Source organism: Chenopodium album, chromosome 18 (genome assembly GCF_948465745.1).
Source record: "Chenopodium album chromosome 18, dcCheAlbu1.1, whole genome shotgun sequence".
NCBI lineage: Eukaryota > Viridiplantae > Streptophyta > Magnoliopsida > Caryophyllales > Amaranthaceae > Chenopodium > Chenopodium album.
This window is the reverse complement of record NC_137851.1, coordinates 3,971,963-4,031,162: the sequence shown is the minus strand read 5'-3', so window position 1 is coordinate 4,031,162 and position 59,200 is coordinate 3,971,963. Positions and strand designations below refer to the sequence as shown.

The following is a 59,200-nucleotide window of genomic DNA, read 5'->3' as shown; positions in this document are numbered from 1 at the left end:
CTTAAGCTTTTGGTTGAGTTCTATCACTAACAAAGAAAGAAAGATCAAAGGAAAAAGGTTAATTGAAAAATGAAAGTTCAAAGGAAAAAGATTAACTGAAAAAAAAAAAAAAAAAAAAAAAAAAAAAAAATCAAAGGAATGCATTAAGCTACGGAGTGTAGAAAAACAAGTAGACCTAAAATGTGGGTAGTATAAACCATATAGGAGAAAAAAAAAAATCATAGACTTTGTATCTTCACCTTAAAACCTTTTTGAATAAGGTGATAACGTTTTATTGAGTTATTAGCAATAAACAAATCTTCAACATTCGTCCAACACTTCTCATTGCCACTATGATCAAGCTTATGGAGATTGAAATCACTAGTGAATACAAACTTTCATCCTCGTCACCCTCATCCTCATCATTCCAATCGATAAACACATCCCCATATCTAACCTACTACGAAGCATGTCGTAGTACTAATAATAAATCACCGGTAACTACACCATATAACATTCAACTAGAATATTGACGATATAGGGTGGTAATTAAGGCTTGGCCTACAGCCCTACACAGGTGAATAAGGGCTATATTTACCAATTGTGTTACGGAGTAACATTACAAAAACAAATCAGCAATTGTGTTAAAAGTGCAAGTCTAATTGAGCTATTCCGACCCAATTTGCGTGCTTTATCAATCTAGGCCCATAAATACCATGTACAAGAATTGTGTAAAACCAAACCAATATCAGAGGAGCTAAAGCAGCCCAATTCAATCTTGAAAACTTTTTAAATTTCACCGATAAGATATTTAAGTTTGGATAACTTCTTTTTTTTTTTTTTTTTTTTTTTTTTTTTTTTAATGGCCCATATTGGGCCACATATTCTTTGTTAGCCATGTTGTCAGAGTTGATCAAAAGTAGCCCATCCCAGCCTGTTTTGACCCAAAAAATATCCGGGTTTGGATAGGCTTATTGGGCTACTCGGCCTACTCCTTATAACTAAAACTTGCAATTCAAGGTTTACAAATCAAGATTGTATTCCTTTGTTATTTTTCTTCCCATTTAAAATCTTGTTGACAGATAATTCATTAATTCTAATCAAAAATCCAAAATTATAATTACCTTTATGTATGTATTGAGTTCTTTACCCTAAACCTTAGTGTTTTTTTTTTCAAGGTAAGTTTCTAATATAGCTAGAATGGTAGTTAAAAACTCTACTCCGTATCATTATTGATATCCATGTTGATAGTAGAATTTGTTATATACACCCGGGTGTACCGTACATCTGGGTAATTTGCTCATTAATGAGCAAAATTTAATGAGTAAATAACCTGGGTGTACGGTACACCCAGGTTGTATAGAACAGGCTCTCTGTTGATAGTTTCTCCGCTAAAAGATTTTATAGAAGGAAATTAACTAGTATAAGTTTTCCTCCATTTCTTTTTCGCTTGCTACTTTTCTTTTTAGTTTATTCGATCCCTTGGATTTATCATATATTATAAATGACACTATAGTACGCAGTACGCAAACAATCTTTATACCCGACCCAATTAGCTAGTATTGTGTTTCACCATCTCCCCTTAATCAAAATTTATAACTACACAATTATAATCTACTTTCTCCATTTCATAAATATTGCAACAATTATCATTTTAAGAAGTTTTATAAATACGTAGTATTACAACATTTCTCTATCCACTTATATTTTCTCTCTTTCTCTCCTCGTCATATGATCTCGATCTGTCTTATTTTCTTTCTATCTTTTCTTAAAACTCATGCCCCATCCCCATATTGCAATATTATAAGAACGAAAAAAGTATTAGATTATTAGAGTATACCAAAAAAAAAAAAAAAAAAAAAAAAAAAAAAAAAAAAAAAGTACGTGATGATGTGAGAGAAATATGGATAGTGATCGTTGACCCTTTTAAGCTATGAGGTTATGAGCATATACTCAAGGATTCCTTTGAAAAGTGATGGACCATACGGCCATACCCAATACTTGATGATTGCAACCAACGAGCCGATAAGATAGGGGGATAATTCAAGACACTTTGTCATTACTAATATCCCATTACTCTCTTTACCACATATTCAAACTTTAGTGTCCCAATATATTTTTCCTAGGTACCAAAATTTATAGAAACCTCTAGATTTTTCCTTATAATATCACTTTAACAAATTTGTCGCACCACCTATTTTTGCTATTAATGATAATATGATAATTATTTTATGTTGTTCATAGTTTTCATTTGTTTTAAAAGGTTGTCGTAGCTTGCTAAATTGTCTTTGTGATAAATTGATAAGTGATAGTCTCTCCTACTTGTGTGATTTCCTTTTCTTAAGCTAACAATTAGGGATGTTAATGGGGCGGGTCGGGACGGATGTTGGCCTTCCTATCCTCATCCTCACCTAATATCCCCATCTCCATCCCCGCAGCGGGTCTAATATTCATCCCCATTCCTGTCCCGACAGGTATAACTCCAAAACCATCCCGCCCCACCTCCCACCTGGATATCCATCCCTACCTAATTCCCACCAAAGACCCGCCCAATCCCCACCCAAGACTCACCTAATCTCCGTCTCTCAAATACACAATCTTATATAATTAATACGGATTATAATAATAAAAAAAAAAATCTTAATATTACACAAATTTTTGTTTATAATATAAGTGTAGTACAAAGTATTATAATTAATATTTTATTTCACGTAATTATTTTATAAATAATATAAGTATATAATTTTATTTTTAAAGATATATAGATGTGGGGATTGGGCGGGTATGAAATGGGGCGGGACGGGGATAGGGTAGGTACAACTTAAAATCCACTCCCGCGCCCATCACCCATGACGGGTATGATTTTATCCCCATCCTCACCCCACTACCCGCCAAACGAGACCCATCTTCGTCCCACTAGAGTGGGGATGGGGCGGGTCTCCTACTTAATCCGCCCCATCGACATCTCTACTAACAGTCATGCTCCGCTTTTTAACATAAACATCATTTTATTTATTTTTATTTATATTATTATTATTATTAAAACTCATAGGAACAACCTGCTAACGCCGTGTGTCACCCTTAATTATTATTTAGTGCCACATGTGCGCCATGTATCATCCTATGTGTATCTTTTTTTTCTCAATGCATTAAATTCTGTAGTAATGTGTAGTTAATTAATATTACTCTATAACTTTAATTCTCTATAATAATATTTAATTTTCATGAAAAACTTTTCATATATATAACCTCCATATTTAAATTTGACATGCATATTATATATATATTTATATATATATATATATATATATATATATATATATATATATATATATATATATATATATATATATATATATATATATATATATATATATATATATATATATATTAATAAAAGATAATATAGATTATTATATTTTTCATCACTCACTTTATTATAATCTGTATTGTTTAATATTAAACGTTTTAATTAATTTTGATCAAACTTAATTATAAAATACGATGTATCGGGGCATCACGCGGGCTAATAACTATTTATTTTATAAATTAGAATTTTATGCTTATAAAATGCTGCGTGTCACCATATATGGTCAAGCTAGAGGTCCCAAATAAATTTTTTGATGCACATACCCTTTATTATATTATATTTTATTTATTATAGAACAATACATAAATTATTGAAAGTACTATACTTTATAAATAAAAATATAATTATTTTAACTTGAATCCTACACGAATCAAAGACTCGTTATATTTTTTAAAAAAATACGAATGGGAGTATTATTTTGACCTTTGTACATAACTAATTATTTTTGTTATTATATAAAATTTATTCATTTACGAATCTTGTTAAGTTCATCCCAATATTTGAATATTATTTTAGATTTAAAGTGTGAGGGATAACTCAAGTGGTTAGAGCTTCCTATCCGATTTTAAAAGATTTTGGGATCAATTCTCACCCATGCTCTTTGTGACTCTCTAAACAACAAATGACAAGTACACTTATACACAAAAAAAACTATATTTTAGACAATTTCTCCATCAATGATTTATATTTATCCAAAATAAGTTTTTTTTTCAAAATACGTTGAATAATAAACAAATACTCATTGAATAATAAACAAATACTCATTGAATAATAAACAAATACGAGTATTATTTTGTTGAAATTATTAATAAGCTGAGATAAGCATATAACGTTAGTTTGACATATTAATCAAGGATTGTAATTTGTAATATGGTACACTCCAAATTAATCACTCAAATAAAAAAAAGTGAGAATACTGTTACAATTCTTGTAAAAAGAAAAATATTGTCACAATTATAAGGTTTTTCTTTTCGTTCACCAAAAAATAAAAAATAAAAAATAAAAAAATCCCAATTTTAAGAAGAAAAGAAGACGAAATTCAACGGACTGAAAATAACAAAATAGTAAACCGAAAAAGTTTCCAAAAATGTCATTGTTTAGTCCTGAATTATCTCCACAACACTATCCAAACCAACACTCTCAAATAAAGAAACCACGACAATGCCGGGGACTTAAACCCATTATTAGAGGCTTACAAAATTTTTTAGATTAGTAAATTTAGGAATTTAGTAAGAAGTGGTCTGAAAAATAAAATCAAAAATTAAAGTAAACCACTTTATTACTATAATTACTACGTATTTTATTTTATTTTATTTTTTTTTTAAAAAATAACCGGATGATAAAAATAAGTAGATAACTAATCTATAACCGTTTGACCGGCAATAACCGGTTATGTGGCTGAGAGATTTGGTTGGGGTTTAAGCAGTTTTTTTGTTGGGTAATTTAAATCCCCCCCTTCCCTCACACCCCGGGGTTTTTGTATACCTGTCCCCACAACCAAACCCCTCTTCTAGAGAGAGAATTTCCCTTTTTTTTAGAGGGAGAAACAAACTAACATAAACAATTTTACTTCTTTTTTTTCTTATTATTTTTAAATTTTCATTTCTTCTTCGTTAATTGAAATGAAATGAATCAAATGGATGAGTGAATTAATGAATGATCATTCATAATTTCTTTGGAGGAGAGAGAAAGATTTACGTATCTTCTTTGAGATTTTTTCATTGTAATAAAATAATAATTTTTAAAATACGATTATTTTGTTCTACTTTTTTTTCCTTTGATCATCAATTGTAGATTAGGTAGTTATATTATTTGATCGAAGAACGAAGATCGGTTCGTTTGTTTGATTACCAGGTGCGGTTTTTTTTTTTTTTTTTTTGGTTTAATTTTGATGAATTTCGCTAAATTGTGCATAATTTTGATCTAACATGCTGAGCTTGTTTGAATTGTAACTGTTTGATTTGAGGTTTTGGTGAATATGTGCTGAATTTTGATTTTTTTTTTTTTTTTTGGAAATGTTTCTCAGATTGGTTGATTTGGATTGTTGATCAAATGATCATTGTGTTCGAGTTTTGTTAATTTGATCTGTACTTGCATTTTATGTTGATGATCAAGTTGTTAGGATCCAGAATTCGTAATTTTGTTGCGTAATTTTGTTGCTTTTACTCTCTCATGTACTTTTTTCGTGGCTTCTGTTGGAAGCAATTGTTAAAAAAAATTCATAATTCTTTGATTTCTGGTGGTTTTAAGAGAGAGGGTTTTGTAATTCTGAGGACTTTCGTGTTAGATTTTATTACTTTATTTGATCATAACAGAATTATTACGGAGTATGATCTAAATTATATTTGATTTTTTTCTTCTTTATATAATTTAATGCAAAGTTGTAATGATGCCTGATTTGGAAACTTGGATTAAATTATGTTATGCAGACTTTACAGATTGTGTAGAATTTATGGAATAATTTCTGGTTTTATTGACTCGTTCATTGATTTTGCTGTCACACAGGATTTCCTACCATTTGTGAATTCTGTAGTTTTTTCCTGGCATGTATGTCTGAAAAATGGTGTTGTTAAAGAGAACGTTGGATCACGGTGTTAATGGATACCGTTCACCTGGTATACCTAGAGCTCCTAGATCCATACGGGTAAGTTTTGTTTGATTGTATTATGGTATATTACTGCATTGCTTTCGTTGCTCGATTTTGATGTGTAATTGGTTACAGAAACGGGGTTTTCGTCAGAAGACACCTGAAAACGGTGGCCAAGTATGTGCATTTGAGTTGTTGGCCACGGTTGCTGGAAAGTTGCTAGAAGAGAGTGAGTGCTCTTCTGCTTCTAGTAGTGCAGCTGTTGGATTTGATCAGTGCAGAATTGATAAGGATATCGTTGTTAAGAAGGAGCCTCTGGATGTTGATAAAACACTGGTAGGCGAACATGATGATCAGGGCAGTTCCGAGGGCAGTGTCTTTTTCTCTGGCCTTCAGAGGGATTCATGTAAAGGGAAGATTGAATTAGTGAATGAAGTGACTGGAAAGCACGGTTCTCCTTTCGCAAGCTCTGTGTGTTCTGAGAAGGTTGATTCTGATTCAAAGTTGGTGACCCAGAAAATCAACAGCTTGTTTGTAAAACATTCTTGTAAAGTAGATGGGAGTCTCCTCAAATGTGGGGAGTCTGATGACACTAGTTTAGAAAATGGGCTCATTAGGAAGCTATATGCTAACGGGGGTGCCTCAGGAGTTGATGCTGCAGCTAACAAGTCGTCTGCACCAACCAATTCTGAAGAAAATGTTAACTTGACCCTTGGTAGGGGTGCTAATCCTAATGCTTCGTCTCTGAAACAGGGGAACGATGTAAAAAACTGTAAAGATGATGATGAAATTCTTTCTCAGTGCTCTAAACCTAACAACATAATGAAGGCATTCAGGTCACCCGCATGTGACGAAGACAACAAGCTTTTGTCGTCCAAATACTGGAAGACGGCTCCAAAACTGAAGGATTATGAACCTTCTAACACAGGTTCGTTAATTGTTCTGTACATGTTGAATGGCTTTGATCATTCTAGAAGGGAATTTGATGGTAACAATGTGTTAATTTTTGGTACTCTAGATGGTGGATTAAAGAACAATGACACTGGTAAGAGGCACTCTTATGAGATAGACAGGTCTCAGCGTAATACTCCATTCAAGAAACGAAGGTTATTTGATCGAAGCTCAGTGGTGACATATGATGGAGGCATAAGCTGTGAAAGTGTTTCTAACTCGCCTGAGAAGGGCGTAGATGATGAGAAGAATGCCTCAGCTGGAAAGCTGCTTGAAGGTTTTTTTTTTTATTACCTCATCTATATTGATTGGCTTGTTGTAATTCCAGTTTTATTAAAGAGCAAATTTTGATTAGATGTATCAAATTTCTTTATCATGCAGGGAAAGGGACACCATCTTCAGGGCTTTGCCGCCAAAAATCTTGCAATTCTAGAAACTCTCAAGGTACTATTGGAGTTTTTTTAGTTGCATTTAACCCGTTGAGTTATAATTGCTTGTCCTGTGAGAATTTCTTACATGTAAAGTGTTTTTAATGCAGTGCGACTTAGCATCAAGTCCTTTAAAGTACCAGAGCTTTTCATTGAGGTTCCGGAGAGTGCAACTGTTGGCTCACTTAAGGTATGCAACTGAGTTATTGTTTGCAAGAACATATAGTTTTTAATTTGGGATGTGGTGTCTGTTTATGTTTGAAAAGTATGCTGACAGTTTAATAGTTTCCATCTTGTTTTTCATTCTGTTTTTATGATTTATTACTACATACTTCCCATTTTCTGATTTTACCTGGTTAATGATGCTTGACAGTTTTCACGATTGATAATATTTGATCATTTATGATTACTCCACAGAGAACTGTTTTAGAGGCTGTGACGACTATTCTTGGTGGAGGCTTGCGTGTTGGCGTACTTCTCCAAGGAAAGACGATTCGAGATGACAACAGAACTTTACTCCAGTCTGGTATATCCCAAAGTGATGATATGGATACAATTGGGTTTATGCTAGAGCCAAATAGTCCAACTCAACCTTCTCCACTTAAATGCTCTGAAGAACTTCCTTCTCCAGTTCCACGTGACTCACCCAAATTTGTAAATAGGTACTTGACTGCTTTCTTTTGTCATTTTCTCACTTTATGTTTATCTGGTGCTGTTTGCCTCTGACTGTGTTATTGTTGGTGTTCTGCAGGTCTCAAGTTAACCCTAATGGCGATAGTTTTGCTATCAAAACACCAGAAAAACCATTTTTAACTGATTTAATTAAACCATCTGAAAGTATCAAGGATTTAGTTTCATATCCTTCAACTGAACTAACTGACAAAACTGTTTCAAAATCTAAAGCTATAGTGCCTGTTCCTGAAGAAAGCATGGAAGCTTTAGCTGTAGTGCCTATGAACCAAAGATCCAAGCGTTCAGATATTGGACAACGCCGTACTAGGCGACCCTTCTCTGTTTCTGAGGTAGAAGCACTTGTTCGAGCAGTGGAAAAACTCGGAACTGGAAGGTACATGACTTTTATTCCTCTTCCCTCCCCAAATGGAGGAGGTTGTGGGACTGTTGTGATATTTTCATTCATAAGTATACATTATACACTCATATGTTAAAATTTCCTAACGCCAAGTTTCATACTTCACAGGTGGCGTGATGTCAAACTGTGCGCCTTTGAGAATGCTAAGCATCGAACTTATGTTGATTTGAAGGTAAGAGTCTATTTTGCTATAATTGTATACTTTTCTAACATGCTATTTTAGATTTTAGATATTCTTGAATGGTTTAATTAGCTCATTGTTGCATAATGTTTTTGCTCAAAAGGATTTGAATCGATTTACGTAAACATGGACATAGACTTGTATGGGTCCTGCCTTGTTGAGTTATTGTTCTCCTTACGCAGTTGTGGTCCAAACATTGCTTTCACTGTTCTGATTCCTTCTGTTGGCACTTATGGTTCCATCTTTTAGGGACTCAAGCAACCTTAACTTCACTTGTACATAACTTTCTTGACAGTGATTGGCTAACTCCTCATTGACAAGATAATGTATAATTAATTAATTATACATTATTAAATGTAATTGAAATTTATAAACTTTATTTTGAATTTATAGTTGATAATTTATTATGTGTGAGTTGTTAATGAGACATGAATCTAAGCTTAGCTCCAAAACCCTTGTGGGGGTGAAAAGCCTGTGATCCACATGGTTTTGTATTCTTGTTATTAAGACAACCTATGATTTGTGTTTTATGAAGAGCATATGCTTATCCTTTCATTTCTCACATGATCTGAGTTGGATTTATTATTTATTTCTTTTTGCTAATTTTGCGATCTTTTTAATCTTTATTTAGGATAAGTGGAAAACACTGGTTCACACGGCAAGAATCTCACCACAGCAAAGGAGAGGGGAGCCAGTTCCCCAAGATCTTTTGGACAGGGTTTTAGCCGCGCAGTCTTACTGGTCTGAGCATCAGGCTAAGCAACATGGAAAACAACAACAGCAACAGGGTATAATTGCTAAACTTACCGACTCCGTAAGACCTTAACCGGGAAAGCTTGAATATTTTTTTTAGTTTGTAGATTTCTAATTGTTGTGTAGAAAATTGGGAAGAAAAAATTAAAAGAATTTGATAAGTATAAGTACAACAACTTACAGGGGGTAAAGAAAAATTATTGTAGAAATTTTACGGAACATTCATGTAGTCAATTATTTGTCACATTTTTTTTACCATTATTCATTGCCATTGGCTCACAATTAGCGGAGAAGCTTTTGGCCCCTTTGTAAATGATTTGTAACAGAATAAGAGGGTTTTTCCAAATTGGAAATCCCATTGTTCTTTGATTTTTGTAAACACTATATATAATATATTGAGGAAATTTTTAACGAATTTGAGGATTTTGTATCATTATGGCTAACTTTAAATTTGTTACGAAATATCTATTTTTGGTGAGCCATGTAAAGGTGATGTGTGTACGGGATTTGATCCCTATGAATTATGATCCATTGATCCCTTAAGAATTTGAACTATTAGTTGACATTTCTTGAATTAATTATTGTAATTTATAAGGGCTAAAGAGTATTACTTAATTACACTAGGTTGGTTGAATGGTTCTTTGATTATCATTGCATATATTCCGTGAAGATAGGGATTAGGGAAGATGCTGATTTTGTGTTGAAAATAACGTGGAAAAACAAACTTGTAGTTGACGTAATCCAATAATCAATTTGTAATTTGGACATGTGGTTTTTTAATGGTCAACTGCGTAAAGTATTACATAAAGGAATTCAGAAATAGAAGGTTGTTTAAAACTCAAATTCATTCTCTTATAATGTCTGAGGTGATATTAATTTATCACTAATTAAAAAATTAAACCTTTATTTATTTATTTATTTATTTTTTCCGATGGGAAGGATTAACCTCACTGACTGAAATAAAGAAAAGATAATTAGGGATATTATCACTTTGTACTAAAAAAAAAATACTATTATTTAAAGAGGCTAATTAACTTTGGGTTAATTTCCACATTAAAAATTTCCACCTTAATGTGATCCCGGTTTTTGATCAGTAGGTACACCAAAATGGACTGAAAAGAGGGTAAAAGCAAAATTGATCTTTACTCCACCATCATTCATTTTTATTTATTTTTTTCATTTTGCCAAAACCACCTAATATGCTTTTTTGTTTTCTTAACCATACAATGTTGAATGATTTTATTATGAATTCATTAATATCATGAAATAACTACACTTTAAATTACTAAGGACTAATTGTGTAAAAAAAAAAAATATATATATATATATATATATATATATATATTACTAAGGAGTACATTGATAAGACAATCTTTTATAATCGTTCAGTAGCTCAAATTTCATCCCAATTGTATGCTTACTGTAAATATATACTTCTATAAAAATAAAGTTAGATTCTGATTGATAATTAACTTGCAAACTTTGTAAAATAAATGAATATAATTTCACATGAAACAAGAAGGTGATCAATAATAAATGATATTATAGAAATAAATTTGTAATATCAGGTTAAGAGTGGCGTCTGGATGACCAACTTAAAGAGAGGAAGAAAAGCTAAAAACGGTAACGCAGCAGTTGGTCAATTAGCTGGTAAGCTAAGCATCTTTAAGCTACGTTACACTATATTCTACATCTACAATTCTGCATACATACGAAGTAGATTGCCATCAATATGAGATCACCGCTCTTCGTTTCTCTCTCCTTCCATGTTACGCCATGTGATTCTTTCTACTTTCTTTTATTATCTCCTCTTTATTTTTTTTTTATTTTTTAATTTTTTATATTGCTTTATTTTAATTTTTTTACTTCACCATTTATTTATCATGATTGTTAATGACTCATTTTAACCATTAATAATATATTTTTAATTTTTTAATAAATAGAAGCTATAGTAAAAAAAAAAAAATATCAATATCGTGAATGAGCTCCCCTGTTTGGATTTCTTACAAAAACAAATATCGTGATTGTTAATACATCATACGGAGTATTTAAATATCTTTGATTTTAATTACTAAAAGCTATATATCAAAAAAAAAAAAAGTGCGACGTACATTGATTTTAGAAAAGTATTTCCAACAGATCTCACATGACAATATGACATGATCAAAGGGGTTAAGAGTATATAAATAAGTCAATCAAGGTTAGGGAAAATATTTAAAGGAAATACTCCATATAAAAGTAACTCATAAAGATATTTTACAAAATGATAATTAATTTTAAATCAATATTAATTTATGATAATCTTACAGTATGTATAATTTTGATCATGCAAATATTCTTTTAAGAGTTTTCCAAATAATTAAAAAAAAGACGAGGTAAAATAGTTTAGAGATATGGTACACCTATAATCATCTTTTTTTTCCAATCACAAAAAACATAAAGAAGTAAAGAAAATAAATAAATTTGGATACTAAATAAAACCTTATATTCTAAAAAAAAAAATAAAAAAACCCTTATATTTGCCCTTTTAAGGGGAACCAGTCATGTTATCTCAAACATCTAAGATGGTTCCCAGTGAGAAGGGAGGGCCATATGCGGGTATAAAGGTTTCTTGTGAACTGAGACTTCCTAACTGTTTTTTTTTTTTTTTTTTTTTCTTTAAAAGAATGATTTTATAAAAAGAGGGAATTAAGTTATTAAATTAATATTCCAACGAATTATATTCAAATTGCAATTTTATTTATTTATTTAGTATTTTTTTTTGGGTTCTAAATTTGTTACATAAACCAGATTGGCAAAACAGGTGCTTGCACATGCATAAGCCATAATAAGAGATAAATTCATGGACCATATTATATAAAGTGTGTAGTATAGTATGAATTAATTGGTAACAAAAACAAATGTATATAGTGTAGTTTAATTTAGCAGGAAGTCACATACTCACATTACAACTGGTTAAGTACCAGTCTGGCAATTCCATTTCCAACCCTTATAAGCTGCCTTTGTAAAGGAAGTATCCAACTTATTATATCAATTGGAGCCACCACAAAAACCAAATCTAGATCTATTTTTTTTAAGGTGCGTATCCAATATCAATAGTATATGATTGTATAACAATCTTACATGCATACCTTCTTTGGCAAGGTTCCACAACTACTATGGTAAAGACGAGGAAAACGTTGTTGATATTAGAGCTGATCAAATAATGGTTGGAATGAGGAGAAGAGCCTTTAGAGGTATAAAAAAAATAAAAAAATAAAAAAAGAGTTCTAACGAATAAACTTGGAAAATAATTCATTTTTTTATTTTAATCTAGCAACTAGTGTGTGGCCCGGACGGGACGATGTCCCGGGTTACTAGTTTGTACTTGTTTAATTTGTTAATCAAATTCGACCGTTTAGATAGTAAGACTTGTTGGTTTCGCGTTTAAGTCTTGCTATAATAATTTTTTATTTGTCAAACTCAATCATTACATAATGGAAACAAATAGTATAATAAGACACAAATTAACTTATATAAGTTAACTATAATTTTGTTGGATAAAAAAACACATTTAAAAAATGGCTAAGATGGTAATTCTCTTAACTTAAGACTTGTTGGTCTTGAGTTCAAGTCTTGTTATAAGTATTTTTTAAATACAAACCTAATACATGTGAAAGTGACATGTCATGTTTATAATGACATGTGGCGTGACATGTCGAACTTGAAAAAGATGACACGTGGAATATATTCTGTGGCGTGACATGTCGAACTTGAAAAAGATGACACGTGGAATATATTCTGTTTTAAGAACGCTTTTTAATATATAAGTATAGATTAGCTACGAACTAATTACGTCGTACTAACAATGTTATTGTGAGAATTAATATATTGCAACTAACAACTATTACGGTGACTAACGGCTACTATAGTCGAGCAAAAGCGAACACAAAAACATGACGATGATATCACTTTTTGAATTCAAATTATCTAATTCGAAGTATATCCATGATATGGGTCGAGTTAAGGCCGAGTATTTCTTGAGTGAGGTTGATTTTTGACATCTTGATTATAATTTCTTACTCGTTATTAGTCTCCTTACTCAATGTGATGGTTTTTTTGATGGGGAGAAAAACACAATGCTAGAGCCATCCAGGCTAAATTCGAACAAAAGCCCAAACTAAATTGATTTGAAGGGGGTTCACTAGGCCTAACTCAGAAAGTATAGTTTAGGAAGGTTTAATATTTGGGCTTTTCCCTGGGCCCAACAATTACTCGTATATTACTGGATCAGAAATGCCCAAGCCCAACTTATAACCTGGTTCAGATGCTCAAATAAATGTTCAATTTGCCATCCTTCTTCCCATGGTCACCGTGGCTGCGCGGAAATGTCTAACAGAAGGCCGACTAGTGAATAGTGACTACATACAGTGTATTCGTATAAAACATCTCCTTCACGGCTCCACATAATTATAATCGGAGCTTTTTCCGTGTAACTAGTCATATCGTATAGTCGGTGTTAATTATAAAAATTACTTTTTCAGAAATTACTTATTCTGTTATTAATGGATTACTCAGTCGGTCAAGGGTTACGTATAGGAGTTACTTTTTAAAGGAGTTACTTAATCGTTCAGGGTTACTATATAGGTTATTCAGTTGGTCAAAGCTCATGGATTTCAGGGGTTATTTATGAATAAGTAACCTCGATCACATGGTTTGACCAGCTTTATATAAAAATTTTGTGTTTTACAAATAACTTTCCGTAATGTTAGAGATTGAATCTCATCAAAATCATTATAGTTTGATTTTCCTAAATTCCCTCCCCTAGTATGAGTCTTTTGCTCACCATGTAATAAAACTATGTAAGCAAAATTTTAGGTCATTTTAATTTTCCTTCCCCTAGTATGAGTCTTTTGCTCACCATGTAATAAAACTATGTAAGCAAAATTTTAGGTCATTTTAATTTTCCTTCCCCTAGTATGAGTCTTTTGCTCACCATGTAATAAAACTATGTAAGCAAAATTTTAGGTAATTTTAATTTTCCTTGATAAATACTTCGTATGAAGTATATTAATAATTGGATCATTTATCAGTTATCGCAAGATTCACAACATATGTACATAGTACATTGTTTGAATTAGTTTCCACATATTGCTATAGCTTGAAGCCTAGAACTATTTTCCACCATATTTTTTTATAACAAAAATCTTTCTAAGGAAATCTATAAACATTTACAAAATAGTACTTTATTTGTTTCTTTAATATTACATTATGAAAATGTCACTTCTTTCAAATATGATTTAAACCTTAACTGTCATTAATTATCCCGTAAAAATTATAATGTGTTAAGTTAAATTACTTATATAGATCAACAAATTCACAATGTATGATTAAAAAGGAGTGCTCGGTGTTTAACATTGCAATTCAATTGCAGGGATTAGTGAGTTGAATGATTTAACACAGAAATTATAAATAATCTAAGTATATGCTAATCATTCCTCTTTAGCAAAAAGAACAATATACTCCCTCAAAAAAAAAAAAAAAAAAAAAAAAAGCAAAAAGAACAATATAAAAATATTCACACACATTAAAAGAATAATTAGTGGCTAATCACAGACGTCAAAAAATAATATTTAAATAAAAAAGGAGTGCGCTTAAGAAAGTGAGCCACTCGCTAATTGTAATTATGTTAATAATAAAACTCCAAAATCAAAGCAAATATAATGGGGGACTGAGTCACTCAGTTAACTTAATTCCGAATCTTTGAATAATAAAATAACATTTGTGTACTCTTTATTTTCTGAGGATATCTTCAAACAATACCGCTTTTATTTTCTTTCTAGATCCTTTTTCCTGTATCTCTCTCAAGGGTTTTAGCTCGGAAAGTTGACTCTTTTAAATTTCTTTCTCTCCCCTTTCAAGTATTTATGTTCAGGTATTTATGTTTTTTCTCAAGACTCAATTTTTTGGTTTATTATTTTTATCATTCCTTGTATTTTTACTATTGTTATTTAGTGGTTGTATTGGGTTTTAAGCTGAGATTTGTACTATAAAAATTAGCTGAAATTTTGTACCCTGGGTTTCCTTTTTTTTAGTGTTAAGCTCATTTATTGGGTTTAGTTGAGATTTGTGTGATATAAGCTGAATTTTGAACTGGATATATCTAATTTCTGTATATATACATTTTTTTAATTAATTTTTCTATATTTTTTGGGCTTAAAGCTGATATTTGTGTGATATAAGCTGAATTTTGAACTGGGTTTATCTAATTTCTGTATTTTGATTGATTTTACTGTAACTTTTGTTTTTTTGAATTTTTTAATGAGGTTTAAGCTGAGATTTGTGTGCAATATCCGAATTTGTCATCTAGGTATTTTTGTTTACAAGAATTATCTTGAATTTGTTTATCTTGTCAGTTGAAGTGGATTAATTGTGTTGAGGGTTATATGGAGGTTATGATTATTAGAAAAAGTAGCTGATTTTGTTTTATTTGTCATTTTTCATGTTGCTGTGATTCATATTGGTTATAGTTTGTGCATATGGATCCACAATTAGAAGAGTTATATGGGACTTTGCATCGAATCAAGTTCAATGATCTGAAGGTTCCGATTTTAGCAAGTAATAATCATTTTGAAACCGCAAAATTGCAAGATCCCAATTTGAATTTGAGTTTTGCAAATCCTCCATTGATTCACCAAAATCTGAATTTTAATGTGGGTGTACCATCAGTTAGTCAGGAAACTGATTCATCCCTTCACGAAGATTATGATCTTAGTGATGTTGTTCTTAAGTACATCACTCAAGTCCTGATGGAAGAGGATGAGGAAGAGAAAACCCGTTCATATCACGAGCCTTCAGCTCTTGAAGCAACAGAGAAAACATTGTATGAGGTCATAGGGGAGCAGTATCCTTCACCACAAAACCTATATAACTTGCCTAATGCTAAGCATGATAGCTGGAATTTCAACGGTGCTGGCAGTTTGATCACTGACAGTTACAGTGGAGCGAGTAGTAGTAGCGGCCTTGTGCACCCTAATTGGCCTGTTAATCCTTATGAATATAACCCTGTACCTATAGTTGATTTTTCCAAGCCTTCCTCAAACTTGTCATTGCAAACATCATACAGTTCATCAAATAGCTCAGGGAGGCAATATGATGTTCATTTTAACTATGATTCACCATATAGTACAGCGAGTAATCCTTTTGGTTTAGCAGATGCAACAGCGGAATCTCCTGTGAGTGCCCTTAATGTGTCTGAAATATTCAATGATAGTCAGTCGATGTTGCAGTTTCAAAAAGGGCTCAAGGAAGCTAGCAAGTTTCTTCCGAATGTTCTCCTGTCCAAAGATTTGATGAACATTGGCTCCTCTCAGAAGCTAGCGGGTGCAGCGTCCCATGATGCAGTAGTTAAGCTGGAAAACATGCATAACAACGAGATTCCAGCAGAGTTGTTGATTGGAACGAAACACCGCAATCGAGATGATTTTCAGTTGGAGGAAAGGAGGGGAAACAAACAGTCAGCTGTTTCCCATGTTTCTGATGAGGCAGTTATGAGATCGGAAATGTTTGATAAGGTGTTATTGTGTAGTGGGGGTAAAAATGATGCTGCTCTTCGGGAAGTTTTGCAGAGTGGACTAAACAAAAATGCACAAAATTCTCAGCCAAAGGGATCTGGTGGAGGGAGAGGACGTGGGAGGAGACAAGGCAGCAGGAGAGAGGTAATAGATTTAAGATCACTCTTAAGCCTTTGTGCACAAGCTGTTGGATCAAATGATCAAAGGAACGCAAATGACTTGCTTAGGCAAATAAGACAATATTCTTCTCCCACGGGAGATGGAAATCAAAGAATGGCACATTATTTTGCAGATGGATTAGAGGCACGCCTTGCTGGTGTTGGAACTCCTATATATAGTTGTCTTCTCACCGGTCCAGCATCTGCTGTTGATATCTTGAGAGCTTACCACATGTTTTTAGCTGTATGCCCTTTTAAGAAAATTGGAAATTTCTTCTCTAATAGAACGATTACAGCAGTGGCAGAGAAAGCTACGCGACTTCATATAATTGATATTGGTATAGTCTACGGTTTTCAATGGCCTTGTCTATTTCAGCGCCTTTCATCAAGACCTGGTGGCCCCCCCAGAATTCGTCTTACTGGAGTTGATCTTCCACAACCAGGGTTTCGGCCTGCCAAAAGGGTAGAAGAGACAGGGCGTCGTTTAAAGAATTATGCAGAGTCATTTAATATACCATTCGAATTCAATGCTGTGGCGAAGAAGTGGGAAACAGTTACTGTTGAAGATCTGAAGATTGATAGTGATGAGGTGCTTGTTGTGAACTGTATGTTCAGATTAAAATATGTACCTGAGGAAACAGCAATGGTGGAATGCCCGAGAGATAAGGTTCTTAACCTCGTAAAACAGATAAAACCAGCTATCTTCATACACGGTGTAGTTAATGGGGCTTTCAATTCCCCCTTTTTCATTACTCGATTCCGTGAGGCTCTCTTCCATTTCTCAACTCTTTTTGACATGCTTGAGACTAATCTTCCCCGGGATATTCAAGAAAGGATACTGATTGAGAGAGAGATATTTGGGCGACAAGCGATGAATGTGATTGCCTGTGAGGGTTTAGAAAGAATAGAAAGGCCAGAGACATACAAGCAGTGGCAAGTCCGAAATGAAAGGGCTGGATTCAGACAGCTGCCTTTAAACCCCGAGATTTTGAATATGGCGAAAAAGAGGGTGAAATCTGTGTATCATAAAGATTATTCCATTGATGAAGACGGGCATTGGTTGTTGCAGGGATGGAAGGGTAGAATTGTGTATGCTCTCTCAACTTGGAAGCCTGTCTATGAAGATCTTTTAGGCACTAAAAAAGGTTGATCAAGAATTTTATGCAGAAGCCCGACTCGTGCTGAAGTGTTTCATATATTATTGTATGCATCTCAGTTCTCAGATCATATGACTTGGTAAAAGGCCAATCAATGTGCATTTTGTCTGCTTAATTTGTTTACCTGGCCTTTTATGTACTCTATAGTCTCAACATTTTCTGTTTTGCAGGTCAAGGAGAAATGAAGCCACTGCTTACCAATTACCACGCATCAAGTGTCGGCACTGTAATAGTTGAGAAGCGCTACTTTGCCCTGTTGATGCGCAGTTCATCTTCTTGGGAGATTACTCTGATATTGTATTGCAGAGACCTTTTTTTTTGGTTTGGGAGATTACTCTTATTGGGGGTGGTGGTCCTGGCGATTAAGGCAGAAACTAATGTCAGTCGACGTGCAAGCTACCAACCTCTATCCTTTAAAGTGGTTTAGCATTATACGAGCAAAAACAATTTTTAGCTTAAGGATTCCAAAGTTGGACAATATGACCCTTCAAGCGCAAAAACATCATACAGCTTAAGAAAGCTAGTGGAATTGAACTGCTGTATTTTCAGCTATTTTGGAGGTTTTTCTGAGGAAATCTTCTTTTGTTTTTAGTTTCATTTTATAGAAGTAAAACCATATGAAAGCGTATGGCACGTATACGAGTTGCAATGCATAAGTGTCAATGCAACTTACCTAGGAAGTGCTACTGTTTTTTTTTTTTTTTTTTTTCAATGCAATAGTGCAGCTACTAGAAATGCCTGTATCTTTCTTTCTCAGGTAAGTCCAAGTTTTTAGTTGGGTAACCAATAGCAAACATTTGAATTTGTATCATTTGGCTTTATGTGTTTCAAAACTTTCACACTAAAGAACCCTTTTTAGTTTTTACTATCTGCTTTTTCATTATGGCTTTGACAAGGGTAACCAAGTTAGTAGTTACACCCTCCATATATTATTATGTGCTCTATTTAAATCTGTGATCAATAATATCTTTAATTATTAATAAGTATTTTACAATTATCTTCCAATAAGGTCAGGTTATTTTTCTCTTTTATTTTAGGGAAGAAGGTGACTAATCCCCTAAAAATATGGTATAGACTATTGAAGTCTATTTTGCAGTTGATTTCGATACGTTCGAAACTTGTAATCATAATTAGGTTTAGCATAATCAATTTAGACCATAAAAATAAATTTATAGGAGTATTTTTTCATTGCCAAGATTCAAATCGAGTACTCTAAATAATACAACTTAAGGCAAATACTAAAAAACGACTCGAATTAGCAAGGTCGTACTAATAAGTGAATAACTATCTCACGAGTTAAACAGACAAACTAGAAAGAGAGGGGATGAGCGGAGCAGGAGTTCCAGACTTCTTCTACAGAGAAGCTCAACGACTTGGCTATGTTGCTCGTTCTGCTTTCAAGGTTTTCTTATTTAAAATTTCGTACAATATATAATACTTGTACATTACATTCAAATTTGCTCTTATTTTTTGTCTCTTTTTTCTGGGTGAATTGAATTGAAAGAGCAGTTACTGCAATTGCAAGAGAAATACAAGTTAATTAAGCCAGGTTCATCTGTGCTTGATCTGGGCTGTGCTCCTGGAGCTTGGCTTCAGGTTTTTTTTCGTTCTTTTGTCTTTCAGACATTTCGTCGAACAATTGGTAGGCATTGTTTTATTCTTAAGATTTTTGTATAACAGGTAGCTTGTCAGAGCTTGGGTCCTCTCAAAAATGGTGGGACTATTGTGGGTATTGACTTAAAGGTATATTTATCTTCTGGGTTAAGTATATCTTGTTATGATTTTGGAGTTTTTGAAATGTAATTAATCTTTGGTGTTTTGCACAGAGCAGAAGGTGAAAGTCCCTTCTACTTATTGTGATGCTAGGGTCCAAACTATTTGTGGTGATGCTATGAGCCTTTCTAGGGACCATATCAGGTCACAGTCTCCGAAGGTATGTCATGCTTCTATGTTTTGTCACTTTGCTAACTTACACAATTTTGCATGAAACTATTGTAGTTTGTGACTGTTAATCTAGTTTGCTTATACTTGGAGCTAAGGGTTGATGATTGATCATATGTATTTCATGCTAAATATTCATATATAACTGATAATATTATCTGTAATTTGGAACAGAATTTGAGTCCTTTTCAATGAACAGACTAATATATGATCATCGCGTCATTGATTGGATTATGATCAAAGCATTGAACCTGTCATTGATTGGATTATGCAGAAGGGATTTTCCGTCATACTATCAGATATGTGTCCCTTAGTTTCTGGAATCAAGTCGAAAGATGCAGCCTTGTCGGCTGAGTTAGGCATGCGAGCCCTTGACCTGGCTGTTGGAAGTGCTGCTCTTGCCCAAGAAGATGCCGAGCCTGAGACGAAAGAAGAGGCTGATGACAAGGGCATATTGCTCCCTGGTGGCAACCTTGTCATTAAGCTTTTGGAGGGTGAAGATATGAAAGGTTTGTTTCCAATTTTTGAAGCTTCTCCTTCTGCAGTTATTTGCTGTTCTTGCATCAAGTTTTGTATTCTTGTAGAATTTGGTCAGATTTGCAAACCAATCTTCAAAAAGGCGTCGTGGTTGAGACCCAAAGCTACAAGATCAACTTCAAGAGAAATATACTTGATTTGTCAAGGACTGCGCCATGAAGTTTGGAGTTTTCTGAAAGGGTCTAAGATTTTGTGTAGGAACTTATTGTATGTAGGCTCTACGAGTTTATTGACTAGCGATTTGAGGAAAATTTTCCAATTTTAAAACAAAGAAGAAATTCAGATAAATAAATCATTTTGCGTATATGTATAATGGCTTTTGTGTAGGTTCTGTGTGAGTTTATTGGCAGACCAATTTGAGGAAAGAATTCCAATCCAAACATACAAGAAATTCAGACAAATGAATTATGAGTATCATGTGTATACATTGTGCAAAACTAATTTCATCTACATTTTCGTGTCACAGATTTCCAGTTTTTGACTATACAAATTCCACTATACAGATTTACTAGCTACCTATGGACCTTGACATAATGCCGGTGCTCACTCTTGGATACTTAATCCGAATAGTCTCAACGAATATATGTTCGCCCCAGTGACCACAGACCAGTTTCTTTGACTGGTGCCTGAAAAATTTTAAGAAAAATTAGCAGTCCGAATCTATTAAATTTCAGTTTAGCAGCATTCTAGGTTCCAACATACATACCGGTGTTTTAACAGAAGGGAAGATATTCCAAAACCTAAGGGTCTCATCTCCTGCCCCAGTCACTATCGTCTGCAGAATCAGAAATACTGCATTAGTGGATTACAAAGCGAATTTAAGAAAATTATGCAACGTAATTGAATAACATCCTGCAAACAACAGAACTGTATTACCTGACCATCAGGGGAAACAGCAAGATAAAGAACACGCAAACTATGTCCCGTCAGTGTAGCAACCTTTGCAAGTGAAGGATACTTCCACACCATAATCTGATTCTGAGAATACCCATGGGTGCTAACTAGTTCATTCACATTCTTACTCCATGCAAGATTGCACACCTTCATTCAATATCAATGCAGAAATTTAGTACCTTTTGGTGCAAACTACAAATATTCTAGGACAAGTACACACTAACATAGATGACCATACCTGACTTCCTGTATCAATGCTGTTTGTCTGATTTCCATTTGTAGTATTCCAAAATCGAATACAACGGTCTGCAGTTCCGCCACCAGAAGCTAGAAGACCGCTCTGGTGGGGTGACCAAGCTATGGCCTTCACAGCAGCTGTATGCTCAGTCAGTTTTAGAACTGGCTGCTGAGAATGCTGGTTCCATACCAATAGCTGATTTTTTTTTCATGTAATTTGCAATCAGTCAGCTTATCTTTGATTGTGAAACCACTTACTATATGAGAATTGAATACTATCTAATTACCTGATTGTCATTGCCTCCTGATGCAAGTTCCCTATCATCATGAGACCATTTTAACCCACACACCTAAAGAATGATCACAAACCAAAAAATTGATCAAATTCGCAGCAACAATTAAAGATTAGTACTCTACATTCCAGTAAGAGTATTGCCTTTACCTCAGATTTATGTCCAACAAGCTTGCTAACATAGTCATTCGAGACCCGAAGATCGTGTTGAAGTATGTTCCTGTCTCTACTTCCAGAGGCTAGTATACGGGAACTCCACGCCAAAACACCAGCTCTTGTTTGATGACCACTTAAAGTTCTTACCTTTTTGCATTGAGTTCCGTCCCATACCTAAACCAGATCAACCATTGTTACACATTAATGTCTACATTAGCACTTACTTGAAAAGAATAATGACTGATAATAGCACAATCACTTGCCTGAACTTGACCACTAGATGTTCCAACTGAAACATAGGAGCCTTCTTTTGTCCATTGAACAGCACAAACACCATCATTTGGTCCCAAATCACATAATTTTGTCACCTAAAATACATATTGGAAAAATCCCATCTTCAGTACAGCACAAACAATTGCAATTCAATGTACACTCAAGATACATCACCGCGATTTCTAAGACTCAAAAGCTTGAGAAGGTGTAATTTGACCTAATGTTGGAGCATAGAATTAGATCATAACTAATAAGTGATCAATTAGCTCACCCATAAGTTAACATCTACTACCTACCTCACAAATACACCAAATTTGATTGTGATTTGGAATCCAATTATTACTAACTTAAAATAAGTGCAATATCTAGTTATCTACTAACACAAGATGACAAGACTACTTACTTTGCTGTTAGATGCATTCCACAAGTACACACAGGTACCAAGTCCAACAGCAAGCAAATTTTGCGATGACCAATCAACCAAATTCAAGTAGAAATCATCCTGTAATGAAGGAGCATCCAAAACCTAAAATCCAAACAATAATTTCTAAATTAACAATAAAGTCACTTATAAAATCAATCAAAAAAATACATATACAAAAAATCCTTAAGATAAAATATACCTTATGGGGTGTCTTGGGAACCCTCCTAGGAGGCTTAGGAGGGGTAGAGACCTCATTAGAAAACCCGGAATCGCGGCCGAGGGCAGAAGGTGAGAAAGCTGAATTAGGAGAAGAATACTCCATCTTGAACCTCAGCATATTCTTGTTAGGACTAATGATAGGTGATCCTGCAGCAGAACAAGGAGAAGCAACAAAATCAGCACCAAACAATTCTTGTTTTAACAACCTAGTATAAGCCTCATGATTCCCCCCTTCTTTTTTAGCATTAGGAGAAGATGATAATGATGATTTCTCAATCAACCCAAATGTATGAAGCCTTGAAGAAGATCTGCAAGGTATAAATCTGTCACTGCAAATCGATTTCTTCGATGTCGGCGATGATGTTGCTGATGATAAGCTAGTGATTGATCTAGGAGATGAAACTGATCTAGGAGATGATAAACAAAGATTTGATCGAAATGGGGTTGTTTCAATTGCTGTTTTTGAAGTTGGTGTTCTTTGAGTTTCCAATCTTAAGGATGTTTGTGACATCCCAGATGGAAGATTAATCCCACTTTTCCTCCTTTGTTCTAACTCCATTTTTTTGTTCTTGAATTTCTCAGCAAAAAGATTGAATTTTTTTTCTGGGGTGAAATTAAAATGCCACTCTCTCTGCAAAATGATGAATTAATCAAGCAAAGAGAGGGCAATTTAATTTAATTATTAGGGTTTAATTAATTTGTAACGGTCAGCAAGTGAAGGGTTTAAGGTAAGAAATGAAGCTGAGAATTTTACAGAAAAAGAGGGAAAAAGGAAAATGAAGAAGAGGTTTGGTATTGAGGTTTTAAAGGGTGAGAGACTCCAACGGTCGAATTTTCCGAATCGTAGCTACGAAGCTTGTTTTGTTTTTTGTATTTTTTTTTATCCTTTTGGTGTATTGGGCCCACACAAGTAGGTAGCCGTTGGTTGGAGCTGGATTTTGGCTACTGTTAATGTTTATGATCCACCTAATTATTTTTATCCTCTTTTTTTTGAAAAAATAAAAAAAATTAAGATTATTTTAATTGAAGTAGTAACATATAAGCCAATCTACCTAATTTTTTTAAAAAAAAAACTAACTTTTTACTTGTTAGTATGTTTTTATGAGGTCAAAGAGAATTAACTCAAATCATCAAGGTTTTTAGGAATGCTAAATAAAAATAAATTTTAAAATAATAATAATAATAATTAAAAAAAAAAAAGAAAAGACAAAAAAAAACTCGTATGGAGTAGAACAAAATTACATTGGACAAACGACAATCAAAAGTGGTGAGCATCTCATGTATGTTGGGAATTTCCGCATTTGTAACTTGACATTTACCCTATTGAGATTATTGACAAAACTAAATCTTGACTAAACGAGTGTCAAGCTAAAATGATCTTACATTCTTGCCAATTGATTAAGTTGACTAACAAGAAACATAAACTTCCTTTATACATCTATGAATACTCCTACTCGAGGACCTTTCATCTGGTGCACTAGTGGTCAACTGGTCATAGCGTATACCTGAACTTGTATCTCCGAAGCCAATCTTCACCCTTTTCTTCATAATCCATTTTAGTGAAAGTTTGCTCTGGAAAATGCAAAGAAGCAGCATATGAAGAAGCCCCTCGCCACGCATCAAATATAGGATCGTTTGCCCTAATCACTCTAATAGGAGTCCCACATGGCCGAATCATGCGGACTCCAGCTTCCAAACGCTCACTCAAGCCGGGGAATTGAGAACTCCCACCCGTCAAGAGGATGGAGCTCGTCAACTTCTCCTCCAAACCTTGGCCCTTGGGTGAAAACCTTCTCATAGAGATACCAACCATTTCATCCAATCCAGACTGGTCAATCCCAACTATATTAGGGTTGAATAGAATTTCTGGGCATCGGAATCTTTCCACCCCCATTATAATCTGGAAATCCTCCTTGGTGAGAGGACGAGCACGTGGAACATCAGCAGGTTGACACAATCCAGAGTCTGGTTTTGGAGTGAAGGTCGGGTCAATATCCTGCAACAAATTTAAAAAAATAAATATGTAAGAACTGCAGCAGCCATTTAAATATATTTGCTCAGACTGAACATGACACCTTAACTTGCCTGGAGTCTAGAAGAGATGCGTGCTAACTCTGTCTCATCTACATCAGGACCCTCATCCTCATCATCATTATCTTTACTCATTAACTTGTAGAGTTGCCAATCTTCATCTCTAGCGCCAAAAGTGTCTTCACCTTTCCCACGATCAAAAGCAGCTGTTGTTAATAAGCGCATTCTCTCTTTCTTTGCAGCATTCATTCTCTCACCTCGACCGACACCACCAGATGTAGAATTTCCATTCGTGCTGTTTCCATTCGTCTTTAACAGCTTCTTCTGTTCAACTTTTTCTGAAAGCTCTTTATATTTGGTTCGCAACTTCTCCAAGTACATCTCAGGGTTTTCTCTGCATCAAAATTATGGAAATTTGGGTCATGGAGTTGTTATTGATATTCTACTAGCAATTGGAGTGCAGAAGATGACTGCACATCCTACTGAAAAACAATCAAGCAGTCCAAACAAAAGGCATAGCAGTATAGCATGGCAGTAACATGGATTTCCCATAATCAAAAGCCAAGCTCGCCACAACACTTTAACTTACGTTAGTATCTTAATGCAGAATCATGATGAGAAATGTAATCGCTTCAACTCTGCCATTTAATTAGGCTTTCCCAGGGAAAATCACACACACACACACACACACACACACACACACACACACACACACACACAAAAAAAAAAAAAAACACAAAACACAAAACAAACAAACAAAACAAAAATCAACAAATTAATAAAAGAAAAGAACAGAAAGGTAGAAACATACAAACGCTTTTCTTCCTCTAGTTGATTTTGCTTCTCTCTTTGTAATTCCTCTTCAGCACGTTTCTGTCTAGCTCTCTGACGACCCTCAGCTGTAGTCTTAAGAAAGATCTGCTTCTTCTTCTCCTTCAGCTACAACCAAACAACAGGCAACAGTAAATAAAGATAACCAAATATGAAAAGATCAGCATCATGGAGATCAGCTGATTAATAATAAGTGGCAATCCTGACATCAAGATCCTGAATACAGTACCAAAAGGTTTTAGGTTAGGTCAAATAACTGAATTCCTTTCATATTCATCATTCAGCCACAAGACAGGACAAGTCAACAAGTCTAGCAAGAATGCAGCACAAACTACCGATGACACTAAAGCTAACCTGCACTGGAGTTAGCATGTTATCAAGGATATCAACAAGGGGACACTATAGCTAACCTGATCTGGAGTCAGCATGTTATCAGGGATATCAACAAGTGGAAACTTTTCAGCTGTTGCTGCCTCTGCCTTCTCCTCCAGTTCAACTTGTTCACGCTTAGTCTTTCGCAAAGATTGGTTCACCTTAGCAACAGAAGATTCTATTTCCTGTTTAGACACATAGCCAGTACTTGAAAGAAATGCTGGAACGGCATCCTCATTTACATTCTCCAGCTGCCTCAGAAGAAAATCCAAACCACGCAGCTCATTTTCCAATTCATTAATTCGTGATGCCCTCTTTGCCTCAGCCATTTCCCGCAATCGTTGACCTTGTCTCTCTTTGATAGCAGCCTTTCTTGCAATCTCCTCTTCAGAAGGTTGCTCCTCAACAGGTGGAGGAGTAAATTGAAGTTGCCAACACCTAGTCTTTTCTTCAGCTTCTTTAGTTTCATTCTGTTACAATTACCAAAATATACTAGTGTAAGGAATCAGAGAGTAGTTTCATTCTGTTACAATTACCAAAATATACTAGTGTAAGGAATCAGAGAGAGAGAGAGAGAGCACTACCTGGAACAATTTAACCTCTGAAGCATAGTCTTGAGCAATGTAACCGTGTTCCATTTTCAAGTCTTCAACTTTCTCCCATGTAAGCTTAGCCCTGTCACAAATGATAGGTCAAGAAAATAAGTCAACCTGAAAGCTAACTTGTAAACACCAGACTAACTAAAATATGCTTACAAGTGCTGTGGATATTTCAGGGAAAGAAGCTGCTTCATGTAATCAGTAACATGGTATCCACCAACATTACTTCGGCAGCACGCTTCAAAAACAGGTTCACCTTCAACAAACTAAAGACAGAATTACAAAAAAGCATCAGCAGAAATAGGAATGCAACTATCATCAAACAGAAATGATGCAAAAACTTTGATGCTCGTCTGCAGCTAAAGGATTTTACAAGCAATTGTAAGTTGAAACCATGCAAGAAAAGAAAAAAAAATCTACAACCAACATTTAATTAAAGTTACACCATTTTGACTTTTTGCACTATTCACATATTAATTTTGACCTTGATTCTTTTACTAAAATAAAATATAAATGCAATTATATTAAGTGGTTGGCATAGAATCAAGGTATATTTTCAAAATATAAAATTGTTAATTTTTTTAACAACTATTGAGTAGATAATTAGAAATATTCATTGTCAAACTTGTTCATCGTCAAACAGGGTAAGTCCTTTGCAATCATTTCTAATTTATTACACCCTTACAGCCTTACCCCAAAATCTAGCACAACACATATGAAAAGAGGAGAATGGGAGGAAGCAATGCTTTAGTAGCACTCTTCTTTTTCCCCAAAGGTATCTAAAGTGACAATGTTGAGCTCAGAATTTGATGAATAGCATACTTACCACAGCTTCTTTAAATTTTGTCTTCCACTCACTATGTGCATTAATGAAAAAGGTGTGACCAAGTATCCTTATGCAAATAACTCAAGTCTCAAGCCAACTCTACGCATTTGAAACCTTGATGGTCAATTAGTTACACTTGTGTCTAGGTTTTTTTTTTAAAGAAAAATAACACCCATCAGAAATTAAGGCCATGGGCTCAGTAAATCCTAGAGTGCTACCATGGTATACACTGAAGTGTGACTGATCAGACAGCAGCAACCGGAAAGAGGTAACTGTCATCCTCCATTTTCCAACAAGTCTTTTAAAGTAATGCACATTTATTATGGCACAAAGGCAATAGGAATATCCTTGTGCCTTGCCTTCAAAAGCCTCGGTGTGCCTCATTTTGAGAAAAAAAAAAAAGGGAAAATAAATTATACACCTTAGTCTGCCTCACGAAAAAAGAAAGTGGCCATGTCGCCTTACGCCTTAGTGCCTAGGCCAGCCTATTTATGCACTGTAGTTGACTACTATATTGGAGTTTGCGTAGGAAGGCTAACAAAAACAATAGAAGGGTGAACCCTTTTCAATCTTCAACCAAGATACTCAATAGATCTAATCACACACATGGAGCCACCCACAAGTTGACAATTTTAGCTGTAGAAGAAAGGACTTTATATGTTTTTATATATTTAGAAAGAAAAAAAAGGCAACACTTACTGGTATGACATGGCTCGTATTGAATCCACTGCAAACGGCAAGGCCTTCTTTATCACAAACACCAAGTCGATGATTATATGTGTAACTAAACGCAACATCAACACCAAACGCTGGGAAATGAAAGAAGTAATCAGAAAACTCAAAAAAGAGGATCAGGCTTCACCATTCTCTCACTGAAGCAGTCTAAAGGTTGTGTAACAACAATGAAATTGAGTACAATACTTGTGCTCTATACTACGTATCAGTCTACTAAGTTGAACAGTAATGATGTTCAGGAACATGGACAATACAAACCATGACTCTATCAGTACTGCCACCGTTAAATACTTCCTGTAACAAAATATCTGCACATTATTTATATAAAGGTTACAGATGGTTCCCGTACCCACAGAAGGAACTCCATAAGACTCAAAAAGAAGCTCTGCCATTCTACAGCGTGATGAAACTGGATTGCATGGACATTCTGTGATCAATACAGGATGATCAACCTGCACTGTCCCCAAAAGAATAGTCAGAATTAAGTATTGATCTTAAGTCAAATTATAGGGAGACAATCGGTCAATTTTTCATCAAACTGTGCGAAAGGGCAAACACCAATGTGCAATGCCCAAAATTCTAATTTGCTATTGTTAAGAAGACAAGTTTTGAAGAAGTGACTTTGTATGCCAATCAACATAGAATACGGTTAAAACAACCTATGAAACCTACAAGTCACACAGCCATTCGAGATTTAGTCTCTTGGGTTCATTTCATGGAAAGGCACTTCACACTGGTATTTGTCATTACTGAAGAGCTAAATTTTAAACAGTTGCGTACTTGTTCCCAAGGAAAATTTATGCACAGCACTGGAAACATAAGATATTAATCCAGACATTCTTATAGAAAAAAGGCAGGATTACTAAACTTCAGAACGATCCTCATGTTCCTACCTCCTTTTAACTATAGAAATTAAATTTCCAAAGATTAACCTTCTCTTATAACAAACTTTGGTCAGAGCCTCAGGAGTGATCTACTAATAAGATGGGAAACTTTTGGCCATACCTCATGCACAAAGAAAGAGGAGCAAAGACAGCCAAAAGCCAGAATGTCAATGAAGGATTGAGGGAGGAAAGCTCCTATTGGCGTCATAAAGCAGATTCCATATTCAAGTGAGAAATGTTAAGGCTATAAAGCAGAACCCATATAAAAGCAACTCTAAATAAACAGGCTCCACTTAAATCATAGTTTCCTTTAGGAATACAACTAAGATGGAAGTAGGAACCAGTAGTCATATAACCCTATATTCCATAAGTGCACAAGAGCCAAGGTATTAAACATCACATTAGTACACAGGATTACAACCACCATTTTATACAAACACGACTACAGCGGTGATGCCATCAACAGCCAAGTACCAGAAATCATACAAGCAGGGAAAGTAGAATGTCTTTTATAGATAACCCCCCTTCCAGCATAAGCATATCACTACAGCCTCTAAAGCAAATAAGTGAGGAAAAAATATGGACAAACAAGCTAAGTAATAACTTAAAATGATACAAAAGATATGGATAATCAATTTCATGACATGTAGGCAATCATCATACCCCAGGCCCATCGACGCCCAACCGGTCAAATCCAAAGTCAAGAATCTGAAAAAAAAAAAAAAAAAAGTTAGGAGTATATGCATTAATGACTTGACAGAAATAACTTAATCAATATTCTGTACATTGTATAACAAGTTCCTAATCTCTCCTGCTGAATACAAAAATTACCAGTAAAAGTGACTTTTGGCCAATAAAATACGAAGTAACAAACAACAACAATGCTGAATAGGGAAAAACAACAAGCCAAATTCAGAGCATCTGTCAGAATTCAGGCAGTTAAGGTGTGGTCTGCTCAAAATTTATAACTTATCTCAGAGAAATTAAGTTGTACAAGTAATAAGTTCTATTCGCAGCTACATATAAATTCAGATAAGTTTTGTTTAGTTCCAATAAATTTTGATAAGCTGAATAAAACAACACTCTTTCAAGTCACATTTATCATCTAAGTATCCAACAGTAGACAAAGGCTGTACAGATGCTTTGATTAAGTATAGGTAACCTAAAACAAAATCAAGCCAAATAATAACATGGCCAAGGAGCCTTCACAATAAAAAGACTTGAAGATTGAAATCATACAGGTCAAAATGAAAAAAAAAAAATTCAGCCACAATAACATCAATCAAAGCCTTAATCCTATAAGTGGGGTCGGCTACTTGAACCAAAAGTGATTATTCTGTATAGTCATCCGTGTAGTGAAAGTGATTATTCCGTATAGTGATTATTTTGTGTAGTCATCCACAAAAAATTTCCTCCTCCATCCCTTACGATCAAATGTCTCATTCTCATGCAAATCCATATGCTAAAACATAAACACTGAAATTGAACCTTCAACCCCCCTCCCCCCCCATCAGTCATTCAGTTCATCTTGAAGTCGTGATAAAAGATAGAAATTCTTGCATGTATTGCCTCAAAAAGGTATAGAGATATAAGATTACATCACTAATGGTACATAGATCAGCGAACCTACTTGTCTTGCAAAGCAACTAAATCAGGGAAATAATTCATGTTCTCTGAAGGTCTAAACTACAGCAATGAATATGATAATAAACTCTAAAAGAATATTGATAAAGCTTACATATTCCATAATCTCAAACTGATATACAACATTGTTATCAAAAGCTGACCGCGGTCCTGAACGAGTACAGTCAAAATATTTCAGCAACGTAGTATCATGATCGCCAACAACAGATACAGTTTCCCCTGCAACAAACCCAGTTCAGTCAGGCAGTCGCATAACACTCAACACGGAATAACTTTAAGAAGATCACTATAAAGGGGCAACTACAAACAATAGTCAGCAACAAGCGTACACACATGAAGCACCTTCACATAATAAACAACATTGCAATTGTCACTATCGATGTCACAAGCGCACGCACACGTAACATAGTTAGTACGATCAACAACATACTCGTCAAACAACGCAACTAAATCTAAAATTCGGCAAATTAATGAAACAATAGCATCTTTGATTTCAGCTATTCAATCTAAACTCTTTAACAAAGGATAGAAATCCAACCTTACTATCCAATTTCAACCAATTGCAACAAACATTCAACTACAGTAGATGATGTAATTTCATGAAAGTCCTTACTCAGCCTAATTTCGCAACACAATTGCTAAATTGAAATTTAAATAACACTAAAAAAATGCATAAACATTAAATTACTCTAATTAAAGCTCCAAAAAAGGGGAATTAACCTGTAGATTTGTGGCGAGGCCTCTGAACAATGTTGCGAAAAATTACCCTAGGATCAGACTCACCAGCCCATCTAAAACAACGAAACAAAAAATTGATGAATTAAGAATCGAAATTAGGGCAAAAAGGGGGAGAAATTAGGGTTTAAGGAAAATACCCAATGCGAAAATAGGAGCCGCCATTGTCGATGACAATTGGAACGCTTGAAGGAAACGATCTGTAATCTGTTTGCCTTTCAATTCGGCTGATGAATGGCATTCTCTTCTTTCGTGGTTTTGTGCTTCTTCTCCAGTGGAGCTTTCAACTTTGTCGAAGCTACTGGAAAAGAATGAAGGAGACTATACTAGTTCATCACTTCATGCTCCAGAAGTCGTAAATATGAATTCTTATCGACCCCGACCGTGAATTAACAGTCTAGACCGGTTTTCCTTTTTTCAACCGCCTTCGTCTACAAACTTAGGGCTTGTTTGGCATTGTTTTTTGTTTTCAGTTTTCAGTTTTTTTGAAAAACAGAAAACAAGAAAAAGGTGTTTCCACTTTTCAGTTGTCAGTTTTCAAAATTATCATGATTTTAATAAGTTTGACTAATTTTTTATTTATTATATGACATATATCATATGATTTTAAAAAGCAAAAAACCAAAAAACAGAAAACCAAAGTGATGCCAAACGAACCCTTAACTATTAGGGCATGTTTTGATTTATTGAATTGAATATGAGAAAAAGAAATTAAAAATAAACTGAAAATAAGCTGAAGAAAACAGGTTGTTATTCTATATTCAATAGTTGAGAATGTAAGATAATGTGGCAATGGATCGGATTCGGATTTGGTGGAGTTTCACCTAGATCCCTTCGCCATTTCAATCGCTCTATCTATATCCATTCATTCGTCAACCGCGAATGAAATGGGTAGTTCAGGACATTGGGTAACTAATTGATGAATATTTTATGATAAAGAAGTTCACATAAAATTTAGAAAAAAATTGTGAGAAGGGACTTTTTATAATGAGTTGTTTGTAAGAAAGGACCTTGTATAAAATTATTATATATATATATATATATATATATATATATATATATACATATATATATATATATATAAAGTAGCAGATTAGGACCTTATTTCAAAACAAAATCGTGAGATGGGACCTTTTGACATATATATATATATATATATATATATATATACATATATATATATATACATATACATATATATATATATACATATACATATATATATACATATATATATATATATATACATATACATATATATATACATATATATATATATATATAAAGTAGCAGATTAGGACCTTATTTCAAAAAAAATTGTGAGATGGGACCTTTTGACAAAATCCGGCCATTGACCCTCGAAAACCACCTCCACTTCCTCGAAATCTTACCTTGATCCTCGAAAACCACCTCCACCTCGCCAAAATCCTACAAAAAACCCCCCAAATACCACCTCCACCTCGTAGAAATCCCACACCGATCGTCGAAAACCACCTCCGCCACGCCAAAATCCATCGAAAGATCCCATCTCGCAATGTTTTTTTGAAATAAGGTCCCATCTCACAACTTTTTTTTTTGAAGTAAGATCTCAATCTGCCACTTTTTTTTATATATATAAGATCCTTTCTCACAAATAAGTCATTTTAAAAGGTTATTTCTTGTTAATTTATGGTTACTTCTAACATAAATTATTATTATTATTAAAATAAAAAGTAAACTCCACCTGCATATTCGTTGAAAAATCAGTTTGCAACCAATAAAGTATTTTTATTGTATATTTCAAAAAAAAATATATATAAGATTAAAAATCTTTATATATGTTAAACGGGTGGGTTGATGATTAATGGGTGAAAAAGAGCATAATTAACATCTGATCTGATCCATCATCCACTTCATCCGTCTTGTCGTCCCGCTTTTCATCCTTTTATTTCGGATTTTCGTCCATTTATTTTAAGCGGGTGAATGGGTTAGTGGATAACTGGATATCCATTTAATATTGTCATCCCTATATGACACTATGGCATCTAAATCATTTCTTAAAGGTCTTATTAAGTCTAAGTAATCTGATTAGCATTTTTATAGGCAATCGATACATAAACTTTCTAATAATGCTTTCTAATAGATTAGTTATTCCTCACAACTAAAAAATTGCAAATTCCATACAAAACAACATTTTGAAACATTTTTTTGAGACTGTCACATAAGATGATTTACTAACTGATTATTTTCGTTAATAATTTTGCAGTATCATTCCAAAAGAAAACCAAAATGCAAAGGCAAATCTACTACGAGTATTAGTTGTGAACTGTGTGATTGTGTCAGTCGTGTGCATTTGATTGGACTAGTGCAAGAGCAATGGGCAATGAAAAGGTGAAATGGAGACTATTTTGATCATCTTCCCCTATTTTTAGTGGTACGGTAGCATTTAAGGCAAGCATATGGTAGTGCCTTTGCTTGTGCCTTGTGGTTGTGGCAAACGAGCTAATGTAGAAATAGCACAACCCACTCTTAAAAAGGGCCAGGCCAGCGATGCTGCGAGCCTGCGAACCTTATTACCGGGGCAACAGAGGGTATGCAGTGACTTTAATAAATACTAGGCCAAGCTTAGAGTGCCATATACTATTAAGGTACGTGTTGTTTGGAGTCATATGTCACTTCTGTTTACCTTAATACTCTGTATACTACACCAAGCAAAGCTTTGGTGCCTTGGTGAAGTCACCTTATAAATTTAAGGTTACGCGTTCAAGTTCCACCAATTACAATTATTTGGGAATAGGGGTATTCCTTTACCTCCCCCCTCCTACTCTCAAACGTTGATCTTAAGAAAATAATTTCGATTTAAAAAGTAAGATATATTGTTTAAGTTAAATTAGTGACTTGAGCACCTATAATTAAGAAAACCAGTTTTTTTTTTATTTCATTTATTTATTTATTTATTTTTTTATCCGTAAAGATAATTTAAGAAAACCAGTATTAAATAAAAAATTATTACATTTTGATGACTCGAGGATTATCAAGTTCAAGTATAAAATAAAGTAGGTAAAATTCAAATAAAACAAATTATACAATTTGTAAATTGCAAAAATACCTTTTTATTGAAAAGTGTGTTAATTTTCAATAGTTCAACATTTTATTTTTTTTATACTCCCTTCATTTTATAATAAATGCAACACTTTTCATTTTATGTCCGTTTCATAATAATTACTCCCTCTCTTTTTTTAATACATCACTTTGATTTTCGCATTATTCACATACCATGGTTGACTTAATTTTTTCACCTCTATAAAATAAATAAACTTTATTATATAATATATCATCAGATTAGTCATAATCTCTAGTTTCATAATAATTATGTTATTTTTTATTATTATTATTATTTTGATAACGAGCTGCGTATTTCATTATATTAAATCAATGTCCGCCAAAGTGGTTAAACCTTGAGGGAACGGACCAAGAGTTATAAACTCGACACAACCCCTAGCATCCCATCTTGCTACATTATGTGCTAGAGTGTTTCCCGCACGCTTGACATGAGAAATATCAAAATAACTAAAACAGGAAGAAAGCTTAACAATATCATCATATAAAAGATAGACAGGGGAAAAACCATGCGCCTTGCTCTTCACAGCTCGAACCACATTTGCAGCATCGCATTCTAGATGGACATGAGTGTAACCCAATCTCCTAGCCACCAACAGACCAAAACGGCACGCAACAACTTTGGCCAACTCCACCTCCCAGCCAGCGCATTCGTGACGCACAACAGCCACAAGAACAGCCCCTATCTCGTCTCTGATCACGTATCCCAGCCCGGTATGAACACCCAGATGGGCGTCACAATTTATCTTCACCTTACCCTGGCTCGGACAGCTCCAATAGCTAGCTGATTGACACCCAGATTGCACAGTCCTGCTCAATACTTTCCCAGCATACTCATTACTCTCACGCACCATGTTCACCCACCCCTTAGCAACCTCGACCGCGTTGAATGAGCCTTGCTAAAAAATAGTCTTATTCTTGCAATGCCATGAAGCCCAAGCGAGCGCAGCCAAGATTACAAGCTCGTCTTTAGATACCTTTTTAGCCAACCATAAAAGATGATCCAAAAACCCCGATGAAGGAGCTTGTTGGATTTGGGCAATGTAGGGACTAGCTGACCATATTTCAGTAGCAGTGGTGCACTCAAAGGTGGCGTGAATGATTGTTTCCTCTTTGGCTCCACATATTGAGCAAATTTTATCCGGAACAACATGACGGAAAGTCAAACGCTCCTTAACCGAGAGAAAGCCTTTGCAAGCCCTCCAAAGGAAGTGCTTGAGTTTAGGTGGACAGACCATCGACCATATTAGCTTCCAAGCCTCATTAATTCCATCAATTACTGCAGGACTCGACCCCTTTTTACATAGCCAGTACCTCGACTTGACACTGTAATTTCCATCCTTCGAAGGCCACCAAAACATTTTATCCGGGGGGCAATGTGGAGACAGCGGAATGGTGAGGATTAAAGCTTTATCCTCATCATTAAAACAATCATAAATGATGTTAATATCCCACACATTATTGTTGTGGTCTATCAAATCACTAACCCGCATATTCATGTTGCTAGTATTCACCGGGGTTGGCACAAGCGCCAAAGTATTACCCGGTAACCACGCATCTCTCCACACATTAATATTGCTCCCATTACGCACCCTCCATTTTAGGCCATTGAGCAACAATTTTTTTGCTCCCCACATACTACTCCATGCATAGCTTGGGTCGTAACCCCTATTAGCTTCAAGAACATCACAATTTTTAAAATACTTTGCTTTCAACAAATAATGAATAATCGTACCCGGATTGTGATGGAGACGCCATAGTTGTTTCGCCAATAAAGCTTGATTGAAACACTTTAAATCTCGGAACCCCAACCCACCTAAAGCTTTAGGTTGGCAAAGCACTCTGATTTTGAAAGCAAATGAGACACTATTAATGGAACACATTATCCGGTGTATCCAATTTGTCGAAAACCCCAATCTTTCCATAACCTGTTCCAGAAACGACCATTCCACGCGATCATAAGCTTTGCTCATATCAAGCTTCAGAGCAATATTACCATCTTTCCCTTCACCACCTCTCTTCATAGCATGGAAAATTTCAAATGCTACAATAACATTATCAGTGATTAGTCTCTACGGGACAAAAGCACTCTGATTTTGGGATATAATATCACCCAAAAAAAATTTTAATTTATTCGCCAGTACTTTTGAAACAATTTTATAAATAACATTGCAGCAGCTTATGGGGCGGAACTCCGAAATCGATTTAGGATCATCGCATTTCGGAATAAGAACAATGCAAGTGTTATTTATCCCCGCAATATCAATTTCCCCTCTCTACCAACTCAGAACATAAGCAATAATATCAGACCCGACAACATGCCAAAATTTTTGAAAAAATAACGCATGCATATCATCAGGCCCTGGGGCTTTATGTGGGTGCATCTGGAACAAGGAATCCTTAATCTCTTCACCAGTGGGCTCCCTATCTAGCAGTGAGTTCATTTCCGGCGTGACAATCGGTTCGAGTCCCTCCATAGCTCCCTGGAACCCCGTTGGTGAACTCGTGGCAAAAAGGTTGTTGAAATAGGCTGCAATTAATCTCTCGATGTCAACCCGGTCAGACTTCCATTCCCCATCATCATTGAATAGCCCTTTGATTCTGTTCCGTGCTTTCCTTTGGCTAGCTTTGTGGTGGAAGTACTTCGTATTTTTATCCCCATCTCGCATGCCCGAGCCCGAGCAAACCAGTAGGATTCCTCTAATAAATACAAAGAATCTAGCTCTGCCATTAACTCACTGCATCTTTTTAATTTTCCCCCGTCCATAACCCCTTTTTTAAGATCCTTCATTGCCTTCTCAACCTTTTTTATTTTTTTCTTTATCGATCCGAAAGTGATAACTACCCAACTCGCCACCTTTTCCCCACACAACGCGATTTTTTGAGGCATAGCAAGACCACCAGATCGGACCACGCCCCTGCCACCACTTCACCACACTCTTCCTTCGATAACCAGAAATGTTCAAACTTAAAACCTGTACCACCATCCACCTCAGTCTGTTTTTTCTCTGTATACTCAAAACAATCGGTGCATGGTCCGGTTTCAAAATAGGCAGATGACGAACCTCAAAATCCGAAAACAAATTACACCAATTTTCATCAGCTAAAACTCGGTTGAGCCTTTCCCGAACAGAGGTGGCCATTGAATTCCCCCTTTCCCAAGTGAAAGTGCACCCCTTGAAGCTAAGATCCCAAAGAGCACATCTATCAAGAGCACCACGAAAGGCATCCATCAAACTTTCCCTACGCGGCACACCCCCTTCCTTCTCAGATAAGCTCACAATTTCATTAAAATCACCGAATATCACACATGGAAGATGAGAGGAAACCTTAATTTGTGACATAAGTGCCCATGTAAGGTGTTTATTGGCTTGTTCCGGCCAACCATAAATACCAACAGCCCGCCATATAGGAACATTATTATCATCAAGCACGTTCACAGCGAGATGATGCAAAGAATAAGACACAATATCGACATTAATATCCTTCCACCAAAAACCCACACCCCTAGAACTACCTACACTACTCAAACAAAGACCATTAGAATAGCCACAACGGTTTCTAATTTTATTCAAAATACTTTCATCAATTTTAGACTCCATTACAAACACAATGTTTGGCCTTTCCCTCCAGCAAAGATCTTGGAAGGCCCTAACTGACCTCGGGTTGCCAAGCCCGAAGCAGTTCCAACTTAATAATTTCATTGTTTTTCGAGGGCTTTGTCAGAGCCAAGACCCTCTACTTGAAGATTTTCATTAGAAACTACATTAGACTCAACTATTTTTGTTTTTTTATTCCCACCTGAACTACCCTTACTAGAATTACAATCAATCAAAGTGACATCACATTTTCTTTTCCCACCCACTACTACATCACACACATCAGACATATTATGTCATCATTATTATTCAACACAAATCTTTCTGACCTCTTCCAAAAGCCACCACCTTGAGTTGCTGCAGAGGACATTGTAGTACAAGGCACCTTAGCAACTTCCATCTGCACAGGCAGTACCATAGAGCTTGAAACAGCAGCGGAATCAACATCATCACCATGAGGGGCAGACGGTTGTTGGAGTTGGATGGGCCTCAACATTGACTTCATACTATTCGGATCAGTCACAACCGTAAGAGCAGCTTCTCTTGCCTTTGGGGACTCGATATTCAACTTATTAGGGGAGTTAAAAAGAAGTTTACGGGCTGCACTAGGAGTTCCCAATCGAATAGCTTGTGGATCGTTGTATAGAGGCTTACGAGCTATTTTTCCACGAGTAAGATTATCAACCCATTGTCGCTCCTTCTTGCGGTCAGCATCAGCAATACAAAGGCGTTGGATAGGTGAGGCTGCGAGGAAAGGACCATATTGAAACACCACTCTAGTGTCATTCTCATTCTCTTCGAAAAAGAGACACTCCTTGTCAGAATGTCCTAGTCTCCCACAGTAGTAGCAAAAGTCCCCCAAACGCTCATACTTAAATTCGATCCACTTAGTCATATTACCCCTTACAACAACTTTCATTCCTCACCTTAACGGCTTCTCAGCATCTATCATAACCTTGACTCGCATATACTTCTCCCACCTAAGAGGGTCAGTGTCATCAAATTCAACAAACCCCCTAAAGCTACCACCAATATCCTTAGCAAACCGCATATTACGCCTACTAAATGCAACGTCAAGAGCTCTAACCCAAAAAGGAGAGTATTGAAAAGATACCTCGGAAGGTTGATCATCACCATTCAGTTCTTGGAGCAGCAATATCTGGCTGTCGAAAGCCCATGTAATACCCCGTATTTTTATACGTATTTTCCTAATTAATTAATTAATTATTATTTTCTAAAAAGGGTATTTTAGTAATTTAACTTACTATTTAAATCTTGGAGCCAAAACGATATTTGAATTTTGGCGCCAAAAGTATTTTAAAAACAAATTATTATTTTGGATAAGATTTATTATCCATTTATCCTATTTTAAAAACCGGATTATTTATATATTTTGGATATTTTAATTAAGGCAAAAGCTATATTTTATTATTATTTTAATAAGTCCGAAAATCCCATTTATTTGGCTAATAAATTTCGGATTTTCCTAAGAGAAAATCTGATTTTATTAGTTAAATTATTTGTTGAATATTTGGTATTTTATTATTTAATTATTTATTACAATAAATATTATTTACACAATTATTTTAATTCCTTAAAACTAGCAAAATAATTTCCTAAAGTACTAAATAGGAGGGCCGAAAATATGAGCTTAGGAAAGCTCAAAAATTTCGGCCATCCCATGTAGATTTTGGGAAAAATATTTTTTGTAAATTGTATTTTTAATTATCTCCTTAAAATCTCCTATTTTGCTTAAATCTAATTCTCCATCTTTTTAGTATCCAATCATTATATTTTCTTGCCATCTATTTTTCTTAATTATTCCCCAAGTAATTCCAATTTCCTTAATATTTTTCATGACAATCATACCTTCCATATTCAATTATACATAATCTCTTCAATATCAAAACTTTCCTTAAATCTTTACTCACTTCTCCAAGTAATCCCTTAAACCCTACTTACCATAATTCTTCCCAAATTCTCTTACCATAATTCTTGCATGAGCTAGCCTATAAATACCCCTCCATAGCTATCACATTCTTCACACCAATTCTCTTCTTTTCTTCTCCTCTTTTTACACAAATCATCCCGTTTATCTTTGAAGCCAATTTTCGGGCACTTCTGTCAGTTTTTGGGGTATTGCTGTTTCACAAAAGATTGTTCCTCTCAAAAAATCCTTGAGGCTAAGCTCAAGAATCACCCAATTCGGAGTTATATCGAAGGAGTTATAGCCTCTGCAAGTTCTGCCTATTCTTTCCAACGAAAATCCAATTCTTCTCTTTTCCTTGGTTTCTTATCTTTTCTCTTTCTCTTCTCTTATTCAATTATTATTATTATTATTATTACGGGGGATTTATAAAAATTATTATGAGTAGTTTTAATTATATAAATTAGATTTTTAATGATGTTTATGAAAATTAATTTAAAAGGTTCATGTACATATAGTTGGGGGTTTTTAATTTCATTGTTGTGATTATTTGTTAACCTTATATTAATTAAGGTTATATTTATTTGTAGGGTGTTTTTGATCAAGCTACTTGAGAGTTCTTTTGAAGTGTTTTTGGCTAAGCAAGGATCAAGGTACGTTAGGTGGCTAGATACCTTGAAAGTGATCGATTTGAATGAGCATGTTTGAATGATTTTATGGTGATTGAATTAAATTGACTTGAATTATGGTTTATGAAATAAAAGTATGTTTAAAAGATTGGTTTTAATAATTAAATTGGAGTATTAATTTTTATAACATGTTTTGATTAATTAATTTATTATTCATGTTTAAAAAGGATTGGTTTTGAAAGCTTGTTGGATTTATAAAAAAAAAAAAAAAGGGAGTTTGAATTATTATTATTAAAGGTTGGAATTATTGGATTTAAAGAGGATTTATTTAATCATTGAATTAAATTTATTGTTTATGCTTTATAAGCATGTTAGTAATCCCACTATGCGGATTTGGTATTTTGATAAGGCCTTGGACTTTGTATGACCGAGTCTTTCCTCAAGAATAGCCTTGTAACATAAGGAGACTAGCTTGGGGGGTGTGCACACTTGGGAGAGGAATTGGTTAAATTGGTTTAATTGGTTTTAAAATAATTGGAATTGGTTTTATTGATTATTGGGATTTATTGAGAATTGGTTTTGAATCATGAGTTTGGAATTATTGGAATAATTATTGGAATTGATTTCAAAAGCATGTTTGCAAATAAATTGAATTTAATTATCTTGCACTTACCGTACTTAGCATATTTTGCTAACCCGTATTTCTTATTTGTTTTGGTTCGCCATGTTTACCGTAATGGTAAACAGTGTTATTTCAGGTGGAGTGAATAAATTGATGCATTGGAGTCTCGGGATTTGGTTTCACTAAGTTAGGAATCGTGGTCTTTGTATCTATTTTTGAGTACTCATAACATTGGTTTCTATTCATAGTTATTATTAATAAAGGAGAGTTTTGAAGTTTCCGCTGCAAAGTATTGTTTTGTTAGTAAGTTGAGTAGCCTTGCGTAATCACGCGGCGGTAATACGCCTAAGTCTATCTCTACGGTATAATAATACGTATTATACTAGTATTTCCGTAGAGGGAGATTTGGGGGTGTTACAGCCCACAACCTCCCTTTAAGCACCCTTCTCTTATCAGATTCCTCAAAGAATTGGATGACGAATAAATTCGTCTCGATCATGCGAATGGCCACGTTATCATTAAGACGCCAGAGATTAATAAGAACCCTCTTCATCGCTTCCACATTAAACGGTTTCTTGGTCAACAATTTGCCAACCAGGGAAAGGTTAATCCTCGTCTTAGAAATCACATCATCCGATTCCTCATAATCACCACCATAAATCTTGTCCTCTTCTTTAGTTAAGCGAAGTTTACCCCAGTCTTTAACCAATTCATCAGCCATAATTGAACACAAAGAGATCACTAACAAGCAGGAATTAAATTAGAGAGCAAATTCGAGGAGAAAAGGGAAGGATTTGGGAAAAATTACTCGGAGAACACAGTTTTTTGCAAACCCTAGCAGAGAAACCCTAACCCTACTCGAGGGACTTTTTTTTTGGTATTGTTTTATTATGTTATATTTTTACTAATAGACAATTAAAAAATTAATGGTAAAAATCACGTCTCGACAAATGTGCCGGTCAAACTGATGCAAATAAAAAAAAAAAGAGGGAGTACAACACTGTCTTATTTGGTAAAGATTCACTATTATTTTATTACTTATCTCTCCTACTAACCTCACTTTCACTAATATTTTATCATTTATTTCTATTCTCTCCTACCAAGTCCACTTATTACGCTACTTTTTTTTTGAATCATAATTTCTCTCTCATTCTAACTATACTGTATACTATAAAAAATTTGTCCAATTACATTATTTTATTGAAGTCTACAAGTCTACTCTATATTTTTCTTAAATTATGTATACTCCCTACCTTTACGATTATTACGAAACGGAGGAAATAACAATTAGCATTATGTCCAAAAAAAAAAAGGGATACAAGTAGTAGCAATTAGCAAAATTATTCAACTATTTTTTGCAATACAAAAAGGCATAAATCAATTGTTAATAATGCCCAATTGCCCATACCAATATGGCAATATGTCATCCAACGTCTCTCTAGTCCAATATTCAACGGATTAAAACCATTTTTCTCAACATCACATGGCCCACCAAAATTACTCCCCAATTTTTTTATTAAAATAAAATGCCAACGTGGAATCTTTGATTCAAACCCGTCACACTTTCCCGCCTAAATCTGAATCTTCCGCCATAAGTTGATATCAAAAAAAATCCCAAATATTATTTTAATTTATTTCTCAAAATTAGGGCGGCCAGCTTGCCCTATAAGCTACTCCCACGACACACAAACTCATTTCTTCACATTTTCCCGCCCATTCCAAATATTCCCCTATTTATACCAAAACCTCTTATTTCCTTCCATTCATTCTTCTCCCTCTATTTTCCTACCTCTACACTCTTTTACTCCGAGAGTATTTTGTTGCGAAAGCTGTGAATTTGTTGGAAATTCATCGTTTGTCTTTAATGGAAGGAAAAGAAAATATTCGAGTCGAGTTCGAGTCGGATTGCCGGACACCGAGGCACGGCAAAATTCCAGCAGCATTAGTATGTCCCCCACCTCCGAGAAAGAAGAGAGTGTACGCAAATCAGTCGGTTGTTCCACCAAAAGGCGGATACTTTCAACCACCTGATTTTGAGCTGATTTTTACTTGTTCTCCTGTTAAACAACAGAGTAAATTTGTTGGATGTAGATAGTGGTTTTTTTTTTTTTTTTTTTTCTTGGAGGTAGAAATTAATTTAGGCTTTTATTGGGTAATTTTGTATTCTAAATAATGTAGTAAATATTGTCTCTGTTTGATTTGGATTAATTATTAGGATTTACAAATGTTGTGTAAGTAGAAATTGGTAGTACAATTATTAATAATGTTATTATTGTGTCCTGTTCTTCTGTATTGAAATTATTATGTTTGTCAATTTTCTTTTTACAAAAATAAAATAAAGATAATCAAATATGTACCAACAGTACAACTAGAAGATCCAGTAAATAAATTGTCAGTTTTTTTTTTTTTTTTTTTTTTTTTTTTTTTAATGTTTGGTGATGATAGACAAAGGTGGTTTGATTGTTTGCCATACTCGTAAACTTGGGCCACTCTTTTTTTTTTTTTTCTTGCTAAAATTACAGCACTTTATAATTTGGTGTTTTATATTCATGGAATTTTCAAGAGTACGAATGACATAGTGTTTAATTGTACCAAAAAGTTGAGCTTCAATTAACACTTTCAGCCTTTTCAAATCAGTGGGTTGTAATGAAATTCGCTCATTAAAAACAGTCTAAAGTGTTCAATTCAATCGAACAGCTAAATTGCCTCATGCTACTAATCTTAAGTAAATCCGTTGGCCACATAACCTCTTTACTTGAAATATACAACTACTTTATTTACTAATTTTGGTAATAGTTCGCAATACCCACACCAAACCATCAATAGAGGGCAGTCAATAGAGGCCAAAACAAGTTGGGCATATGCAAGTTGCGACTAGCCAATCGATATAGGGCAGGCCAATTAACGAGCAAGGAAAAAGTTTTGTAGTGTAATTTTCTTACACAGCACATGTAATGTCATACGATGATACTAAGTACTTGGTCCCTTTTATGGCGACGAGTAAACATGGGCATCGTGCTGTGTCGGGCCGTGCTTGGGTGGGGCTTGTGCCGTGCCGTGCCAACCTCAGCCCACGGCACGGCACGGCCCACGTGCCTGGCGGGCCGTGTCATGCCGGGCAGCGGACCAGCCCATATTTTTTTTTTATAATTTTTTAAATATATATGTATATAAAAATTAAAAATCGATATATATATATATATTTTTAAACAATTTAAGTTTATATAAATAATGTTATTAATTTATGTTTATGTTAATGTTAATGTTAATATAATTTTTTTTTTGAACAAATTTAATTTAATTAAATTTATATAAATAATTTATGTTTAAGTTTAATAAGTTTATTTAATTAAATAAGTTTATATAAATGAAGGTGGGCATGGGCCGTGCCACATGCCGGGCTGGTGGGTCGTGCCGGCGTGCTGACCCACTGGCCGACGATCGTGTCGCCCGCCTTGCCATGCCGGATTTCAATTTTTTTGTTCACGATACGGTCCACGACCCACAAGTGAGCCGCCGTGTCAGAATCGTGCCGGGCCCGTACCGGCACGGCCCATGCACACCTTTAACGACGAGTGCTGCTCAAGCCTATATTTAATAAAAACAATGGAGAGACACAAAAAGTAAGTACAATAATAGTAATTCTAGATAATTTGCTATATGGACAATCTAGACATTAACCGTCTACTATAAATGGAGAACATTTTATACTTGTATCAATTAACAATGTATCATTATTGGAATTACCTTTTAATTTTTCAAACGGTAACAATGTGACATGCGAAGAATAAAAGAATTGTACTCCGTAAAAATAAGCAATGTTAACATTGATTAAAAGTTAAGTCCCATAAGAGTATGAGACATTCACAAATAAAGGTGCAATTTCGTTTGTTATAGGTGGTAGCATGTAATCATTAACCAAGTACAAGATTATATATAAATGTATTAGTCTTGAAAAATCTGATTATATGTGCAAATCATTTAGGTCACAAGTCATAGCTCTCAACAACCAACTGAACGAAGGGATTACCTCAAAAATGAGGTTAGAAATTTAAGTGTTCATGGGACAATAAAGATGCAATCAACTTACCATATTATATAATTAATTTATACATTATAGTTTATACTGATAATTTTTTAGTGTTAATAGATTATATAATTTTAGAAGATATTAATTATCATATAGTTATTGAGTTCAATATGCAAGATCACCGTATATATATTAGGGTTTAGCTTGGACAATTTAATTAGTAGGCGAGCAAGGATAGAAGTGATCTGCCTATTGTTTTTGTAGATATAATTTTCAGTATTCGAAATATGTAACAAACAAATACTCCCTCCGTTTTTAAATACTTGTTCCATTTCTCCATGCGCGGAGTTTTAAGAGATTTTGAAAAAAGTAATAAAATATTAAGGTTGTGGGGTTAGTGGAAGGTAAATTAGAGGAGAGAGAATCTAAACTAATAAATTTAGGTCTCACTAGTTGAAAGAAATGAATTAAATATTATAAAAGCTTTCCAAATAAGGAAATAGAACAAGTATATATTAACGACCACAAAAGGAAGGTAGAGCAAATATCTAAAAACGAGGGAGTAATGTGTTGTGTATGCAGTGGTGGATCCACTAAGGCACAAGGGGTAGCACATGCTACCCCTTTAAAATAAAATAAAAAAAAAAAAAAAAAAAAAAAAAAAGTTAAAACAAGTGCCAACAAACCCGCTTGTTTTCCATACTAAAACAAAAGAGACCTGTTATATTTAAAACAGGTCTCTTAAATTCTGCCTTTTTATAATTGAATTGCTTTTCATGTTAAAAGAAAAGAGACCAGTTATATATAAAACAGGTCTCTTAGCTTCTATTTATTTATTTACTTATTGAAACAAATTACTTTTACTTATATTTGTACATAATTTTTTGTTCTTGAAGGACTCTCATTTAAGTTATAAAAATTTATAAAGTAGTAGAATTTTTCTACCAAAATGAATTTTTAAAATTTAAAGGCTAATTATTAAACGATAATACTAATATATAATATAGAACTTTTTTCTAATTTCTATTTTTTTCTTATTATTCTATGCTACCCCTAGTTAGAATTCCTGAACCCGTCACTGTTGGAGAGTCATCACAAATATATGTAGATGAGATATGAATGTCTTAATTAATAGGCAATTAAAAACACAAATTAGCTTATTGAGTGTACTATAGGATATTTTGGACTTGTAAATGATTTGGGTTCACTAATTTCGAATATTATGCGATTTATTGTTATGAGAATACAAGTGTCTTTTTATTGATTTTGAATCCAATTCTATATTTGAGAACATGATCATCATATTGATGAAATAACGAAAAAATTCCAAACTTAAAAACTATTGTCTATAAATTGAAACAGAAATAATGTCAGAATAAGAAATTTGATCAGAAAAATGAGTGAAGTAAAATAAAATGTAGGTTTATAGGTGGATTTTGTACCAAACATTCATAAAAAGTCTTTGTCAGTGTAGGTGAAAGCTGGGCATGTCTCAAATAGTACCTAACACTTTTGTACTAATTGGGCCACCTAACAGCTCCATTGGGCTTTTCACTGATTTGCATAATTGCGCATCGGATTCTCTTTTCACTTTTTCATGGATCCAATGGATCAAGGGGCCCATCATTTCATGCCATTTTTTACATACAAAGCCTGTCCAAATAGAGCTGTCAATTCATCATGATCCGACCTGATGACATAAAATACTAAGAGTAAACTGAACCAATTGACCCGACCCAACCCAAGCAACATGAAATCAACCTGATTGGACCCATTTAACATACTCCATATTTTGTAATGATATTTTCTCCGTTTTGCATTAGCTGCAACACTTTTTATTTTCAGCTGTTTATATTAGTTGCAACACTACTATATTTGAAAAGGATTTACCATCATTTTATAATTTCTCTCTTTCACTAACCCCACTTTTACAAATATTTTTATTATTTCTCATTTCTATCAACCCCACCCATACTACTTTATTTATTTATTTATTTATTATTTCTATCTCTTACTAACAATACTATATACTCCTTTCATGTTTTAATAAGTGTTATAGTTTGACCAAACACGCATGCCGATACACGACTTTGACCATTGATTTATCTAATCATATGTTCATAAAATTATAGGAAAATTCACATTATGCAAGTATACATTATAACAAATCCAACAATATATTATACAATATCATTTGTTAATTTTTATATATTAGTGAATTACTCAAGTAAAAACCATTATGTGAATAGTGGAAAAAGTCAAACTGTCAACACTTATTAAAACACATAGGGAGTATTATAAGCCTATAAATCTAGTTTACGAGTATAATTTTCTTAATATATGAGCCAAGCCTAATATTGCAACTAATGAGAAACAAAGGGAGTATTAAATTTTTACACTACTTGTGAGATAGTATTTTTTTAACACCACTTAAAATCTAACACAAACTTGACCCATTAATCTAAATTGACATGTCAAAATGTGAGTAATGTAATTGTGTAAGACTGTAAGTGAAACAATTGCACTTGTAAGTTGTTAAGTTAGAAAACTAAACATTTATCCATTCAAACTTCAACGTTAGTAAGTTAGAAAGCTCAATTAGCCTCAAGATGACAATGATCCAGGCCACCAGAAGTTCAATCTTCACTATTTATCATAGACTTTATTTTGTATACAAAGAGTCAACATCCCCACCCATAAAAAAACTAGTTAACTAACATAATTTATACGGAGTACTGTATTTGAGTATATTTTTTGGAGTAAAAAGAATCATAACAATGATTTTAACGAAATTTGATTCCAAATCATAAAATATCAACTCCAACATTTTAACCAACTAAATTAGTTGGCATTCACAAATCACGACGTAACTTTGTAAAGAGCCTTGAAAGGGGGTTATTATGATCTTATGGTACCATGTAGAATTTACATTCTTTAATTACCAGCTATATTCAATTAGTAGTGACTCCTATGAATAAAACAAGTACATTTTGAATATAGTAAGTTCTTATCTCAAAAAAAAAAAAATATCATGTCAGTTTATTTGAGACATTGTAAAGGTTTGCCTATTAAATAGCCTTGAAAGTTGAAACCTATCAATTATAATCATAGACGTACCTAAAAATCACTTTGTAAATATTCACAATTTCACCTAGTCACCTTACAATAATTCACTCATACTTCTACTTCCTCCATTTATAGGATATACTTGCAACACAGATTTTTAATTAAGCAGTTTTAGAAGTTGATTAGTGAAGGTAAATAAATAATTATATGTCAAAAACACCAAAATTGGATATCACGTGTAAAAATTATTTTGATTAATTTGTCTATTATTTTTATGTAATCTCGGCCTCAAAATGCGTGTCACATGGCTATGTTACAAGTAAATAATAACGGAGAAAATAATACATAGTATTTATCAATATTACTATCAAGTATTATTTCACGAGAGTGAGGAATAGCTCGAGTGGTTAGACCTTTTCTCCCGAGGGGATCCTAAGATCGATTCTCATAACTCACCCTTATGGCTCTCTAAACACCAAAAAAAAAAAAGGTATTATTTCATATTTGAATCATTCCATTCCACTCTGTAAATTACAATAGTAATAAATACATAGTATTTAATTATTAAATATATGAGATTTTGTTATTTAGAGCATGTTCTGATTTACTGAGCTGAGCTGAACTGAATTGTTTGCAGGAGAAGGAAAGTAGAAACTGAACTGATTTGAGCTGAACTAAACTGAAATTAAGCTGAAAAGAATAGACCCTTATTTATGAGATTTTGTTAATATCACTTATCATAAACAAATTAATCATGCATTCTTACGAGAGTGAGGGATAACTCAACTGGTTAGAGCTTTCCTCCCACTTTCAGGAGATCATGGTATCAATTCACCCCATCGGTCCTTATGGCTCTCTAATAAACAACAATAACATTAAAAAAATAAATAAATAAAAAAAATCATGCATTTTTATAATTGGTGATGGGCGGTGGGAGGGAAAGAGAGGATGGAGTACTCTAGCTATGTGATCTCCATAAGATTGAGATTAAAGGCTATTATAAAGACACCCTTGTCTTCATTATTACTACTGCTTTATTTTTCCGATTACTTTCCATCATGCCTATCAATTTTACGGATCCAAATCCATCCATCTTCACCATTTTCTTTCTTTCTTTCTTCACCACTTCACTTATCCTAAATTAATCATTATACAAATTCAATAATATGTTACGTAATAAACTTGTCGTACTGTATCCATCACAATTAATCAACCCAAATTACATAATAATAAACATTAGGTATTCTAGTATGTGTAGTACTGTATGGAACGTAGTAGCAATGTAATATATTCAATGTGTATAAAACTTGGTCTTCAACATATGTCATATACTTGTAACAAAATTAGGGTTTGTTCTAATTTACTAAACTAAGCTGAACTGAACTGAATTGAAATGAATTGTTTATGAGAGAAGGAAATTTAAGAAATGAGCTAAACTGAATTGAAATTAAGTTGTAGAGAATAGGTCCTTAGTTATGACCATTTATGTATTTTGAACTATTTAACGCTCGGTAGTTGTGTTAGAACAAAAGCTTTATGTTCTACTCTTAGCTCTTAGCATCATAGCATACATGTCATCACTTATATAAGGAGTAGTATATGTAAATACGACTTTGTAGGAAATTTTGTGAAAAACTATCTTTTATAGTCCAGAATTTGCGAGAAACTATCTATTAAAAAAATGTTGTAATTGACTACCTAATTTTTGAAAAATATTGTAATTTACTACCTTAGACCGGAATATGAAGTTTGACCAAAATTGTCCGGCGTTGACTGGGTCACATTGATTTAAGAAAGAAAGGGGTCATTAAGTGTCACGTGATGGTCACATGACCAAGTCAACACCGGAAAATTTTGGTATAACTTCATATTCCGGCCTAAGGTAGTAAATAACAACATTTTTCAAAAATTAGGTAGTCAATTACAACATTTTTTTTAATAGGTAGTTTCTCGCAAATTGTAGACTATAATAGGTAGTTTTTCACAAAATTTCCTACTTTGTAATATGGGCGAAGTACTAAAACCATATCTACCATTCGACAGTCATAAGCATCACCTTGGAGAAATAATTATTGTATAAGTTTAATTTACTTGATCTTAACAAAAAAGCTGAGAATAATTTACTGCTAGCTATTTTGTACTCGTACTTTCTTTTTTGGATATTATTTACTATTTAGTACTTGTGCTACTTGGCTAAGCTAAAGGCATTTATGAATAAATATTAGGGTATGCTTATATTGTAACTTGAACTATACTATTATTGCCCGTGAGAGCAAAAAGAGCAGTTGATTTCTTAAGAAAATTGAAAGATTATTAGAATAAGTGCTAAATTGAAGGAACACAATAGCTTGCTTCTCATTGATGGCTGTCATGTCACTCATGTCCAATATATAATACGAGTTTCCCCTAAAATAGAATTAGGAAACTAATCAAAAGATAACCCAAAAGATATTCTAGCCAATATTCTAGCCTTAAAATATGGTCACAAAATATATCATATTATTCTAGAATATATCCTCAATAATAAGGCTCTGTTCACTTCACCTTATTTTTGCTGAACTGAAATTATTTTTAATGAAACAAAATTATATTTGCTGAACTTAAATTATTTTTACTGAACTGAAATTATTTTTGCTGAACTGAAATTATTTTTACTGATTTTCTATTATAATTCTTCTTTAAGAAAACTGAATTTTACTGAACTGAACTTATTTTTATTAAAGTGAAATTATTTTTACTGAACTGAAATTAATTTTATTGAACTGAAATTATTTTTAATTAATATTATTTTTTTAAGGTGAAGTGAAGAGGGCCTAAGTGTTATTACTCGTGTTTGGGTCCAATTTAGTCCAATTGGGCCAAGTCATTAAATGATCCAATTAAAAGCCCAAGGTCAAGGTTCAACTCTCCAAATAATGCTAAAGTCAAGATCAGTCCACAAGGCAAGTCAATCGGGCCCAAACCCATTCCTCCCATATGTGCAAAGGTATAAAAGCCATCAATATTACATTCACAAATATACACACAAAGCCTCAAGCAATTAATTCTCTTGCATAGCTTTCTCTCTCCACACATTGTACTAACTTTAGCATCGGAGGGGCCTTCCTCGGCAACACCCCCGAGGCTAGTTTACGTGTGTTTGCTGTGCAGGAAATCTTCGGTCCATCGTCACTTGGATCGAATCCAGTCTTCACCACCTTACTGGACCTTCGGCAAGGTCCCATTGTTTTTACCCGAAACAATTTGGCGCCGTCTGTGGGGAAGACTCTCAAAAAAATCTTTAAGCCAATTTCAATCGTTCTACCTCAGTCTTAGTTCCAATGGCTAAGAATCGCAAGAACAAAAACGACGGGGCTTCTCCTCTGAGAAAGCGCCGAAAGTCACTAGGAGGGGGTCCCTCGGAACGCCCCACTTCTAGCCTATCTCCTCCTCGGGATAGGAGCCCCTCCGCGGGACCCGACTCTCGTGAGGAGCCTAGGGAGAGATCCGAATCTCCTATCATCCAGTCCAGTCATCCGCCGAGCCCACCTCGGTCAAATGAGGACGACTGGTTCAGTCAAAGGACTCAATCTCATGCCCGGAGCAATCTCGAAGCATTCGCACCAACTCTCGCTCTCAGCCGAGGACACCCTTGACGGGACCCAACTCGGAGGAGGTAGTGAGAGCCCTACAGTCCTCATGGAAGCCATGAAGGCCCAGAACGTGCCACCTCCACGCGACCGAACCCCTCCGCAAACCAGAAACCAGCGGAGGTGCCTCGGCCAGGAGGGGGGGAAACTCTCCTCTTTTAAGGAGCTTGGCGAATGGGAAGAGGATACTTGGAGAACCGAGAGGGAGAAAAACAGGAACTCTCACTTCTTCAGGGATTCCTCCATTCAGCTCGCCACGAGCCGAACCCATAAAAGCAGAAGTTCTGCCTCTCGGCCAGAAACTGCTCGCCGAAGCGTTCACGACCGGCTCGGCGATAGGGAGCGGAGTGTGCACAGTCGCCTCTCCTACCCCGCAACCGAGGCCCAGACCTCCCAGCCCGGGACGAAAACCACTTCTACCTCTCTGAGAGGGCGGAGCGCGGTCCCTTCGGCTGGGAATAAGGGCAAAGCCGTGATGCTGCCCTCCAGTTCTCCATTCGAGCAATGGATATTGGAGTCCCATGTGCCGACGGTCAAAATCCCGTCGCACATTACTTATGATGGAACTTCGGATCCGAAGGATCATATTGCCTCGTACGAGGCTCATATGCATCTTTGCCCCAGGTCCGAAGCAACTTGGTGCGAATATTTTCCAACCACTCTCAAGGGGGTCGCGCAAGCGTGGATCTCCAAGGGATTTAAAGAGGGCTCAATTACTGGGTGGGACGATCTGTCCTCCAAGTTCAAGAGCAAGTTTTCCACGGCAAATCGCCGAGAGAAGACTACCGCAGAGCTCATGGGCCTGCAACAAGGTGAGGCCGAGAGCCTCCGAGATTATCTGACTCGCTTCAGCAACGAGTCATCCAGCATTTCTCAGCTGGACCAAGGGCTGGCAGTCTTCGCCCTTCAGCACGGTCTTAGAACTGGGCCGTTCTCCGACTTCATGGTCATGAATTCACCTTAGACCTTGGAGGAGGCATTGAATGCCTCGGATAAGTTCATCCGAGCTGAGGAGTGGAACAAAGCAAAAACCCAACCCCAATCTGGGGGAGGGAAACAAAAACAAGCACCCTCGTCTGAAGGCCAAGGCCAGAAGGCAAAGGGAAAGGCGAAAGCCTCGGAACAATCTTCGGCCAACGAGTCGAAGAAGGAAAAATCTGCTCCTTTCGCGGGCAGATACGAATCTTACACTCCGCTCTCTCTTCCGCGCGCTAAGATCTACAGTGTGACGAAGGAGGAGCAGAGTTACAGAAAGCCGAGACCGCTCCCAGAGTGGTATCAGCGCAAGAATAAAAATCAGTGGTGTGAGTTCCATGAATCACCGGGACACAACACTGAAGAATGTATCCAGCTAAAGGACCAAATCGAGGATATGGTCCGGAAAGGGTACTTGAAAAAATATATCGCGGATCACCGCGAGAAAAAAGAGGCCGAGAAGCTTGAGAAAGACTCTCGGAAAGAAATTGACTTCCCCCGAAAGAACAACAAAACAGCGGAGGGAAAATTCCCTCCAATCCATGTTATCTCGGGAGGAGCATGCTCTCGGAGGGAGCACAAACGTCACCTCAGGGCTCTGACCCATCAGGTGAATCATGCTGATATACAGCCACCCCAGTCACCGGTGCCGAACATGACGTTCACAGCCGCTGACTGTCGGGGGGTGACGTACCCTCACGAGGACCCGTTGGTGGTAATCGCCACGGTGGCCAACCACGACGTCAGCAAAGTCTTAATTGACGGTGGTAGCGGGGCAAATATTTTGTTTCGGAAGGCCTACAACCAAATCAAGCTGAAGCCCAAGCACCTCACGCCGGTATCCTACCCAGTATCCGGATTCAATGGGGCTTCAACTTATCCTGATGGGAAGGTCCTACTCCCTGTCACCATCGGCTGCGACGAAGCAGCTAGGAATGTCATGACCGAATTTTTGGTCATTGATGCTCCTTCAGTGTACAACGTGATTTTGGGGAGACCCATAATTCACGAGATCCAAGGGGTTGTCTCAACTTATCATCAGCTGATGATATACGTTTCAGACGCCGGCTTCCCCGAAAGGATCCAGGGCAGCCAAAAGGAAGCCCGAAGATGCAACTACCTCAAGCCATCCACTAGTCGCCCAGAGGACGATGATGAGGATGAGGAGGAGAAAGAAAAAGAAAAAGAGCCGAGCACGAAGAAGCCGAAAGGCCTAAGTGCTTCAGCGCAAGGTTCTGTACCCAAAGAAAAAGGGTCAGAAAAAGAGAAGGCAAGCTCTTCATCTGAGCCGAAAGACTCAGGGAGCCAGCCGAAGAAAAAGAAGTCTGGGACGCCTGCTGATATAGACAGCAGGCCGGATTGTGAAGAATCCAGTCCATCAGCAATGGACACGGATCATCAGACTGAAATGGTCGAATTGACCGAAGGAGATGCTGAGAAATGTGTAACAATCGGGATGGACCTTGATCCAAACACCCGTTGTGAACTTATTCAACTCCTTCGGGACAACAGAGATGTGTTTGCTTTCTCGGCAGCTGATATGCCTGGGATAAGTCCAGACCTCATCTCCCATAGGCTTAACGTCGACCCAACGTGTCGGCCAGTTAAGCAAAAGAAGCGGAATTACTCCGCAAATAAGAACCGAGACATCGCAGCCGAGGTCAAAAAATTGCTGGACGCAGGTTTCATCGAGCCTTGTCAGTATCCAGAATGGCTGGCCAATGTGGTGATGGTTCAGAAGTCCAATGGTACCTGGAGAATGTGCGTTGACTTCACGGACCTAAATAAGGCTTGTCCGAAGGATTTCTATCCCTTGCCGAGAATCGATCAGCTAGTCGACTCAACGAGCGGTCACGCCTTGCTTAGTTTCATGGACGCATTCTCGGGGTATCATCAGATCTTCATGCACCCCGACGACCGAGCAAAGACGACATTCGTCACGAACGCCGGGGTGTACAGTTACAAAATGATTCCCTTCGGATTGAAAAATGCGGGGGCAACATATCAAAGGCTGGTGGATCAGGTTTTTGCCGATCAAAAAGGCCGAAACATGGAAGTCTATGTTGACGATTCAATCGTCAAAAGAAAGAAATCTGAAGACCATGTTAAGGACCTGACTGAAACCTTCGCCACCTTAAGAAAACATCAAATGAAGCTGAATCCGAAGAAGTGTGTCTTCGGGGTGAGGTCAGGGAAATTCCTTGGATTCATGGTCAGCAAGAGGGGGATTGATGCCAATCCCTCCAAAGTCAAAGCAGCTCTAGATCTTCCTGAGCCGAAAACAAAAAGGGACGTTCAGCGGCTCACCGGAAGAATGGCAGCCCTCTCGAGGTTCATTTCAAGAGCTTCGGACAGGGGGTTACCCTTCTTCAAAGCCCTGAAACTTTCAAAAACAAAGGAGCTCATTTGGGGAGAAGAGCAAAAAGAGGCCTTCAAGCAGCTTCGGGAGCATCTGGCTCAGCTCCCAACTCTGGCTAGTCCAGTGGAGGGAGAAACTTTATATCTGTACGTGGCCATTAGCCCGGCTACCATCAGTGCAGTGTTGCTGAGGGAAGAAAATAAAATTCAGCAACCGATCTATTTCGTCAGTCACACTCTGACAGATGCCGAGACTCGTTACCCTCTACTCGAAAAAATTGCCTTTGCAGTAGTGGTAGCCGCTCGGAAGTTGAGGCCCTATTTTGATTGCCATCAGATAGTGGTTTTCACTGATCAGCCGCTGGAAAAAGTTCTCGACAAAGTGGAAAAATCAGGTAGGCTGACCAAGTGGGCCTTTGAGCTCACTGAATTCAGCATCAGCTACCAGCCGAGAACAGTCATCAAGGCTCAAGCTCTAGCGGACTTCTTGGCCGAATGCTCGTACCAGGAGACGTTAGACGATGAAAAGAAAATCTGGACCGTGTTTACGGATGGATCCTCCACCGTAAATGGTTCGGGGGCAGGGGTAGTGATAACCTCTCCCGAAGGCAAATCCTTTGAGTATGCACTCAAATTTTCTTTCAAGGCTTCGAACAACGAGGCTGAGTACGAGGCAGCAATTGTAGGCCTAGAATTGTGCATCTCTCTGGAAGCCGAGCATGTTTGTCTGAAAACAGACTCTCAGCTAGTTGCATATCAGATTGGTGGCAGTTACGAGGCCAAAGAGCCCTCCATGGTAAATTATCTTGCCAAGATCAAATCAGTTATTGCAAAGCTGAGAACCTTTGAAGTGCAGCTGATCCCAAGGGGTCAGAATGCTCAAGCCGATGCACTCTCCAAACTTGCCAGTTCAACTCTCACCGAGCTGAACAGATCTGTATATGTGGAGGTGCGCCGAGAAAGAAGTGTCGACGAAGCACCCGAAGTGTGCTGCGCCGACCTAGAGCCCAGCTGGATGGACCCCATCCTAGCTTTCAAGCTTCGGGGAGAAATTCCCGAAGACAAAATTCTGGCTTCCAAGATGAAGAGAACTAGCTCAAGGTTCGTCGTCTTCAGAGGAGAGCTTTTGAAAAAGTCCTTCTCAGCCCCATTGCTGAAATGTGTGGGACCAACAGATGCAGATTACATCCTTCGGGAAATTCACCTTGGCATCTGTGGAAACCACATTGGGGGAAGGACCCTAGCCCATAAGGCATCGAGGGCCGGATATTACTGGCCCACCATGGTCTCTGACGCCAAGGAGCTGGTCAGGAAGTGCGAGAAATGTCAAAAATTCGCACCAGTCATCCATCAGCCAGCTAGAAACCTTCAGCCGATCCTAAATCCGCTTCCATTTGCCCAATGGGGGCTGGATATTCTGGGGCCATTTCCAGATGCACCCTACCAAAAAAGATGGTTAATAGTCGGCATCGACTATTTCAGCAAATGGATTGAGGCTGAAGCAGCCTCGAATATCACAGAGCAAACTGTCAGGAAATTTATCTGGCAGAATATTATTACTCGCTTTGGTATTCCGAGGGTTTTTGTCTTTGATCATGGAAGGCAATTTGATAATCTACCGCTGAGGCGGTACACAGATCAGTTCGGCATCAAACTGGCATATTCAGCAGTGTGTCATCCACAAAGTAATGGCCAAGCCGAAGCTGCAAATAAACAGATCCTCAACGCCTTGAAGAAAAGGGTTGAAGATCAAAAGTCCAAGTGGATAGAGGAGCTTCCAGGAACCCTCTGGTCACTTCGGACAACTGAAAAAGAGGCAACGGGCTATTCACCTTTTGAGTTGGTGTATGGTGCCGAAGCCGTTCTTCCGGTGGAAATCGGTTCTGAAAGTTTAAGAGTGCACCACTTCTCGGCTGAGAACGAGCAACTTATGAAGGAATCCCTTGATTTCCTTGATGAAGTGAGAGACTCGGCCCGAGATAGAATGGCTCCTTACAAGCAGAGAATCAGCAAATTTTACAACCGAAGGGTCCATGCAAGGCCTCTCAAAATTGGAGATCTTGTCCTTCGGAATGCTGCCGCAGTTCAGAAAGGCCGAATCCATGGGAAACTCTCAGCTGTATGGGAGGGACCTTATGAAATTTATGATGAGCTTCAGCCAGGGACATACAGACTTCGCCAGTTAGATGGAACTGAGCTGAAAAATCACTGGAACGCTGATGTACTAAAGAAATACCATGTGTAAACCCTTCGGGGCAGAACAATCTTTGTAAGTACATTTTGAATCATTAATGAAAGGCCTCAGAGCCACCATTTATATAAAATTTTGCAACTTTTTATTCTTTTAAGTTTTCTTCATTCTATCTACTCTTTAAGGGTTTTCATCCAGCCTTGTCTGAAACCTTCGCCTTCGGGTAGCTGGGTTTCAGATTGCTGACAAACCCGTCTTTTCAAAGAACTCCGGTCTTTCAGCTGAAGCTAAACTTCAGCAAGACTTGTTCTCCAAAGACATAAGTCCATGGACAAGTCTGGGATATTGCCTTAGCTGAGCCTCGTATCCCAGAGAGCCATTATTTGAAACATTGCCTTCAGTTGGCCCTGTGTTTCAGATATCCATTTTTAAAGATAGAAAGAAAACCAAGGATAACGGCAACTATTAGAAAATTTTTATTCAGCCTCGTCTGAAACCTTCGCCTTCGGGTAACTGGGTTTCTGATTGCTGACAAACTCGCCTTTCAAAGAACTCTGGTCTTTCAGCTGAGGTTAAATTTCAGCAAGACTTGTTCTCCAAAGGCATGAATCTGTGGACAAGTCTGGGATATTGCCTTAACTGAGCCTTGTATCCCAGAAAACCATGATCCGAAACATTGCCTTCAGTTGGCCTTGTGTTTCAGATACCCGTTTTTAAAGTTAGACAGAAATCCAATTCAGTAATCCAAAGACCTGAGTCTTCAGATTACTGAGGGAGGCAAGAAGCACTGTCAGCGCAAGTTTATCTTCAGCAGAAATTCTTCAAGCTGAAAGCTTTGTACTTAGCAAGTTTTTGAAGAAAAAGTAAAGCATTCAAAATAAGGCAAAGTAGTTGAAGAGAAATGCATCAGATAAAACTCAAAGGCTCAGAAAATGAGCTACAGAATTCAGAATTGTCTAGGACATAACGAAATATCGGCAGCCGCCCACAAGCGGAAAAATACAGCTGCCGAAGTACAATACAAAAACAAATAAAGCAGTTTGTACATCAAGGCAAGCTGAAACAAAAAACAAGGCAAAAGTATTTTTCAGAAGCGGCAAGTCTAAAGTTGAGCGCATGATGAACCGCAAGATTCTGAAGACGACTGCCCGAGTTCCTATGCTTCAGCCCGAGGATCAGACTGATCAGCAATGCTGGCTTCAGCTCCAGCAGCAGATGAAGCAGGCCGTGCACCCTGC

General features: G+C 35.9%; 6 protein-coding genes and 1 pseudogene across 10 annotated transcripts; 3 read left to right on the top strand and 4 right to left on the bottom strand.

Annotated features, from left to right (window-relative positions):
* Positions 1 to 4,781: 4,781 nt before the first annotated feature.
* On the top strand, positions 4,782 to 9,754 carry LOC145591216 (telomere repeat-binding protein 3-like). The gene is made up of 10 exons (XM_081647619.1): positions 4,782 to 5,203; positions 5,855 to 5,993; positions 6,072 to 6,864; positions 6,955 to 7,164; positions 7,269 to 7,331; positions 7,426 to 7,505; positions 7,733 to 7,977; positions 8,067 to 8,381; positions 8,514 to 8,577; positions 9,218 to 9,754. Exons 2-10 carry the CDS (start codon positions 5,910 to 5,912, stop codon positions 9,410 to 9,412), a joined length of 2,049 nt encoding a protein of 682 aa, XP_081503745.1. The 5' UTR covers positions 4,782 to 5,203; positions 5,855 to 5,909; the 3' UTR covers positions 9,413 to 9,754.
* A 5,314-nt stretch (positions 9,755 to 15,068) lies between these two features.
* On the top strand, positions 15,069 to 19,073 carry LOC145591215 (scarecrow-like protein 9 pseudogene; annotated as a pseudogene). 3 transcript variants are annotated; one of them, XR_014102278.1, is made up of 3 exons: positions 15,069 to 15,253; positions 15,849 to 18,253; positions 18,378 to 19,073. The product of XR_014102278.1 is annotated as a scarecrow-like protein 9 pseudogene, transcript variant X3 (transcript). The 3 variants fall into 3 exon arrangements; XR_014102276.1 differs by having other exon boundaries at positions 15,849 to 18,286; XR_014102277.1 differs by lacking the exon at positions 15,069 to 15,253 and having other exon boundaries at positions 15,285 to 18,286.
* Positions 19,074 to 19,452: 379 nt separating this feature from the next.
* Positions 19,453 to 21,064, top strand: LOC145591214 (uncharacterized). Its single transcript, XM_081647617.1, has 6 exons — positions 19,453 to 19,609; positions 19,717 to 19,803; positions 19,888 to 19,950; positions 20,039 to 20,140; positions 20,423 to 20,657; positions 20,733 to 21,064. Exons 1-6 carry the CDS (start codon positions 19,532 to 19,534, stop codon positions 20,948 to 20,950), a joined length of 783 nt encoding a protein of 260 aa, XP_081503743.1. The 5' UTR covers positions 19,453 to 19,531; the 3' UTR covers positions 20,951 to 21,064.
* A 42-nt stretch (positions 21,065 to 21,106) lies between these two features.
* Positions 21,107 to 23,960, bottom strand: LOC145591212 (B-type cell cycle switch protein ccs52B-like). Its single transcript, XM_081647616.1, has 9 exons — positions 23,161 to 23,960; positions 22,941 to 23,063; positions 22,528 to 22,632; positions 22,259 to 22,438; positions 22,104 to 22,166; positions 21,818 to 22,012; positions 21,562 to 21,726; positions 21,392 to 21,460; positions 21,107 to 21,311 (listed from the first exon to the last, which is right to left on the bottom strand). The coding sequence occupies exons 1-9, from the start codon at positions 23,737 to 23,739 to the stop codon at positions 21,258 to 21,260; spliced, it is 1,533 nt and encodes a 510-aa protein (XP_081503742.1). The 5' UTR covers positions 23,740 to 23,960; the 3' UTR covers positions 21,107 to 21,257.
* A 265-nt stretch (positions 23,961 to 24,225) lies between these two features.
* LOC145591211 (actin-related protein 5-like) lies at positions 24,226 to 32,203 on the bottom strand. Of its 2 annotated transcripts, XM_081647614.1 has the most exons (12): positions 31,978 to 32,203; positions 31,823 to 31,893; positions 31,197 to 31,321; positions 30,122 to 30,166; positions 28,924 to 29,026; positions 28,539 to 28,648; positions 27,170 to 27,279; positions 26,999 to 27,089; positions 26,453 to 26,884; positions 26,023 to 26,150; positions 25,266 to 25,605; positions 24,226 to 25,176 (listed from the first exon to the last, which is right to left on the bottom strand). In XM_081647614.1, exons 1-12 carry the CDS (start codon positions 32,076 to 32,078, stop codon positions 24,673 to 24,675), a joined length of 2,160 nt encoding a protein of 719 aa, XP_081503740.1. In that variant the 5' UTR covers positions 32,079 to 32,203; the 3' UTR covers positions 24,226 to 24,672. The 2 variants fall into 2 exon arrangements, with proteins under 2 accessions (XP_081503740.1, XP_081503741.1); XM_081647615.1 differs by lacking the exons at positions 31,197 to 31,321; positions 31,823 to 31,893; positions 31,978 to 32,203 and having other exon boundaries at positions 24,230 to 25,176; positions 28,924 to 29,031; positions 30,122 to 30,153.
* Positions 32,204 to 35,238: 3,035 nt separating this feature from the next.
* On the bottom strand, positions 35,239 to 35,790 carry LOC145590742 (uncharacterized). The gene has a single exon (XM_081647145.1). It carries the CDS (start codon positions 35,788 to 35,790, stop codon positions 35,239 to 35,241), a length of 552 nt encoding a protein of 183 aa, XP_081503271.1.
* Positions 35,791 to 35,835: 45 nt separating this feature from the next.
* LOC145590741 (uncharacterized) lies at positions 35,836 to 39,430 on the bottom strand. The gene is made up of 4 exons (XM_081647144.1): positions 38,865 to 39,430; positions 37,787 to 38,458; positions 37,221 to 37,636; positions 35,836 to 36,980 (listed from the first exon to the last, which is right to left on the bottom strand). Exons 1-4 carry the CDS (start codon positions 39,428 to 39,430, stop codon positions 35,836 to 35,838), a joined length of 2,799 nt encoding a protein of 932 aa, XP_081503270.1.
* Positions 39,431 to 59,200: the final 19,770 nt, after the last annotated feature.

Coding starts and splice junctions, on each gene's coding strand:
- LOC145591216 (XM_081647619.1), top strand. CDS start 5,910: ATGGTGTTGTTAAAGAGAACGTTGGATCACGGTGTTAATGGATACCGT. Junction 7,332..7,425: donor CAATTCTAGAAACTCTCAAG/GTACTATTGGAG, acceptor TTTTTAATGCAG/TGCGACTTAGCATCAAGTCC. Junction 7,978..8,066: donor TCACCCAAATTTGTAAATAG/GTACTTGACTGC, acceptor GGTGTTCTGCAG/GTCTCAAGTTAACCCTAATG.
- LOC145591214 (XM_081647617.1), top strand. CDS start 19,532: ATGAGCGGAGCAGGAGTTCCAGACTTCTTCTACAGAGAAGCTCAACGA. Junction 19,610..19,716: donor TTGCTCGTTCTGCTTTCAAG/GTTTTCTTATTT, acceptor TTGAAAGAGCAG/TTACTGCAATTGCAAGAGAA. Junction 19,804..19,887: donor CTCCTGGAGCTTGGCTTCAG/GTTTTTTTTCGT, acceptor TTTGTATAACAG/GTAGCTTGTCAGAGCTTGGG.
- LOC145591212 (XM_081647616.1), bottom strand. CDS start 23,739: ATGGAGTTAGAACAAAGGAGGAAAAGTGGGATTAATCTTCCATCTGGG. Junction 22,633..22,940: donor GGAATGCATCTAACAGCAAA/GTAAGTAGTCTT, acceptor TATGTATTTTAG/GTGACAAAATTATGTGATTT. Junction 21,727..21,817: donor GCATTGATACAGGAAGTCAG/GTATGGTCATCT, acceptor TATTGAATGAAG/GTGTGCAATCTTGCATGGAG.
- LOC145591211 (XM_081647614.1), bottom strand. CDS start 32,078: ATGCCATTCATCAGCCGAATTGAAAGGCAAACAGATTACAGATCGTTT. Junction 29,027..30,121: donor TGGGCGTCGATGGGCCTGGG/GTATGATGATTG, acceptor GGGACAGTGCAG/GTTGATCATCCTGTATTGAT. Junction 26,885..26,998: donor CAGAGGTTAAATTGTTCCAG/GTAGTGCTCTCT, acceptor TAATTGTAACAG/AATGAAACTAAAGAAGCTGA.
- LOC145590742 (XM_081647145.1), bottom strand. CDS start 35,790: ATGGTGCGTGAGAGTAATGAGTATGCTGGGAAAGTATTGAGCAGGACT.
- LOC145590741 (XM_081647144.1), bottom strand. CDS start 39,430: ATGACTAAGTGGATCGAATTTAAGTATGAGCGTTTGGGGGACTTTTGC. Junction 38,459..38,864: donor GGTGGTGGCTTTTGGAAGAG/GTCAGAAAGATT, acceptor TTGTTTGAGTAG/TGTAGGTAGTTCTAGGGGTG. Junction 37,637..37,786: donor GTGTGGGGAAAAGGTGGCGA/GTTGGGTAGTTA, acceptor TGTATTTATTAG/AGGAATCCTACTGGTTTGCT.